This window comes from Zea mays, chromosome 8 (genome assembly GCF_902167145.1).
Source record: "Zea mays cultivar B73 chromosome 8, Zm-B73-REFERENCE-NAM-5.0, whole genome shotgun sequence".
In the NCBI taxonomy this organism is placed as follows: domain Eukaryota; kingdom Viridiplantae; phylum Streptophyta; class Magnoliopsida; order Poales; family Poaceae; genus Zea; species Zea mays.
This window is the reverse complement of record NC_050103.1, coordinates 26712362-26783132: the sequence shown is the minus strand read 5'-3', so window position 1 is coordinate 26783132 and position 70771 is coordinate 26712362. Positions and strand designations below refer to the sequence as shown.

The following is a 70771-nucleotide window of genomic DNA, read 5'->3' as shown; positions in this document are numbered from 1 at the left end:
TTCGCACTAATAGTTTATCTATTACAACTGAGCTATCACCGCTGCCGGAGTCGTACAATCCCCTGGCCGATCCGGATATTAAAGAAACACTGGACGTTATGAGCCTTGCAAATTCTATTATTGACGAAGTTGTCGACGAATTATTAAACGAAGCCGCGGAGAAGATCCTTAGAGAAGAGTAGACTTTGTTGTAATAAAACTTTGTAACTTCATTGTAAAAATACTTTGTAACATTTGGTGTATGGAACAATGGACGAGACATGTAAATTATTGTAATATATTTCTTTATGATGCGTGAAATTTACACACATATCGTTTTTGAGCCTTCGGCGAAAAAACACCTTCCCTGCTTTTCATGCTTCGTAAAGAAAGAAATCCCTTCTATAGCGAGTCTGATAAAACTGTATTTCCCGAAGCTTACTTCGTGCCTCAACACATTTTCATTTTGACGAAGCATTTGCCGAAGATTTGCTTCGTATTCAATTTTTGTGTCATCAATGCAATATGATGTATGATGTAATGTTATGCGATATGATATGATATGATATGATGCAAAATGATGAGGATGCCGAAGACACGCGCCCCCACTGGAATACACAAGACTCTGCATCCCCTTAGGAACGTCTTTTGAGTCTTTAAGCTCTGCATCCCCTTAGGAACGACTTTTGAACTTCTTCACCTTCTATTTCGGTGGCATTTAAGCTCTGCATCCCCTTAGGAATGACTTTTGAGCTTCTTCACCTTATATATCGGTGGTATTTGGCTCTGCATCCCCTTAGGAACGACTTTTGAGCAGAAAACTTACGCTGCGCTCCCTTAGGAACGACTTTTGCAGCTTTGGATTGTAATTTTTGGCTCTACATTCCCTTAGGAACAACTTTTGAGCAGAAAACTTACACCGCGCTCTCTTAAGAACGACTTTTTGAAGCTTCAGATCGTAACTTTTGGCTCTGCGTTCCCTTAGGAACGACTTTTGAGCTTCGAAATTTACTTCGTTCCCTTAAGAGTCGTTTTTCAAGCTTCGTAAATCTATGAAGAAGATATATTTCATTCTGGTGTAGGCACAATTATTACAAGAAATTGAAACTAAGTTCTTCATTACTTGTTTCTCACACAAAAAATAAAATGGCATAAAAGATAAAAGTGCTTCAAAAGTAGGATATTCCTCAATATATGCGCTTCGACTCTTGTACAATGTTGTTGACTGTACGAGCTTCGGACTCCTTCCTGAAGTCGCGTTGCTGTTGGGGGTGCTGGCACCCTTCTGGCTGCTGGCTTTGGGTATGAGTAGGTGGCAATGGTGGTGGCAGTGGGAGCTGAGGCCAAGAAGCTTGTGAATGGCTTGCCAAAGCAACAGAAGCTGCAGGTTGATTGCCCACATATTTTGGTATGTAGGGAGAGTAGCACGAAGCAGTATGTAAAACCTGCTTCGGCTGATTCTGTCGCGCTTCTGCTTCGGCAATCTCTTTTTGCTTCTGAATGGTGACCTGGCATGTTCTTGTAGTGTGGCCCTTGTCTTCACCACAAAATAAGCAATAGAGTTTTCTGGGTTGATCCCCATATCTACCTCCGAAGCCCTGTCGCCTCTGCCCCTTGGAGCTGGTGGCCTGAAGGAGCTTTGCTGCTGCCCTAAAGACTGTGAGCTGTGCTGGGGCCTCTGAAACTGGCTTCCTCTATCATCACTCTGACTGGAGCTGTGGGTTGATCTGACATGCCTAGGGTGGATTCTTCCTCCGAAGCCCCTAGTCATCTCAGAAAACCTATAAGCGTCTTTCCTTCTCTGGCGAAAATCGTCGTTGGCTCGGATGTACTCATTCATCTTCTGAAGCAACTTTTCCAGGGTCTGAGGGGGTTTCCTGGCGAAGTATTGAGCCATAGGTCCTGGCCGAAGCCCTTTGATCATAGCCTCAATGACAATTTCATTGGGCACTGTGGGTGCTTGTGCTCTCAGACGTAAGAACCTTCGGACATACGCCTGGAGGTATTCTTCATGGTCTTGCGTGCACTGGAACAAAGCTTGAGCAGTAACTGGCTTCATCTGAAACCCTTGGAAACTGGTGATCAGCATATCCTTCAGCTTCTGCCATGATGTGATTGTTCCTGGCCGAAGAGAGGAGTACCAGGTTTGTGCAACATTCTTGACTGCCATGACGAAGGATTTCACCATGACCGCAGTATTGCCCCCATATGAAGATATGGTTGCTTCGTAGCTCATCAGAAATTGCTTCGGATCTGAGTGCCCATCATACATGGGGAGCTGGGGTGGCTTGTATGATAGCCGCCATGGGGGTAGCCTGCAGTTCTGCTGACAGAGGAGAAGCATCATCAAAAGCAAAATTTCCACGATAGAAATCATCATACCATTCATCATCATCATAAGGATTGTCCTGACGAAGCTCTCTGCGTTGAGGTCTTCGGTCCTGGTCATCTTGAGTGAGATATTGCATTTCCTCGGCAGCTTCATCGATCTTCTTCTGCAGATCGAGAGACAAAGCATCTTCTCCTTCTTCCTCTAGACCTATTGATGGATGGCTTCTAGGTCCCTTATTTCTTGATCTAGCTCCTCCTCCTGAGGCGTTGGGCATGTAGCCTTCCTTTTTTGACTTTTGGCTTCACGCAGTGTTTCCTGATTGACGTCCAATGGCTGCAGTGCGGCCCCTAGCCCTAAAGCTTTCTTCGGTGGCATGACGAAGGTCACAGCTTGCCGAAGGTGGTCGAACGAGTTCACCGGAGGTGGGCGCCAATGTTGGGGACTTGTTCTCAAATGTTATGAGTTAAGAACAAGGCAACACAAAATGTTAATGGTTAAAGACCTTTGTCCTTCTAAGCATTATCTCCCTTAGGATATAATGATCTTCAGACGAAGGTTATGAAGGACATACCTTCATCATCTCAATATATAATAATGAAAGTAGGAATATGTGAAACATAAGAAACAACATGAATAATCATATATCATATTCAGGATATTTTTATTATATCATCATGAATAAACATGAACAATATCAAATTACATTTATACCTTCGACTTGACAGAAGGTGAGAATTCAGGTGTGACGTGCGAGTGAATACAAGTCAGCGTGAACAGTACGGTGCTACTGTTCATCTATTTATAGACATAGGACGCAACCTGTGTAAAATTACATCCATGCCCTTGACATTTATAATTGACTTAGGGATAATCTATCAAGGACTAGACAGCCTTTTGCCCTTTAAGTCGGTTCCATTTTCCAATGTTAAGCCGAAGCTTCTCCATAGGTAGCTTCGAAACTGGTTCATCCTTCTCTCGAACCGCGCTTTTCATATCGTGTACAGCTTCATCCCAAGGCCGAAGGTCCCTGTATATATATTATACTTGGAAAACATGTTAGCCGTGTTTTTGAGGACCTTCGGAAGATGAAGGCCCCCAACACATTGTATTGGAAAAATACAATGGTATCTCAAATACTACAGTATTCTCCAAAATCAGAGAAAATACTCCACTTCCAAACAAGCCCTAAATGGCCATGTTGATCGTCAAACACCACAATTCAAACCAATAGACCATGTGAGCAACTCCAAGAGACTCTCCATATTCTTCATAATCAATATGAATAGAGATTTTTGTAAAAACAACTTCATAGCTTATTTAAATAGTTATCCAAATATAGATATCTTCTATTCCAGATTTCTCGCTAACCAAAAATAGAAAACTTAAATGGCTCTCTAGAGAGTGTAAACAATATAAAAAGGTGTAGAAAATTGGAAAGATGTAGAAAATAGTTTTATGCAAGTGACTCCCTAAATAATAACTTGGAGAGTTTAATTTAGACTGACTTGGAGATGTGTCACACCCGGATTTAAGGGATAAAGTTGGGTGCGTCTCATATGTGCGCCAAAGAAGAACATCACATATAATGACAAAGTGTATATAGATAAATGTCACAATGATTATTACATAGCGGAAGAGTCTTAGAAAAATAAGTGAAAACAATAAAACGAAATAAATAATTATTCCTTGGCGCCATCAAGCTGACTAGGAGATGCCACCTAGATAAGCTCGTGCTCCTCGTTGTAGGTCTCCTCCTGGAGCACCTGTTTTTCTCCTGTGAGGGGGTTATAAATCGCAAAGGTGAGCTCACAAAAGATCATAGCTCAACAAGTTGTGGGGAATAATCTGCATGAACTCACCAAAGGTGGGAGCTCATATGAAGTGTAAGGCTGATCAACAAATAAGGGTTAAAGTTGAGCGTTGCTTTCAATAAGTTGGTAAATTTTATTAGCAGTTACTAAATGTAAGTATATACCAAACTAGAGTAATAATATATCAAAAAATTAATAATAAGACCACAATGCGATGCAAATGACAAATTGAGTTTAATTCCATAAATTAATCATGCGAGAGTCCTGAGCTGCTCATGACCGCGAGCACGGCTAGTATACCAGTTTTACACTCTACAGAGGTTGTACCCTTTACCCACAAGTCATGTTATCCATCTGCCAAGGGGTCATGAATCCCATACACCTCTACCAAGGAAGCAAGACAGGGTAACACTACGAGGCCTTTACAAAGTTACACTAGCTTCAGAAAACCCGCTACAGTTTCTAGGGAGCGCAATGCAGGAATCCCCCGTCTAAAAAGCCATCGCAACAAAATTAACCCGAGAACCTCCCTACACCGACAACTCCCCTACTGCCCTTGCCCCTTTCGGGTAAGGTATACCTCCACTGGCTTTCCTAATTAGTCAGTCAAGGGCATCCTATTCCACCCTTGTGGTGGCACGTATTTCTCAAGTTAAACTCCATGTTCCAATTAACATAATAGTCTTATAATGAACAGAATGGAATAACAATAATAAAGCGTGATCATGTGTAATGATTATCTTAACACCCAAAACCACATATAGCAATAGCAAAGACTACCCAAAAGTTCAGGGGTAAGCAAGGTGTAAAGATGACCAAACTAGGGTGACCTATTGGGTCCCATAAAAATTAAGCCTAAGAATGCCAAAATGATTATAGAGAACATTATTGGATAAGTAAAAGTGGTCAAGGGCACAACTTGCCTTCAACGAGCTCCTGCTCAGCAATTTCCACCTGCTGAACACCTGGGTCCTCGGTCACTTGTTCGTCTACTCGAAGCAATACAAACAAACATGGTATAAGAGAAATTAACATCACACCAAACATCAGCCCAAAATGCATAATAATATTCTACGCATCGTAACGAGATCGTATGTTCAGAAATCACTAAATTTGGAGTTACGGATAACAAGTTATGATTTTCTGAAGTCTTTATGTGTTTGGTACAGAAATAACTATGTGATTAATTTTAATCTAGGTTTCATGATAAAACAGAGTTACCAAGTGATAAACAATATTAATATAAAATTAATGCAACTGGAATGTATCAAAAAGGAATTAAAATAGATTTTCTATGAATTAAACAAGTTCTAGAATTATTTTTACACTAGAAAGTCATTTTCTATATTACTTTATCCCATTTACTCGTTCTTTGTACTGTGCGCATAAATTCCAGGAAGTTTAGGGTTTATACTATAAAAACAAGGGCCTCTACGTAATGATTTATAAAGGACCATGAGTGCGAGTTGATTTCGTTAATCTACAGGTTCTCTTTAGCAAATTCTACACATCCCAGAGCGCTAGGGTTCCCAGGAATCGATGGATCTCAATCGGATGGTCAAAATTAAATCTAGCACTAGGTGAACCGGTACACATCTAGTTCCTCGGATCTGCGATCAAAGGCCACAGTTTAATGCGCGCACGATCTGATCTCGCCCCCACATCAACGATCCAACGACCCAAAATGCCCTCATCCCCCAGACCTAACCAGATCTGTTAGATCCTAGACAGATGGTTTGGATTAAATGTAGCGAAGGGGTATCCTATGATCTAATCAGGACCGTCCGAAAGGCAGTCAACGATAGGCAGGTCATCTTCTTCATCCGACTGATATAGACGGCGGCGCCGCCCCGACAGTAGAAATTGTGCTGGCAAACTCTCCCTGCCCAGCGATTCCGGGCACAAATCACCGACCCAACTAGCGCTAAACAAAGAGTGTGGCCACGCGAATACGGAGAACGGTTACTCGCTAATGATTAGGGTGCAGAAACTCCCGACGATGGCGTGGTGCGGAATCTGTAATACCCAACTTGTAATTTGTAAGAAATAATATAAAAGATAAAAAGAGGTATTTCCTCTATATGTGTGTGTTGCATCTATTCACCATCCCATGTGAATGCCACATTTTAAATAACAAAAGATATTCAAATAAATCATGCATCATGCTGAGGTTTCCATTTCTGTGTGCATCTTGTGACAACAGAAAAAATCAAATGAGAAGAAATATATTAATACCCAAATGGGAATTTAAGATTTAAAAGGGAATCCTAGAAAATTGAGAAAAGAGGAAACAACACTAAACAAATGAGTTAAAATAAAATATATAAATAAGAATGTAATTATTTACTCCAAAACTAGAATTTGGTACACTTTGTTCATTGAGGAATCTCATCACCAAATTTTAAATCCAAATTTGAATTCAAAAACAAAAAGGGAAAAAGAAAACAGAAAAAGAATAAAGAAGAGAAGAATGCGCCTGGGCCCAAAATCCTTCAGCTCGGGCCATTCCCGAAGTCACCTACACGGCCCAATTTACCACACCCGCACGCACACGCCAGACAAGTGGGGCTCGGCCGTTAGGCTTGAAGCACACCCACGCCGCCCACTCACCTCACTGATTTGTGGGGCCCATTGACCAGGCACCAAGCGACCTGGTCTCCTTCTTCTCGGCCCCGGCGGCGAGTGAATCCGCTACCCTCGTACCTGCCGCGCGAAATCCCCGCTGACCGAACTAATGTAGCTATTCCTCCGGAAAAGGATTGGAGTGGGCAATCTCTATAAGACCCGAGGGAGTTCGTGCGCCGCGAACTATGCGTCCAGTAGCCATACTCCTCGTCTGCCATCAGAATCGAGAGGGAGAGAGAGAGAGTTGTGAATTGCCGGGTTGATCCGAGGGAGAAGGGGGTGCTGGAACCGTGGTGCTCTGGCGCGGGCTGCTCGTCCTCACCCGCCAATACTTGGAGCACATTGGTGACCGACGCCGTCAACTACCGCATCCAGGGGAGCTCTCCATCGCCGCGCGGCATCCGACCACCGCGAACCAGCCTCTTCGCCCTGTCAATTGACGGTGAGAACTTCTCCTACAGCTCCGCCATGGGCTAGTGAAAGGGAAATAGGCTCAAACCTTTTCCTAAATGATTTTGGTGGTTGAATTGCCCAACACAAATAATTGGACTAACTAGTTTGCTCTAGATTATATGCTCTACAGGTGCCAAAGGTTCATCTACAACTATACTAAATCGACTGTCCGGAATACCGTAGATTATTCCGGACAGGAGAAGCTTTTTGGAAAAACAGACTAAGCGCGGACCGTCCGGGCCCTTGCGGCGGACCGTCCGCGACACCAGGATGATCCTCGGACAGAACCAATGCAAAAACATGTGTCTCTACTGCGGACCGTCCGATGGAAGAGCAAACACCGTCTGAGACCACACGCGGACCGTCCGGGCCCTTGCGGCGGACCGTCCGCGACACCGAGTTGACTTCGACCAGGAACTACAAATCAGGGACAGTCCGACTAAACCGCGGACCGTCCAGCTACAACGTGCGGACCGTCCGGCTATAATTCGCGGACAGTCCGCATGTGAAGACCTGGTTCAGCCCGAAGGTGACAAGTTGAGCAAAAGGAATTATAGAGCTGGCGCGGACCGTCCAGGACCAAGGGCGGACCGTCCGCGAGGTGTCACCGAGGCAGATAGCCGTTAATCTAACCGTTGATCTGTCAGAAGTATCCGTTGAAGATGTCAGAATCGACCGTTGGAGGGTCGCGGACCGTCCGGGCCCTAGCCGCGGACCGTCCGCCAGTGCAATTCCTGGCAGATGCGCCCCAACGGCTATATGGATGGTTGAGGGCTATAAATACCACCCCAACCGGCCACTTCAAGGTGGGGGAGTCCAAGCAACATTCCAAGTCTTCTAGTTGACATACTCAAGCCCTCCCAACCACCTATATTCATTGATCCATCCTATACACAAGATTTAGACCACTACAACCAACACAAGTGCCACAAAAGAGAGAGCAAGCAAAAGAGAGCTACTCATTTGAGTTTAGCACTAGTGCCTTGTGAGATTCATCGAGAGATAGTGTGTGCTTCATCTTTGTGTTCATTTGCGCGTGGAGTTTTGACTCCCATTGAACTTCCTCCAAAGTTTTGGAGGCTTGTAAAAGCTAGCAAGAGACACCAAAGATTGTGGTGGTCCTTGTGGGATCGAGAGTGATCCTTGAGAAGAAGAAGAGCTCGCCGATCCTTGTGTGATCGGGAGAGAGGGAAAGGGTTGAAAAAGACCCGTCCTTAAGTGGACTCCTCAACGGGGACTAGGCCTTCGAGGGCCGAACCTCGGTAAAACAAATCACCCGTGTTCATTGTGCTTTTGCTTGTGATTTGTTTGCTTTCCCTTACTCTAAGTTCTCTTGCACTATTCTTTGCTCATATCATTTGGTGTTGCTTCAAGTTAAAATCTCATTTAAGTGAAGCAACACCCCGCAAGAAGAGAACTTGAGTTAGTGCTCTTTTCATCTAAGCTTTCTTGCTTTGTTATCATAGAATTATTAGTTGTATTGATTTATCACTTCCGCATTATTTGAAAGCTATACTCTTTACTAGCAAGAACTTAGTTTTTATACTCCGATAATTGTTCATCTTGTTCTAACCACTAATCAAAGGATCTAGTTGGGGGATAAAGTTTTAATTTTCAGGTTTCGCCTATCCACCCCCCCCCCCCCCTCTAGGCGACTTTCAATTGGTATCGGAGCTAGGCACTTCATCTTGAGTCTAACAACTCGAAGTGATGGCTCGTAGAAGATCCCAAAAGAACAAGAAGACTCCTCCAACGAACGCAACTCAAAAGGAGGTAACTCTTGAGATATTATGTGATGATTGTTCTAATTATGATTCATGGTCTACTAGTGTGATAAATGCCTTTAGAACCATACATCCTCAATTAGAACAAATTATTGACAAGAGTATTTTTCCCTCTAGTTTTAATGGAAAAATTAATTCCGAGGAGGATCAAAGATGTTATCGCTTAAACTACCTAGCTTTTGACATCTTAAACAATTCTCTTAGCAAAGAAGATTATCGTGCCTTCATATCAAACTATGACGAATCCATTCCCGATGCGCATGATATTTGGACTAGAATTAAAATCAAGTTTGATGAGTCCAAACATAATAGTTCATTTGATGCCTCTACTTCCTTTAGTTTTTGTGATACTAACCCTTGCAAGGAAGAAGGAGAAAATGAACGATGGAGACCAAACGATGAATCCACCTCTCCAAAAGGTTTGTCTTCCCATTTCGATTCCCACATGTGTTGTGTGGCTAATGAAAATGATAGCGGAAGCACAAATGAGGATGAGGAGGAAGAAAGAAGTTTTGTGCATCTCTACGCTCGCCTAAGCCAAGAAGATAAGGCGGTCATGCTCAAACTTCTAGAAAGAGCAAGAGAGCAAAGCGAAGCTCGTCAAAGGCTAGAAGATATTCTCTCCATAAAGATGCAACACTTTGACGAGTTGACTAAAGAACATGAGGAGCTAAAGTGCTCTCATGTTAATTTGGTCCAAAGGTATGAAACTATTTCAATTGAGCAAGATAACGCTTCACATTGTATCGCTCAATTAGTAAATAGGAATACCTTGCTCAAAGACCAAGTAGAAAAGCTAAAAGTTGAAAATCTAGCTTTTCAAAATAAATATGATATGCTTCTATGTTCTCATGAAAATCTTATAGATGATCATATCATATTAAACATTGCTCATGAGGTTGTGATAGAAAATTTAAAATCCCAACAACCTCACTCATGCACATGTATTCAAATTGATACTATATTACCATGTGCTAATGCTTGTTGTTCGTCGACAAGCAAATCTTCTTTTGAGCTAGAATCTGCAGGAACAAATGATGATTCATATCAAAAGCTCAAAGAAGAAAATGAGAGGCTAAAGAAGAGCTTGACACAACTTAAAGGGAAATGCATTGCCCAACCTTCTCAAGATAACCGTGATCACATGGTGAAGAAGCTTGAGACGGGAACAACCGTGGCATGCACTACATCCCTTGAAGAAAATGTCAAGGATTTGAGGATTGCCAAGAGGAATAAACAAAAGAAGAAATTCAACACCTCCTCCAAAAGCCTCAACCACGCCTCCACAAAAGGTAACATCCAAGGTAATGATCAAACCACACTTCACATTAAGAGGTGTAGTGAATGCTTTGAAGAGGGGCACTTGATTAGGTCATGTCCCTATATTAATGGCTTGATTATTAACAAGGATGATAGACTTTGTTTTAAATGCTCCAAGAAGGGACACTTACTTAGATCTTGTCCCCATTTAAAACAAAGAGGCATAGGGTTAGAAAAGAAAATTTTTACTAACCATGTAACAAGCAACAAACAAGGAAAGAAGAAATCTTCAAAACTTGGAAAACGCCTATGCTACACATGCCGAAAGAAGGGACATCAATGCAAAGATTGTCCCATTGGTAAAATTCCCACTCCTAACTTGTCATTAGATTCATATATAACTAGGCAACCCAAGATTGCAACTTGTGCTAGAAAGGTAACAAGTTTACCAAGCGCTAGCACAAAGGACACTTGGGTTCCTAGATCTTTGTTCACTAACCTTAACGGACCCATCAAGCGATGGGTACCAAAATGTGCTTGACAAGCTTTGTAGGAGAAGGAGATGGTATGCACCTTTGGGGTGCTTGAGGGAGTTAATTCAATTCTTATCAACTCAAGCTATCAATCTTCAAATGATCTACATATTCAAGATTGACCCAAGGTTACCTCAATTTATTGTATTTAAAACTCATATCATCTCGGGGAAGATATTGATGTTGTAGGAATTGAAGAATCATCATGTGCGGAAAATCAAGGCCTACAACATGGAGGACTGTCAAAGGATGGTAACACTTATGTCTTTAAGTGCAAGTACCTTAAAATTATCATTTCTTATGCGTCTTGTGTAGTCACATAGAAAAATTGAAGCACTTCAAATACCTTTAAATTTATGTTACCATTCTTTGAAGAATTTTCTATCATATGGTAGATTGCATACTCATCATTTCCATCCTATGACAATCTACATGCCTTAAATTGTTGGAAGTACCACATGGCATGTTTTTCGCTAAGTTATTCTATTATTGCCATGTATCTAGATATAGAGAAATTTTTCAAGTTCCTAAAAGAACAAGGTGTTATGTAAGGAATTCAAATCCTTAGGACACTTATAAAAAGAAAACTCTCTCTATAACTAGATTAGTGAGACTATTGATTTTATTTAAGTAACCCAAAGTAGTCTCACTTGTAGAGAATAAGTTTCTCTTTGGAAACGTGTAATCTAACATGATAAGAAAAATCAATCCAATGCTTTATGATGTATTTCTACTTGCTCAAAATTGGATATGATTCTTTCACATTTATCACTTTCCAAATCATGAATTAGATTTATTCCTAATCTCAAAGGATTACTTATGCTTGTTTTATGAGTAAAAATTGAGCATAACATCATCTATGGATAATCTAGTTCATGCTATGAAGTTTCCATGTTTTAGTAATCTAGCTTTTCATTCCTTATCAAAATGATTACAAACTTGGAAACTAGTGCTTGTATTACTAACAAAGCATCTCTTGAGCTTACTTTTGAATATCTACAAAAGAAAGTGCACAAGCCTCATGGGTTGCTCTTCACCCAAAGGAAGAAAGGTAAAAAGCAAAGGTATGGGAACTCATCTCTTTAATATAGTTCCCATCAATACTTGTTTACTCTAAATTATGTCCTTGTGAAGAAATAGATTCTTTATTAAATTTAAATTGGCTAAGTTGTGCATTCAATCTCATTCTCATTAATGCACTTATCCATTAGAATCTATTCATACCTTTGCAATAAATGTTCTCATATTGAATTGTTTTATGTAATAATTATTAAAGTTCAATATGAAGAATTAAATTCCAATGATTATTAAAATGCTTAAAAGGTGCTCACTCATTTTTCTCAAATGAAATGCACTGATGTTAAGGATTTTACTTCATGTCTATGTGACTTGTGGATGATGAATTATGTATGCTAATTATCTAAAGTAATCATCCTTTCCCATTTACTCCCTTGCGCTATTAACATGTCTCTCGAGTATTTTCAATAAGTTTGGAAGGAAAAAGAGACAAATACAAAGGGAGGACACTCAAATGGAAAAGGAAGAACATCAAGGACAACAACACCTACTTGGACAATAAGGTTTTCACAACAATCAATGGTGTGGTTGTAAGCATTCTAAATCCTTTTTCATTATGAGGTTACCAGGCTTAAGTTGTTTATTGCAAAATTCATAAGCCTCGATCAAGATGTATAATGAGTCTCCCTTTATGTCCTTAAAAGTGAATGCATCAAAAACAATTCTTTCAATTACTTGATGCATATCTTTAGGGGGAGTCCATTATTATATTTTGATTATGTTGAGACTATTGCTTTATCTCAGTAATTTCATATAGTCTCTTGCATGAGAATAATGTTTCTCATAAAGTATGCTACTTCAAATTAATCCATCTTGTTAAAGTGATGTCATCTTTATCAAGGATTGTAGTTTCCATTGCTAAAGTAGCATATTTATTGGATTCTCCTATTTTTGAGCTTGATTGCAAATCTAATGCCTATGTTGTTCTTTTGATCGCATTTGTTGTTTGATCATTGAATAACTTCAATTATCACTTGTGCTTCTTAGTGTCTCATGTAATTTCAATTTGATTTCAATCTCATGCTTCTTAGTGCTTCATGCAATTACAATTTGATTTCAATTGGTAATTTCAATCAACATCATCTTGATATGCACTAAGTTAAAAGGAGAATTCATGATGTATTTATGCAATTTGTGATCTACTTGGTATATAATAACATGACTTAGAAAAGGATCACTAGTTGTAGAACTCTCTCGTGTGCAAAATATTTTCATACATTGTCTTGAGTATAGGTCTTAAGCGACTAAGACTAAGGACAAAGCACAATGAAGAGAGCATCTCTATGTAAAGGTACAAAAAGGTAAAACTACTCTATCTCATTCATACATGTACCTAAAATCTTCCTACATTACTTGCATATCATGTTTGAAAGGAAGAGAAAGCATGTTCATGCACTAACCCTGCTTCATACCTAGTTTAACCTCTCAAACATTCATTCTTGCATCTTTGTTTAAACTGGATGAAGTAATTTTATTGTCAAGGAGCTTAAAGCTTAACCTTGTAACGAGGATAAGCTGCCTTTGTTCAGAAGGTGGATGGTCCTTAAGCCTCCTTGAAATCCTTAAGGGTAAATGCTTGAGATATTTATAACATGCTTTCATAAGTGCATAAAATGTCATGAACATCACACTTATACTATGACACAATGCACTTTACACTCCTTATGATATAGACATGGTCTCATTAACCTAATTATGTGCACTTGGCATTTTAGACCAAAAAATTTGTTTTCCTCTCTATGCACATATTTAGGGGGAGCAATCTATATTGTATAGAATTGTTTAAGCTTAATTGACATATCCTTTTTAATCATGTCTCTTTCCTTTGGTACATTTGCATATTTCTTATCTTCATTGTGTGCCAAGGCTAAGACTAATATGTTTTCATGAGCATCTCATGTATTAAGTCTTAGATTGAAAGGGAAATAGAGTATTCGGCAAAGACATCGCTTCCACTCAACTCCATTGGTAATATCCACTCTTTGCCGGTATCCCGCCGTCTCTCCGTATTTGGTATAATCTTCACTCATGTTTTATTTGCCGAAGGAGAGAAAGTAGTTATTCGAGGGCTTATATTTCACTCAAAGTATCCGTTTTTGGCGATTCATGCCAAAGGGGGAGAAAGTATTAGCCCAAAGCAAAATGACCGCACCACCACCTCCTAATTTCAAATTGGTAACACTAATGATTTTCAATTGGTAAATTTCAAATTGGTATCTTATTATGTTCAAAAGGGGGAGAAAGTAGTATTTTCAAAATTGATATCTTAAAACCCTCTTGAACACTAAGAGGAGGATTTCATTGAGGGGGAGTTTTGTTTAGTCAAAGGAAAAGCATTTGAAACAGGGGGAGAAAATTTCAAATCTTGAAAATGCTTCTCAAAATCTTATTTATTTATCCTTTGACTATTTTGCAAAACATTTTGAAAAGAATTTCCAAAAGAGTTTGCAAAAACAAAACAATTGGTGTAAGCATGGTCTAAAACATTAAATGTAAATTGGTCTAATTTCAAAGTAACCTTTGCACTTACCTTATGCAAACTAGTTCAATTCTGCACTTATTTATTTGCTTTGGTTTGTGTTGGCATCAATCACCAAAAAGGGGGAGATTGAAAGGGAAATAGGCTCAAACCTTTTCCTAAATGATTTTGGTGGTTGAATTGCCCAACACAAATAATTGGACTAACTAGTTTGCTCTAGATTATATGCTCTACAGGTGCCAAAGGTTCATCTACAACTATACTAAATCGACTGTCCGGAATACCGTAGATTATTCCGGACAGGAGAAGCTTTTTGGAAAAACAGACTAAGCGCGGACCGTCCGGGCCCTTGCGGCGGACCGTCCGCGACACCAGGATGATCCTCGGACAGAACCAATGCAAAAACATGTGTCTCTACTGCGGACCGTCCGATGGAAGAGCAAACACCGTCTGAGACCACACGCGGACCGTCCGGGCCCTTGCGGCGGACCGTCCGCGACACCGAGTTGACTTCGACCAGGAACTACAAATCAGGGACAGTCCGACTAAACCGCGGACCGTCCAGCTACAACGTGCGGACCGTCCGGCTATAATTCGCGGACAGTCCGCATGTGAAGACCTGGTTCAGCCCGAAGGTGACAAGTTGAGCAAAAGGAATTATAGAGCTGGCGCGGACCGTCCGGGACCAAGGGCGGACCGTCCGCGAGGTGTCACCGAGGCAGATAGCCGTTAATCTAACCGTTGATCTGTCAGAAGTATCCGTTGAAGATGTCAGAATCGACCGTTGGAGGGTCGCGGACCGTCCGGGCCCTAGCCGCGGACCGTCCGCCAGTGCAATTCCTGGCAGATGCGCCCCAACGGCTATATGGATGGTTGAGGGCTATAAATACCACCCCAACCGGCCACTTCAAGGTGGGGGAGTCCAAGCAACATTCCAAGTCTTCTAGTTGACATACTCAAGCCCTCCCAACCACCTATATTCATTGATCCATCCTATACACAAGATTTAGACCACTACAACCAACACAAGTGCCACAAAAGAGAGAGCAAGCAAAAGAGAGCTACTCATTTGAGTTTAGCACTAGTGCCTTGTGAGATTCATCGAGAGATAGTGTGTGCTTCATCTTTGTGTTCATTTGCGCGTGGAGTTTTGACTCCCATTGAACTTCCTCCAAAGTTTTGGAGGCTTGTAAAAGCTAGCAAGAGACACCAAAGATTGTGGTGGTCCTTGTGGGATCGAGAGTGATCCTTGAGAAGAAGAAGAGCTCGCCGATCCTTGTGTGATCGGGAGAGAGGGAAAGGGTTGAAAAAGACCCGTCCTTAAGTGGACTCCTCAACGGGGACTAGGCCTTCGAGGGCCGAACCTCGGTAAAACAAATCACCCGTGTTCATTGTGCTTTTGCTTGTGATTTGTTTGCTTTCCCTTACTCTAAGTTCTCTTGCACTATTCTTTGCTCATATCATTTGGTGTTGCTTCAAGTTAAAATCTCATTTAAGTGAAGCAACACCCCGCAAGAAGAGAACTTGAGTTAGTGCTCTTTTCATCTAAGCTTTCTTGCTTTGTTATCATAGAATTATTAGTTGTATTGATTTATCACTTCCGCATTATTTGAAAGCTATACTCTTTACTAGCAAGAACTTAGTTTTTATACTCCGATAATTGTTCATCTTGTTCTAACCACTAATCAAAGGATCTAGTTGGGGGATAAAGTTTTAATTTTCAGGTTTCGCCTATCCACCCCCCCCTCTAGGCGACTTTCAGCTAGTAATACGGTAGCACGGGTCCAATTAGTGAATGGGGGCGTGGATGGCGGAATCAAGCAGCGTCGACGATGGCACCGCCGCGGGCAATCATGTGCGCCGCCGCTGTCTCAACGGAGATGGGGGAAGGGTTTTTGGCCGTGGGATGAGCGATCGACAGTTAGGATCGTAACACCAGTAGTGTTTCGGTCATATGTCCCTGCGCCATTGGATCCCGATCGGATGGACACGAAGGGACCATGGTAAAATTTAATCCGGACCACGGATCTCTGATCACACGGTTTGGATTACTCGCAGGTTTGGCATGCGCCAGATCTAATCGGCGCCGTTCATTTCTAATCGGACGGTCGTACTCGGCCGATACCCCTTCGCCATGCCACTTTGCATAAAACCCCTTATAATTTTAGAGAACCAACCCGCAGTCCACCCTGTACAGCACTCTGAGTCATGGGAAAAAATTACCCCGAGGTCCCTGCTGTTTTATATAATATTGCGCCCAGTCCAGAGTTCATAGGAAATGGATAATTAATAACAGGAAATGATTTTTAATGAAAAAATAAATGCTAGAACTTGTATAAATCATAGAAAATTCATATAAACTCCAAATTAATCCATTCCACTTCCTATAATTTTTTAATATTATTCTCCATCAAATAGTACCACTGTTTTGACATGAAAGCCTTATTAAAATTTATCTCCTAATTAATCTAGTATTTAGCACATAAAACCTTCAGAAATTCATATCTTAAAATCTATAACTCTAAATTTAATGATTCCTGTTCCTAGAATCTTATTTTAATGTGTAGATTATTATTATGTATTTTGTTTACATGTTTGTTGTGATGTTAATTTTTGCTATACCATGTATGTTTGTATTGACGCGAGTAGACGAGCAAGTCACTGAGGATCCTGGTGCCCAGCAGGTAGAAGTTGCTGAGCAGGAGCTTGTTGAAGGCAAGTTGTACCCTTGATCACTTCTTTTTACCCAGTCATGTTCTTATTAATCATAATGATCTATATATATTAATTTTGATGGGTCCTAGTAGGTTACCCTAGTTTGGATATCTTTATACCTTGTTTTACCACTGAATTTTTGGGTAGTACATGCTATTGCTTTATGTGGTTTGGGTATGGAGATATACATCACTCATGATTACACTTTTTATTATCAGTTTATTATTTACTGTTCATGATAAGATCATTATGTTAATGGAACATGGAGAACCACCCGGAAAAATAGTGCTACCACAAGGGTAGTATGGGATGCCCTTGGCTGATTAACTAGGAAAGCTAGTGGATGACTACCTTATCCGAAATGAGTAAGGGCAGTAGGGGACTGGTCAGTGTAGGGAGGTCCTTGGGTCGATTTTGCTGCGATCGCGGTCAGGCGAGGGATTCCTGCACTGGAGCTTCCTATAAAATGTAGCGGGTTTTCTGAAGCTAGTGGAACTTTGTAAAGGACTCGTAGTAGGACCCTGTCTCGCTTCCTTGGTAGAGGTGTATGGGGTCTGATCAACTCCGTGGCAAATGGGCAACACGACTTGTGGGTAAGGATGCGCAACCTCTGCAGAGTGTAAAACTGGTATACTAGCCGTGCTCACGGTCATGAGCGGCTCGGACACTCACATGATTAATTTATGGAATTAAATTCAATTTGTCATTTCATTGCATCTGGGATTATTTTATTATTACTTTTATTTATTATTATTAAGGTTTGGTATTTACTTACACTTAGTAATTTCTATTAAAATGTTAACCAACTTACCTTTATTTTATTGATTAGCCTTACACTTCACATGAACTCCCACCTTTAGTGAGTTCATGCACATTATTCCCCACAACTTGTTGAGCGATGAACATGTGTGAGTTTACTCTTGCTGTCTCACACCCCCCACAGGAGAAGAACAGGTGGTCGAAGAGGGGTCACCTAGCACTGAGGCTTTCGACTTGATCTAGGTGGCGTCTCCTAGTCAGCTTTGTGGCGCCAGGGAATAATATTTAGTTCGTTTTATTTTATCATTTATTTTTGTAAGACTTTTATTATTACATACTATGTAATAAGTATATTTATAATATTTATGACATTTATTTTTATATACTCTGTTATTATATGTGTTGTCTTCTCTAGCGCATATATGATAAATATCATAAGGAAGCGAGGCAGCGACGAGAAAACGGCAACGCGGCCACGGATGGGGGGAAAGTGACTGGTGCGAGGGGCCCGCTTGACAGCGCCAGATTTCCACTAGGCTGCGCGAAGGCTTCGTCAGTTGGGCCGGACAGGCCTGATTTGGCCCAGGCGTGTGTGTCATTTTTTCCTTTTACATTTTCTGTTTTCCTTTTTTTTCTTTTCAGATTTTAAATTTAAATTCAAATTTTGTTGTGAAATTAATACTTATATTAAATGCACAAATTCAAATGCCAGTATAAAAATAATATATTTATTTTCTTTATATTGTGTAGTATTTTCTTTTTTTCCTTTCTATGTTATTTCCAATTTTCTAAATTGCAAATTAGGTTAAACCTCATCCTCATCATCAATATATTTTTATTACTATTATTATTATTGTTGAATGCACAAACAAATAACTCCAACATAATGCATATTATTTATGTGTCATTAGTTAATTATTCATTTTAAATATGGTTATTCACATGTTCTAATAAGTGGAGGGCAGTACATGTAAGAAGATCAACCTTCTCTTATTATTTACAAGTTAGGTATTATAAGATGTCTTAGGTTTATTTTCCTTACAACCTTCTTTTTGGCGCTTGATGACAGCATGACAAAAGCAATTAAATAATAGATATAAAATTAAAAATGCATAGTAGATAAGATCGAGGGCGGATACCGGGTCCGGACCATCTGGTCCGTGGCCCAGGACGTACATCTCTATATACGATGATTATTTTTACATTAAATTATATTAGAACCCTAATAGATTAAAAATAGATCAGCGTGGGATGTGATTAGATCCTAGATTCGCCCCTGGATAAGATCATACAATGCTAAAAAGTACTACACGAAGCAAACGTAGAATAGTTATACCTTGGTCTCCATTGAACAGAAGCTATACCTCAAAGGTTAGTGCACTGCGAAATAAAATTCATCCGACGTTAACACAACGAACAAGTGATGTGTAGAGGAATCGATGACATAAGACAAATTCATCGGAAAGCTATGGCCATCCGTGGTAAATAAATGATACACCTGTGATAGCCGACCTAGAGATATACAACGAACAAATGCGATGACATGTATACAAAACTTTACATCCATGTGGTAAATAAATGATACACCTGTGTTGTTACGTGAATAGATCAAACATTCAAATTGCTGTAGAACCTGGCAGTACCTACCCATCTACAGCTCAACGAGAAAAATATAACAAAGTGGGTCTGTGGACTCGTCGAGACTCGGCTGATCCAAATAAGTTCTTGGGACTGATTTGGTGACCAGAGAATTAGATGAGATTTATGGAAAGGGATCCTCTTGTTATTTAAAATTGAATACCAAGAGGATTCCTTCTCATGGATCTTCTCCAATTCTCTGTTCACCAAATCAGCCCCTTAGAAATTGTGACCTAACCTTGGTAACCCATAAACACACTACCATGAACGTTATATACCATGATTGAAAGAAGCAGAGCACGCCTGAAACATCTAATGACAAGCATATGCTCGACACTGCAAAAGTGTGTTAGAATCAAGTTGATGATAGGCTATGAGACTCTCATCCTATGCTACTACTATATTATAATAATAAAAAAAATCCACATACTCGATGAGACCCCAGAAAATGCATCTGCCAACACAAATGAAACTGCAGAAACCTGGCCAAGCAGTTCTACTTCTCCTCCTCTCCTTCCTCCTTGACCGCATACTCGTCGGTCGTCTGAATCACCATCCGAATCTTCATCGTTTCAGTCAAGTTCAGTATCGTCGACATCCTTCATATGAGCAAGGCTGAAACCGCTGAGCTCGTTCCTCCCGTCATCCTTGACGAACTCCGGTCCGTATACCGCGTCTCTGTGCTTCACAACCAGAACCAGCCAACCAGCGAAGCAGCCTGTGCTCCGGCCTTGTTCAGAGAGTGTTCTTGCGGGAACGAAGGTGGAACCATCATGGTCATCTGCATAATTAAGCTGGACCTGTAAATGGGGAAGACGATCGTTAAGACAACCACGCAATAGTTTCAAATAAAAAAAACTTGGCAATGGTTTAAACTTCACAGTTAGCAGACAACTGAAAACATCCATGTTCAGGGCTTTATTAGTCTGAAAAGGATGTACATGCAGACAGGTGTAGCTCTTATGCAAAGCAAAAACATAAACACGCTTGGAACTGATGAAGTGTTTGTCAATGTTTAATGACAGAAGACAATGCAGAACCCTACCTGAAAATCTACTTGGGCATTTTATCGAGCACGCCGATGGCACCATCTAAGTCCGAAACCCGCAAACCCACGGTTCCTTTAGGCATTTCCCTCGAACACTCTTTTTCAATTAAAACATGCACCTATCCGGGGGACCGGGGCCAAGACAAGAGCGCGCGAATTATAAAACTCCGCGACGACGGCAATTCGGAGAAAGGAGGGCGGACCTGGTAGTGGCGGCCGTCGAGCTTCTTGTTGCCGCCGTAGCCGAGGCTGACTTTGTCGAAGGACTTGACGGAATGTTGGGCCTTGGGGCGTTGATGGGCCTAAGTGGGCTGGTGTGTGTGTGCCTGTTCTTCCACGTAGGGAGCTGAAGATCTGAATTGACGGGTGATGCTGATGCTAGAATCTAAAGCGATCCCGACAAAAAACCATCTCTTTCTCTGGGCTCTCTCTTTCCAACGCGCGACCCCCACCCGCCGGATCCGTCCGGTCCCCGGACGAGTGGCGCCCGTGGTGGCCACGCTCCGTCGCCGCGCCACGGCCGCGTGTAGTGTACGTTGCTGTGCCGCCTGCCTTGCCTTCAATTCGCCGCCTCGTCTTGTCGCCTTATTATTACTGTGCCCGTTCGCAGCAGGCGAGCAGCTAGCTCTAGCGTCTCCTGCCAAATCTTCCCTGCGCTCTCTCTCACGTCACGTAACCAACCCTCCGCCGGGGATCGGATTTGGGATCCCGGCCGCACGCGCAGTGGGCAGTACCCACGGGACGACCAGCCACCAGAATATCTCCTCGAGCCGACGACCGCCGCCGGGGCGGAGGGGGGACGAAAACGAACAATCCCTAGCTAACAGCCTCACCGCCATCGCTCTCGCCACCATGGCCCGACCGGCGCGTGTAGATCGCCTGGTCTCTCCGGCCGGTCTGCGCTGCGCGTGCACCATGTTGATCCCTCCCAGTCCTGGGCGGCTTGGACCATGCATGCCGGGAAATCATGCGTGCATGGCACGGCGCATGCTAACAACGCTATACCCTAGCCGGCCGGTGACCGTGGCGTGACGACGACGCCGGTTGACTTTTTTCGAGGGCGCTCTGCATCCCTCTCCCTCTGGTCCTAGCCCTGTCCACCACGCACGATTGCCCCCCCTTCTCCGCTTCCAAAATAAAATCTTTGTGCGTATTATTCAGCGACGCCACAGCTTTTGGCTGCTTTCGTTTCAAAAAGTATGTGCTGTGTGGTTAAACGAACTTGTTACCAAAGGAATAAAAGATGATTTCAGGATAGGAACAGGAAATAGTGCTAGATCTTATCTGAATTGTGGCCGCAAGGGGAGAATGGGACCATCCATCCATAGATTGAATCTGTGCTGTGGTAGCATATAATACTCGGCGATTTAGGATTATTCAATTTAAGTTTGTCTCGAAATAGTTTTGATGTTGTAGAACATCTCTAATAGTTCCCAAAAGAATACTTAAAAAAAACCAACGGTTTTTTTAACGCCTAAAAAAATTAGAAGTATATTTGTTGAGTTTCTTCAATAGTTTTCAAAATATCGCTCTAAGAAATCTCAGACTATTCCGCTTTCATATATACGGCCTCCATCCTAAAAAAAGTCTTACTTTGTGATGAGTCAAACGATTTTAACTTTGACCATATATCTACACACATATATATAATTAGCATTATTAAATAGATCATTGAACTTTTGTCATATAAATTCATCTAATGATACAAAAATCGCCAATTATTTTCTACAAATATAATTAAACTTAAGAAAGTTTGACTAACACAATTACCCAGCGATATTTATATTTTTGGACAGAAAATCACACCTATAATTAATCACTCCTTAGTATGCTAGATCATGTCCTAAACGTCAATTAATAAAACGAAACCGGAGGGAGTATATTTACAACGAGTGGCATGCTCTACTTCTCACGATGAGTCGGGTTTTTTTTCAAGCGCTAAAAGATGGAACGTTGAGAATTTGAGGTAGGAAGTTGATAGAGAGAAAATTTTAAATTTTACCAAAAAAAATCAAGACTAAAAGTGGGTTTCAGAACTCTTGTTGATGCTCTTAGCTCTTGGAACTAAGTTGGGTCCATCTAGCCAAATCGAGATGTGCCTCTTGATCAAGAGAAGTTTTAGACTTACCCTTCACTCTTGCAACTGGTTCATCGCAATCAATTCGTGTCTCTTGATCTTTTTCACCTAGCAGCCACATGACACCATATCATGTCTCGTATGTAACGGGTTCCCTCCATTGACACCTAGTTGAGTATCATGTCTCTTGATCTTTTTCAATAACTTTGATCAAGCACAAAATGATTTGACAGAGACGCAGAGTATCATGCTAGAAATGCATTATTTTCCTGAAGGAGGAAATGGTACAAAATAAAACTGTCTCGGTTCACAACCTGTGCAGTGGAGTGGCTCGTACTTGTCCAATAATTGGAGTCGGAGAGGGGAAGGTCATGTGATTGTGTAGCAGGACCACTACTAGCTCATCAACTCTGCTGAGCTCGATCATGCTCACCGGACACCGGACCAGACGGTGCTGCCAGTGCCAGGCCAGGCGTGCTGTTGCTGTAGTACATTTAATTTCCCTGTCGGTACTAGGTTTCGTTGCCGAATTATTTGCTGCTCCATCTATTTTAAAATCATACGTAAAATATCCTAGGTTTGTTATCACTTACTACTCATTATAGATATATAGCGAAACTAATGTATATAAAAAGTTTTAAATTTTTTTCTAATTTAGAACAGAGAGGAGTAGTCGTTATTAAGAAGACGTGACACTATTGCTCGATCTGGCTGAATCCTTTGCTTTAGCAAGCCTTAGGTTCATTGTCAGAAACAGGCTGGCTGTCGTGGCCCTCGCTGCAGCCACTCGGTGGCGTTTTTTCTTTATTGGCGATGAGATCTCCTCTTCAGTCCAGTGGGCGCCCCGAGAACGAGATGCACTGGTACTGTGCGGTTTGTTTGTTGGGCTGTGTCAGCATCCGTCGTGGAAGTGGAACAGTGTCCCAAACGGCGAGGCAGGGACGGTGGTCACAGACACAGAGCCAGAGCCAGAGGAGGAGGAGCCCGGCGGCTGTGTCAGCGTCCGTGCTGTGGAGGAGCAGTGTTCTTGCACTGCCTGGTGCCAGATGGAGACGATCTGATTAATTCCTATGGTTGGTTTTCTGAACCCGGCTGTGACCACCTGCAATGCAATGCAAGCTCATCACTCGTCAGGGGACTGACTGACTGTTTCTATACGATGACTGGTGGTGTTGCCAAATGTCTGAATCTCTTTGGCGCTGCTTGCTTGCTTGCTCTACGTTGTTGGTAGCTTTACGTCGACCGACGGCAAAGTTGCCATGCCATGACCACCAGATCAATCATCAATTATTAAAAGGGCAAGCAGCAGGATCCCATGCTAGCTACTACTCACATCTCCCCTTCTCCTCCTCGGACAATTCATATGTTTCTAACTCTCAGCAAAGCTGGCACTGCAACAGGGCTACCAACCACGTACGGTCCCTTCAACAATGGCATAAACATTTTCTTTTCCTAACGGGGCGGGGGGCGACAAATATTCGAGAACGGAGGCATTCAACCAGCCACCATTAATCGTGTTAATGGTAGCATCTGATCAAAAGATAAATAAAAGTGAGCGCACAACATGTGTTCTCTCTTTAATCCGCCAGACGAGGCAGTCTACACCAGCGAAAGATTCATCAGCCAAAGGGAAGGAGATGAGGTATGTAACACAATAGCTATAAAAAGCTAGGTCTTTATTTCTATAGTCATGTATGTATTATTATTTTAATAAAGAAAGGTTAATGGCTAGTTTGGAAACTTTATTTTACCAAGTGATTCCTATTTTTCTAAAGGGAAAACAAACTAATTTTATGTGGGAAAATGAAAATCTCTTGATAAAATAGGGTTCTCAAACTAGTCCTAAATGTATTTTTTTTCCCTTTTTAAATTAAGGGGTCTCTCGGACTCAATGATGCCAAAGATGTTCAGTGTATATATAATGCAACACAACTTGATTAATATATAAACTAGACCAAAAGATGAAGGTACAGTATACCAATCATCCAAAAGAAAAGTCTGTGGACATCACACCAAGGTGAAGTTTGGTTTACATGTTGTGACAGGACCAGAAGGCGTGGCGTGATCTTTTTTTTTATTTTTTTTTGCAAAAGTGTCTAGCTAGCCGCACGTGTTTATAGGTACTGCAGAACAATAGCTCCACTAAACAGTGGCGTCTTTTTCCGTTCTCTCATTGATTGCGTCGCCTTTTGTCTTACCCGTTTATTCCTCATCGCATTTCATCTTCGCCGTTAACCTTTTTGGCTTTATTTCCTACTTGGTTCACTCTTTATCACCAACAAATTCCTTCCGTGAACTTTAATCATTATACCCTTGGGCAAGAACGATTTAGACCCAAAACAAAACCAAAGCATAACTTTTCTAGACCATGCATGCATGTTTTCTACTCTTTGCATTGGTAGGTTAGCTAGATCGACCATACCTAGCGCTAGCATGAGTGATTAAATCATTTCTCAAGACTAGCACAAACATTGATATGGCTTCACTTCAATACACAAAAAGCTGTCGGAGGATATCCTCAAAAAAACTTCGTTATGGCTTGTGGGATCTCGATCTCTCCTATAGTCTTGTTATTGTGCGTGATTAGAGCTTGGATAAATTAAACCACTACATCAATACACCCTTCACGCTCCAACTAGCAGACCCTTGCTTGTAATATTTGTTTTGTTGAGTCATGTTCACTCACCAATGCAACAACCTCTCTCTCTTTCAACCCCATATCATCCCATGCGTCAAATGAGCAGGTATTGGGACCAATGCACCAATAAAGTGCAAATACCAAGGCAGGCCTTGAAGCCATCGAGATGTGGCTCAAAGTACCAAGCAAGCACAGATACATGCCGAAGCCCGATTTTTTATCAAATGTGTTGGATCTAATAATTCCTTGTGCTAGATGCTATCCACAGCGGTTCTTCTTAAATTTCTCTCCCTGTATCAGTTTTTGCGTCACATCGTCAACATTTCATCCCCTACTTTTTCATCTCCGGCAGCGTTTCCCTCCCTAAATACTCCCCCTTACCCATACTATAGCTATAAAATATCATCTCATATCCATACTTTTCATTCGCTATCAATTTTTTATATACTAACAATTATTCGTGGTCCACAACACAAGGAATGAATAGTGTTGGAGGAGGCACCACACCACTGGCGGGAGAGAGACAACTACCGCCATAAAGGGGGCGTGGAAGGGGATGTCGCTGCGGCCCAAATGGGCTCCTGTAGCCGCCAGTTAGAGGGGAGGGGGCGCGCGCGACGGAGACCGCTGCAGCCGGTCTAAGATTACCTCTACCTAAATTCATATGCTCGAGCAAAACTATTTGTCATGATATATCCTCCCCTTGATAGGATTTTTGTTGTTATGAAACATGTTTGTCTAGGTGTCTCACTTCATGTGCTTACAACATGTGGAAGTAGAGGAGTGGCAAGGTCGCGAGTACCATGCATGACTAGCTCGTAGAAGTTGGAGAAAATTCCTGGTATGCCATCAGATTTTATACTCATCCCTTGTGTGCCACTGAGTGACATATAGGTATATTTTTTGGTGTCTATGACATGTGGGGTCAGTGGCATACAAGGAATGAGTATATTTTCCAGTGGCATACTGTTCGAAGTGGATCCCAATTAAGTAGCGTAGGCATGTTTAAGGCGATTAAGAACCACAGTTTTGTTGCAGCGATCCTTGAACACCTTTGTGTACTCGATGGATTTAACACGGTTTAGGATGACTAATTGATGAGGTGTAACTGTGACGGTATTCCACTCCTGTTTATAGGTGTAGCTTGTAAAAAAATCCACGAAAGGTCAAATTCATGAATCAACACTTGTATGCAAATGAATTTAGTGCACCTCCTAATTTATAAACGATTTCTATATAAAATTATACTGCTCTCTTAAAGTTGACGGGTTCCAAATCCAACCCTTCCTCGTCCCTTGGGCACCCAACGATTCCAAAAGACATACCGATGCCAGCTCTCTCTAGCTACCTTGTGTCCAAAGTGCCAAACGCCCCTTAACCACCTGCTTTATCTTCCCCCGTTCACCCCGTGCTCGCGCGCGCGCGCGCTCTCTCTCTCTCTCTCTCTCCCCTCCCTGTCTCCCTCCCCCTCTCGGAGTCTCGGTCGTGGCGACGACGACTGGGCAGGCCGACGAGCACCCACCAGGTATCCCACCCCTTCTCTTCCCTTCTTCCTGCTATGCGAATTAGGCGGACCGGCCAATAGGGCGACCACCCGCCCGCCTGAGAGGCCGTGCGGAGGTTGAAGACGGCTGCGGGCAAGGGAGACGGCGCGCGTTGCTTTTGGTTGCAAGTTGGAGCGTATGGGCCGTCTGGCCGGAGAGGCGCCCAGGCCCATCAGCTAGGAAGACCTTAAGCCAGGGCAAACGGCGCACATCAGCACACCATCGCAGGTCCGCAGTCGGTTGCGGCGCTCGAAGCGGTGGGCAGGCTCAGGCGCTAGTTCCACGGCCGCGGGCCGCGGCTCGCCCTCACCGCGCCGACGCACCGGCTCCCCCTCTCTCACGTCCCGTGCTTCCACTCGACCCCTCCGAGCTCCGGCTCCTCTCCGCCCCTCCACCCCAACCGGCAACCGGCAGCGCCCCCTGTGGCGCAGCGGCTGTATCTGCGTCCCTCTCTTGCAGTTGCAGCCCAGCAGCAGCAAAAACAACTCGAGCTCGCTTGTTCTTCTAGGGCCAACCGCAGTAACAGACTAACACTTGCAGTTAGGCGGCTCCGTAGATTAGTGTCTTTCATCAGCTCCAGGGTCAAGGTGGCACTTTTCATCAGATCAAGGGTCAAGCAGTAGTATACTGCTCTGTTTTTGATCGGGTTAGTTTTGCTCACCGCTTACTGTTACAATGCGGCTTCAATAGCAGGTTTGGATGTTTTTTAATGTCATTGCTTAATGTGTTAGCTTGCCTTTGTGGATCTTGTACATGCTGCAGCTCTGACCAGCAGATGGCAGGGCAGTAGCTGTTCGTTCCCTTGTTAGTAGTTTAATTTCAGCAATAATCCTTTGGCTCGGATACCTTTTCTATTGTTTAGAAAATTCAGAGTAACTTTGGTTCAGTGCAGCTCTATTTCAATTCAATAGCTGAATCATCTTTGCGAATATAAGCAGTGCGATTTGTTCATGACTTTCATGTTGTCGTTTGCACTTTTTAGCTAAAATTTTGTAGTCTAAGTTCACTCTTAACTCCTTTCTTGGGCTGGGTCCGCCACAACGAAACCGAGCACCCACTCCCTAAGGCTATTTTGTGTTCAGACATGATCTAATTATGGGTGTATGTGTGTGTATTATGCCTGCTTAATAACTTCGATTTTTCTTTCTTGCAAAAAGTTATTGGGTGCACACACATGGTCCGCCCCCTGCTGCAGAGTCGAAATCTTTACTAGGGCTTAGACTCTGTGACCTTGTTAGTGTGATTCTTATTCCTCTCTTTGAAATCCTTGTAAAGAATCTTACTTAGCAAATCTGTACTTTTTTCTAAGACGTAAGACCGGTGCTTACTTAAGGGTGGTAATGGATTGTGATCCATATGGTTCTTCACAAAATGTCAAGGCCCTAAATAAATTATAGTTCAAAAATGACTAGAAATAAAGCCCGATCCTAATCCGACTTGATCCTTAAATCTTATAGTGCAAAATTTACAGCCCATTGTCAGCCCTATGCTTACTTTACTGTAAGCTTGGAGAAAGATTTTTTCCTCCATTTTTTGGGGGCTGTCACATGGGGCCCTTTGTGTTTTCTAAACGAACTTTATTGTTTGTTTCTTTACCTTCCCAAAGTTCTTAGCAATTCCTATTATTGATGTTGTTATAATCTGAATTTCCTTACTGACACTAGTGCTAGACTGTTAGTTTTCACCAATAGATTAATTTTCAGACCCAACGATGCATTGCTACCCATTAGTATAAGGTTTGCTAAATTGTTTCTACATATTTGTCATGCGACCAATATTATGGTACTGGTGAACATGATTATATTATTATAAAACACGAGTTTAATATTGTAAACTTCAAAAAGGTCATTCTAGTTTCTTACAAGAAATCCCCAAACGTACTAGATCTCATGTAACCTTAAAGGACTCGTAGGCCATAGTGCATTCTCTCTACTAAGTTACTACACTGATTCAGTTCGATTAAAATTGTGAAATTGCTTGCTATACTAACATAAAAATGGGATGGCTGATATAGTGATATGACTGTTTCACAGTAGTGTCAGAAAGAGTTCACTTTGTGTGTGTGTGTGTGTGGTGGGGGGGGGGGGGGGGTGCAATATATTTCTCCCTTCTGAAATATTACACTATTTTACATGAACTCAAGAATAACCACTGTTATATTTTTCTTGTCAGGAAAAGTATTGCTCCTAGCCTCCTACAGCTAGTTCTTTTTATGATTAAGCTCCAATGAAGGATTCTCAGGTGAGTTTGCTTGCTATTGCCTTCAGCCCTTCATTATTTTATTGAGCTTGTGTTATTTTTTTTTCTTTGTCATCTATATTGAGTTGCATGCACTGACCAATTCAACCCAAAAACTTAACACGCTCTCACGTCGAGACTCTCTTAGGCTTTATACATGGAGCTGATGAAGAGAGGTGGATAATTCACTTATTCTAACAATCTACAATAAACATGAATACATGATGACTGATTGATTTATACAGTGCAAAAGTGGGCATTTTTTCCTTCAGCAGACTGCTAGTGTTAGTGATATGCTATATGCAATGTATATTGCATGTTACACAATTAATTTTATAGTTTTTTAATGGGACATCCTGTAGCTAATAATCAAATTTTATACTTAAATATAAAGAAAATGTTGTTCGCTGAAGATAATACATGCTTTATACTATGAATATATGTATTTTACAGTTGTGGTATTGATAATGAAATTATATCATCTTGCTTAAATGATTCATCCTTTCTTGCCAAGGCCTCTGTTTTCCCCTTTCAAATGATTGATTCCCTTTGTAATGCTAGGGTCCAGTTTTTATTTCTGGCTGATGTTGCTTTCGATACTACCAATTGCCCACTTTTTTGTCTTCGTCAGGCAGTTGAATTATGTTACTTAAAGACTTGTTCTACAGGATATTCAGAGCACAACAGAGTTGCAGTCATCAGCACAGGGTACTAATGAAGTGCAAAGTCAGCAACCAAACCCGATGACCACTGATGCTCCTGCAGGAAATTCGGGTTCCTTGTCTATAGCTAGTAATGACAGTAAGAAGGTGTCTCGCGAAGACATTGAACTTGTAAGCTTTATAGCTATCTAGTGGCATGACATTGACAGTTTTATGCTTTGGCGAACTAAACAAACTTTACATCCTGTTGCAGGTTCAGAATTTAATAGAGCGTTGTCTTCAGCTATACATGAACAAAGGAGAAGTTGTTAGAACTCTTTCTACTCGTGCTAGAATAGAACCTGGCTTCACTACTTTAGGTGACGTGTTCATGCTCCAATGGTGACGATGTTCATGTTTTTTTTTTATTCACTAGTTTCCCCACAATGAGCTTTTGGTGGGACATTTTGTCACCCTTTGCTTTCTTTTCAAATGCTCAAGCTTAGGCTAGAGAAAATATTGCAGTACTGCACTACTGCTTGAAGTATCAACTTTTTTGCCTTAGTCTTTAATAACCATGCCCAGTCACATTAGCGACCAAAATTTTCTCAACATTAACGTGCCGTTACTCCTTGGTTTGTACATGCATTTACCCTGTTGATCAATGATGATCGATATATACTAGAATGCCCAGAACAAACAAACATTTTTATATGTTTTCTGAACTTAACCTTCGCAATACTGATCTGAGCTCTTAATTCTACTCATTTTGTTTAATTCTATCTTTATGTTCAGTATGGCAGAAACTCGAAGAAGAGAACTCCGAGTTCTTTAGGGCTTACTATATCCGGTTGAAATTGAAACGGCAAATCATCTTGTTCAATCATTTATTGCAACACCAGTACAATTTGATGAAATATCCAGCACCTCCAAATGTTCCATTGGCTCCAATACAAAATGGAATTCATCATATGCCAGGTAATGCTCCTGTTTATAAGTCTTTCCTGTAAAGATGGCTAAATTAATAGGCTTCTATTTAGGGTTTGTATCTAAATATTGCGGAAATACGTATGTTCAGTTGGATTTATGACCATACAAGAAAGGATCGAGTCCGGAACACTGATATATGTGATAAGCTAGAGGTAGCACCAATTGAAAAAAGCTTAACAAACATCGGTGGAGATGGTTTAGACATGTCCAATGGAGAGTCGGAGACCTTTAAAGGCACCGGTGCTAGTGGAATCCTAAGGCACTGTTAGACTACCCGTCTAGGGTTTGTGTTATTCCCCTTGTAATGACCGTTATACCCCTGTGTAATGGGCCTGGCCCAGTTACTCACTCTATTAATATCACCCCCAACCCCTGTTTAGGGTATGGGTTCCTATTCTAACATGGTATCTTCAGTCTAGGTTTAGTTCTCTGTTTCCTGCCAGCCGCCAGGGGCATCTTCTCCCCTGCGCAGCCGCCAGGGGTTTTTCCCTCCACTGTAGCGCCGCCGGCCTCCTCCCTCCCTCGGCCGCCGGCCCCTCCTCCCTCCCTCGGCCGCCGGCCCCTCCCGCCGCCCCTCTCCTGCGCGCCCGTCGCGCCCAGGGAGCGCCTCCCGTCGCCCCTCCCCTGCGCGCCCGTCGCGCACTGGGCCTCTGCCGCTGTGCGGCCGCCGCCGCCGACCTCCAGCCCCCGCCGCCGGCGCCGCCGGCCTTCTCCCGGGGACCGGCGCCCGTCCTCACCGCACCTGGCACTGCCGCCAGGCCCTCAGGCCCGGCTGCGCCCCTCCTCCCTGCAACTCCCTCCTTCCGCCGCCGCCATGGACGCCAACACCACTGCCGCCACCGGCCCCATCGCCCCCGCTGCGATCGGCAGCGAGCCCGCCCATGGAGGGGCCCCTTACATCACCGGCCTCGGGCCGCTCCACGCCTCCTCCCCGCTGCCCCTGCGTCGCACCTCCCCGCCGGGCTTCCCCGCCTTCGCTTCACCCACCTGGAGCCATCGTGTCGCACCCTCCACACTCCCCACCACCGACCCCCCGCTCGTCGACACCCTCGCCACGATCCAGGCCGCTGTGACGGCCTCGCGGGAGCGCGAGCGCGCTGCCTCCCTCGCCCTGGAGCGTGAGCGTGCCCTGGGCGCTGCTCTGACCACCCAGATGGCCACCACGCAGCGTCTCCTCGGCCGCCCGACACTCGCCGATGCGGAGCCCCCAGAGGACCCCCACGCCTCTGACCTCGACGCCGACCTCATCGCCGCTCTCCACGCTCAAGCCGCCGGTTTGCACAACATCCGGGCCCTCGTGTCCGTGGTGTTGGATCCGGCGTCTCCCCACTACTCCCGGTGGCGAGGACAGGTTCTTCTCACGCTGCGGCGGTTCGTCCTCGACGATCACGTCCTCGTCGACCACGACGCTCCACCGCCTCGCTCCTGGTGCCTCATGGACAGCGTTGTCCTCTCGTGGCTCCACGGCACCATCACCGTTGAAATGAGACTTAGAAGGATATATAATACCTAAGATTTAGCCTTGAATATGAGTGCATGAAAGACAACTATCCATGTGCCTCAACCTTGACTTATGATTTCTGTTATGTTTTAACTCTAACTTACCTCAACTTGCTTGGGACTAAAAGACTTTGTTGTTGTATTTAGGATTTGCATTTTTCATGTTTTCCTTAGATTTAATGTACTACCGTCTGCCCTTGCCTAGTAAAGCTTGGAAGTGTTCAAATTTTCTGTTCAATGATTTCTCTTGATTTCTCTCTTTCTTGGTTTCATTTATTGGTGCAATGTTGGCTCAGCGTATGCACTTGTCATGCTATATCCGGGAATGCATTTGGCCTGCACTGTTGATAGACAAGCATTCACTGTCCAGTCACTGTTTTATCACTTTATGTATTTTAGTTAAATCTATATTTATCTCAGATTCATACTATTATCCTTGTTTAGCACAATATTTTTTTTACCTTGGCTACATTTTTAAGCTGTGTTGTCATTTGTCAATGTAGAATTCACTGCATTTACACTTTCATCCCTGCTTGGCAAAGTAATACTTTTATCCCTGTTTCATTTTGTAAGCTGTGTTATTACGATATAATTTTATGTACCGAAAATCCTTGTTTAACACAGTAACAGTACAAGCGTGACTTTAATCCTTGACAAATTTACACATGCATGTAGAAAGGTGCTGTTACCATTCTTATTTAATGAAAACCTGGTTCCAGTGCAGTTAGCAATTTACCAATGGGGTATCCAGTACTTCCGCAGCCTATCATGCCGGCTCCCGGCCAGCCTCACATGGACCCAATGGCCTGTGGTCTGTCCAATGGTCATGTGGTCAATGGAATACCTGCACCAGGTGGTTATCATCCGATGCGCATGAACTCTGGAAATGAGTAAGTATGATCATCTCTGTTTTATTTCCTAAATTTATAAGTCGTATCTGTTTATCATGTTCCAGAGTATGATTTGGTTGTACCTTTCGAGTGTCTTTTCTGCCGCTAACTGCTTAGTGAATTGGTCAACGGTCACAAGACCAAAAGACCTAGGCGGGCTAGGGATTCCGGACCTGGCTGAATTTGGCAGAGCTTTACGCCTGCGATGGTTGTGGCAGTAATGGGTAGATGATACCAAACCTTGGGTTGGCATGGATACCCCGATAGATGACACTGATCAGGCGTTCGTCAATGCTTCAATGAAGGCTACCATTGGTGATGGTCAAAAATGACGTTTCTGGCATGACCCATGGCTTGATAGCGAGACGCCTCGACACTTAACACCTAGGTTTTTTGCGCTGTCCAGGAGAAAAAACAGATCAGTCTACACGGAGCTCCGAGATAACAACTGGATCAATGCGCTAGTGGAGTTTGTCACCCTTTGGGCCAGATCTCAGCACACTCATCTTACTCCGGGCACGAGGGACTCCATTCTCTGGAAATGGACGGCAGACGGAGCATATTCCACTCGCTCGGCATACCGAATATAGTTCGATGGCTCCCACGGGCCTTTCCGGTTTGGCCTTATCTGGAAAGCACATGCTGAAAACAAGTGCAAGGTATTTGCATGACCATGGCACGGGAGAAAATTCTCACCGCAGACAATTTACAAAAAAGGGGCTGGCCACAGCAAGACCACTGCGCATGCTTGAGACATGCATCCATTTGGCACTGCTCTGCCTTTTTGCCAAAGCAGTATGGAGTCTAACCCTAACTTGGGTGCATTTTCGACGCAAATCTAATCCTCGTGCCTACCCATACGTCCTTGTGGTGGGAAGGAGCCCAAGCAAAGATTCCAAAATTGATAGACGGCGATTTAATAGGGTGGTGATTTACATTCTTTGGAATATCTGGAAAGAACGGAATAGAAGGATCTTCAACGGCACCTTCAAAACGGTGTCACAGGACAAACATGTTGCTTCTAGAATAAAAGAGGACATTGAGCAACGGAAAAGGGTCCTGAGTCCTGACCTGGGAAGTGTAGTAATTTGAAAAAGTTTTAGTACACAGCTCCCTCGTGTTCCTGGGTGCACTGTATTAAGCCGTTTTTTAGTTAACCTGTGCATACTCTCTTTTCCTATCTTAATTGAAAGACAGATCTCCTGCCATTTCGCTTCAAAAAAGTGTCTTTTCTGCCAATCAGAATAATTAAAGGCATGTCCCGCATTTACCATTTTTCTTTTTTTTTAACGAATCGACACTGTTAGTGCCTGTTTCTATTCTAGAACACAAAACATATGCAGCCTCCAAGCCTGCTTCTAGAAATGGTCTGTTAGTTGTTAAACTGTTAGTATAGTACTGCAAAATCAGGTTGCTGCAGATTGCAGAACACATATCTACTACACCACTTGCACTTTGCATGGCACATGTTGCTATCCACTGGTTTCCTGACCTGGACACACCATTTGCTTGTCATTTTTTCTTCCTTGGCGTCCAGTTTCATGTTGAGCTGATTGTCCTATTTATATGTTTTTCCGTCCCTTGTTTGATGTCTTCTTATAGACTAGGGATTATCTTTTTTTCTTGGCCTCGATTGAAATTTTTTGGCGCTGTTGCCCATGCACTTATTATATTGTGTGGCCATACTTTCTACATTGTTGCTGCAGCATGGTTGTGGACAACGGAGCGCCCGAAGCACCACATGCTGGTGCTACCGGCAGCGTCATGTCATCCGAGATGGCCGTGAGCCCCTCATCAGCGGCTTCAAGCAACCATGCTCCATTTATGCCGCCGGAGATCCCAGGCATGGCCATGGACGTGCCAGGCCTAGACTCGACATTCGGATCTGACGTAGGGAATGGACCTCTGCAATTAGGACCAGATGGCTCGTCGAGAGACTCCATTAGATCCTTGGGGCAGCTCTGGAACTTCAGCCTCTCTGATCTAACGGCGGATTTGACGAGTTTGGGAGGTAACCTTCTGCGCTGAGAAATTTACCTTATGTTTCTTTTTTTTGGGGGGTTAATCGTCACTGAAACCATTGAATTCATAGAGGTACCATTACTGATGTTAGATTTAAAACTAAAAGGAAGTACATTGACCCCCCCCCCCCCCCCCCCCCCCCCCCCCCCTCCCTGAAGTACAGCAAGAGTCTGGTTAACCTCTAAAGTTTGTGTTAGAGAAATATGTTTGCCCGTTGCATGGTACCTGTAGAATGCTAAACCCACCCACACACACATGACACATCTAGTGTGCTGAATACTTGAGTAGTGATCTTCTTTTTTCCCCAGAAGACTATGGCCCAACCAGCGTTCTGGTAGTAGCAACCCCTCTGATGATAAAATGAAATGGCCGCTCCCATTCGCAGCAGATTTGGACGTGCTGGAGAACTACACCGGCACCCCTTTCCTGCCTTCGGACTCGGACATTCTGCTCGACTCCCCGGACCAAGATGACATAGGTAAGTAAACCCGGCCGTGATCCTCGTCCCGTGTACTTAAAAAGGTGTAGCAATCTTGCTGAACGTGTGTGTGTGTGTGTGTGTGCAGTCGAATATTTTGCTGACGCCATCAACGGGTCTCAGTCAGACGAGGAGAGGTCATAGCGAAGCTAGCTCAAGGTTTTTCAGGCAGGGCGCAGGGATGTGTCTTCTCATGGCCTGCTGCGAGAGATGCTGCGGCTAATGTAATGTAACTGTGCCTTGGGCCCGCGCCCCTGTGTGCTGCGGCAAGTGTAGCTGGTTTAATTAGACTTTTTTTTTAATTTGTAGCTGGTTAATTAGAATCCTAATTCTTTGGAATAAAAAAGTAGTAGCTGGAGTTATCGGTAAGAATCGCTGGATGTAATGCAAAGCTCGCTCTCACAGTCACAGCTGGGTGACCACAGGAGGACCTCCTTTTTGTTTGTTGTATATTTGCTGCTACAGAAGTAAAACGGTCTCATAGGTCTCAGGCTTACTCGGCGCAGCTCGCAGCAGAAATCATGGCCGACCACCACGGTGCTCCGGGAGTCGGGACGCGGCGGCGCTCTTTTCGTTTGGAACGTCGGGAGCGGCTGGCTGCTTGCTGCCAAGTGCCAAACCAGGACGGGACAACGGCTGTGAGAGGTCAAAGCGACCGCGAGCAGAGTCAGCGATCCTCCCTGCAGTGAGGTCCTGGACTGAAACTGAGGCGACTAGGCGAGGGCTGCGTGCATGCAGCCGCTCCGGAAAAGCAGGCCTGCCTGCCTCTGCCTGCTTCCGGCCGCATGGCAACCGGAACCGGCATGCTGTCGTGGAACGAAGTCAGCTATCCGGTCAGTGTGGCACGCGACGCGAGCGTCCTCTTTTTCACCTGGCATGGCATGGCGTGGCGTACTGCCCCTTCGCGCGCGCTACCGGGGCCCTGTCCACCGGGTTACACGCCTCGATCGCGTACGTCGCGCTCGCCCGTCATCCATCCTAGCGCGAGACCTTACTAGTAACTGCTATAACGGATGGATTTTAGATGTACTAGGTGTTAAATAATTAGACAAATTCTAGGTTAAATTCCGAATATAATCATGATCAAATCAGAAAAACTGAAGTAAAAAATCAAATCAGATGATGCGTACTGATTAGACATACTGATAGATGACACGCACCGGAATCAGCATAGTCGACGACGTCGAAGCAGCGAAATCAGGAGGGTCGACGAGGTTAGAAGATCATGAGCAGTTGCGTGAAGACGCTTCCCAAAAACCTTATTCGCCCTCTCCCAGTGCAGGATCTAGAAGGCGAACGGTTCCGGAGACCTGCTCTCCTGATCGTAGATACACGTCTGCGGTCGGGATGAAGAGAACTGGAAGGCGGCTCAGCTGTAAAGAGAGGCGAAAGCGAAACTGGGATGATTTGGATGTTGGTTGTCAGGCTCCTTTTATAGGGCCCAGTCCGCGACCAGATAGCTATCTTCGATCTTATCTGCCCGCGAAAATCTCGCGTTCAGTTTCGATTTATAATGATCGGTTAGGATTCTAAACTTAACAGCCAAGTAACCAAAAATTCAAACGGCAAAAGGAAGCCGCACCCCCGCAAGGCGAGGGGCCAGATTTCGGCGGACCATTCACGCGCATGTCGTGCGCCCGCGCCCTTCGCCCCGGCCAGGCAAGCGCGCACGCGCGTGTGGCTCTCCACACTCTCTCCTCTCATCCATGACTTGGTGAGTGAGTGTGGCTTCCATATTTAAGCTAGCTGTTGACGCCTTTTTGGAGGCGCCAATCACTTCAAAAGAACCAGCGGCGGTGCTCTCTGGTCAGGCGCGGACGGTCCGCGGCACAGGGCCGGACGGTCCGCGACCTGGCGCAGGAGCCCGGGTTCCCTGCCTGACGGCCGGACGGTCCGCGCCCTAGGGCCGGACGGTCCGCGCGTGCGCAGGGGCGGCGGAAGATCGCCGGCGGCGTCTGGATCTCGCTCCCGGGAGGGACCCCGTCGGGGAGGAGAGATCCTAGGAGTTGTTTAGGCTCGGGCAGGCCGACCTAGACTCCTCTAATCGACATAGAGTCGAGGAGAGGCGGGGAATTTGGGGGTTGAGAGGCTAAACTAGAACTAGACAAGAACTACTCCTAATTGTACAGGAAATAAATGCGAAATAAAAGTTGTATTGATTTGATTGATTGATACAAATCGGCCGTAGACCTCTCTATTTATAGAGGAGGGGGGCTGGACCCTTTACACAACTGATTCCGAGCTAATTCCGCGAATCTAGCTAACAACCGTAGCACAAAACTCAGAACCCTAATCTGTTCTGCGCACGCGCGGACCGTCCGGCCCACAAGCGCGGACTGTCTGGACCGCGGACCGTTCGCCAGCTCTTTTTTGGTTCAAACATATGCCCTCCTGCCTTTTGGTGGAGCTGGGCGAACCAAAAGCAACTAACTCGATGTGATCACATCGGTTCTCTTAGGCATCTTGCCACATACTAGGATGGTACTGTTTGAGGAAACGCCCATTCAAAGCCTTTGGTAAATCCTTGCCTTGTAATGTTTGTAGCAAATAGGCGTTACCAGACATTACCTGTTTTACTTTATAAGGGCCCTCCCAGCTTGGCGACCATTTCCCAAACTTCCGGTCTTTATTCCTTAGAGGCAAGATGGTCTTCCACACCAGATCCCCTACTTGAAATGACTTTGCTTTGACCTTCTTGTTGTAGGCCCTGGCTACCATAATCTTATCCTTTTCTATTCCTCCCAAAGCTATCACCCTCTTGTCGGTCACCTCATCAATATTATCCATCATTGAATTAAAATAATCAGTGACAGTTAGATCATTTTGTCTGGCGAACCTGACAGCATTCAAACTTATTTCCACAGGCAATACTGCTTCCTGCCCATAGACAAGCTCAAAAGGAGATACTTTAGTAGCACTATGTTTAGATATTCTATGAGCCCATAAAGCTTCGGACAAAATCTTATGCCAATGTTTAGGATTATCAGATATCTTCTTTTTTATCAAATTAATCAATGTCCTATTACTAGACTCGGCCTGTCCATTGGCCTGAGCATAATATGGAGATGAATTAAGCAGCTTAATTCTGTATAATTCAGCAAATTCACATACCTCCTTTGACATAAAAGAAGTCCCTTGATCTGTAGTCAAGGTCTGGGGAATGTCGAATCTATGAATAATATGCTCAGTTATGAACTCAATTACCTCCTTGTGCGTCATGTTTTTCAGAGCAACGACTTCAGTCCATTTGGTAAAGTAGTCAGTGGCAACTAACACGAACCGATGCCCCTTTGATGATGAAGGATGAATTTCTCCAATAAAGTCTAATCCCCATCCTCTGAAAGGCCAAGGCTTGATGATAGGATGTAATTCGGCTGCAGGGACCAACTGTAGGTCACCGAATTTTTGACACACTTGGCAACCCTTGTAGTACTTGAAACAATCAGCTATCATACTAGGCCAATAAAAACCAGACCTTCGCAACAACCACTTCATCTTTGGAGCTGATTGATGAGTACCACAAATTCCTTCATGTACTGTGGCCATGGCTAATATAGCATCATCTGGGCCCAAGCACTTAAGCAGGACGTCATTGACTGTTCGGCGGTAAAGTTCATCACTCATCAAAACATACTTGAAAGCTGTTCGCCGAATGTTCTTATCTGTCCTGATACTGGGATTTCGTAAATAATTAAGTATAGGTGTCCTCCAATCACTTGCATCGGCTTCATTGTCAGACGAATCGATTAAGAGAACATTTCTGGTAACCCCGGACGGTCCGGCGTCATCACGCGGACGGCCCGCGACCTGGGAATTTGGCTCTGCACTGGTTATCAGATTTTCAGTTTTGTGAAATTTCCCTCTCTTTATCCGATAACCTGATGCATCTTGTGCCAAATCGTTAGCTCTATGATTCTCAACTCTAGAGATATGCTGAATACGGAATTCGTCAAAAGAATGGATTATGCTCCAACATTTCTCAAGGTAACTATTTAGAGTACCATCAAAACATTGATATTCTTCTAACACTTGTTGGACAACCAGCTGAGAATCACCAAATACCTTCACATGTTTTACTCCCATACCATTTAAAAGTTCTAAGCCGAATAGGAGGGCCTCATATTCAGCTTAATTATTAGTGCAATAAGTTTTCAATCGGCTAGAGAAGTCAAAGGAGACATTACTTGGTGAAACAAGCACAATGCCAATTCCTTGCCCTTCATTGCAAACCGATCCATCAAAATATAAAGTCCAAGGAGTAATAGTGAGGTATGACATGTCTAGTTCATGAATATCATTAACCCGATGTTCTACAATGAAATCCGCTACGACCTGGCCTTTCATAGATTTCAATGGTTCATAGGCCAAGTCATATTCTATAAGTGCATAAGCCCACTTACCAATTCTACCACTCATAATTGGGTTATGCAACATGTATTTGATTACATCGGCTTGACCAGAAACAGTGCAATGACTAGACAGTAAATAACATCTACACTTTGTGCATGCATAAAACAAGCATAAGCATAACCTTTCAATAAAAGTGTACCTTGTTTCAGCATCCACCAACCTCCGACTTAGATATGTCACCACATGCTCCTTTCCTTTAGCTTATTGTGTTAGAACAGCCCCAATAACCTTATCTTCAGCTGCAATGTATAATCTGAATGGTGCTCCTACTTGTGGTGCTTTTAACACGGGAGCCGAAGACAAGTATTTTTTAATGAGATCAAATGCTTCCTGTTGCTCTGCCCCCCAAGTGAATTCAGCATCATTCTTAAGCCGAAGGATAGGGGTGAAGGCATCAATCTTCCCGGCTAGGTTAGAAATAAACATTCGTAAATAATTCACCTTGTCGAGAAACCTTTGCACTTCGACCTTACAAGTCGGAGGCCCCACATTCCGAATAGACTTGATTCGGTCAGGGTCTATTTCTATACCATGTTCATGGATGACAAATCCTAAAAACTTACCAGCCGACACTCCAAAAGCACATTTACGTGGGTTCATTTTCAAACCATACCGACGCATTTTATCAAAGGCTTTGCGCAAATCAGCTATATAAGAACTAAACTCAGCCGATTTGACTACAATATCATCAATGTAGACTTCCACAGTGTTTCCTAACAACTCATGGAAGATCAGATTCATAGCCCTCTGATAAGTAGCACCAGCATTTTTAAGACCGAATGTCATGACAACCCATTCAAATAAACCAATGAAGCCTGGACATATAAAGGCCGTTTTAGACGCATCTTCTTCGGCCATGAAAATCTGATTATATCCGGCATTACCATCAAGGAAGCTAATAATTCTATTTCCTGATGCATTATTGATTAATGTGTTGGCTATGGGCATGGGATATTCATCTTTAGGAGTTGCTCTATTTAAATTACGAAAATCAATGCATACTCTAAGCTTACCTGACTCCTTCTTCTTCACCGGCACAATATTGGAGACCCACTCTGCGTATCTGCAAGGTCTAGTAAAATTAGCTTCTAGCAGCCGGTGGATTTCGTCCTTGATTCGTGGGAGAAGATCTGGACGAAATGTTCTAGCTTTCTGCTTGAAAGGTCTGAAACCAGACTTAATAGGCAGCCGATGTTCGACAATCTCTCGGCTTAGTCCAGGCATTTCAGTGTAATTCCAAGCAAAACAATCGGAATATTCCTTCAATAGACCGATCATCTCATTTCTAGAATCGGTCTCCAGGGTCTTGTTTATAAAAGTCGGCCTTGGAGTTTTACTATCTCCTATGTCAATCTCCTCCAAAGGATCGGTCGATGTAAACCCCTGCCCTAGTTTATCAAGATCTCTGAATTCCTCTATCATGTCCCCCACAGAGGAATCAGATGATCTTTGTGTGATGGCGGACTTTCCGGTCTTGGGGACCAGATCATCCGTAATACTGTCTTTTCGCTGCGGTAGATGTTCGGTCTTAAAGTCCAAACTGTTTTGTGAAAGACCAGACCATCCGGCTTTGAGAGCCGAATTGTCCGTGATCAAAGACTCATGAACTTTGTGTGTATTCATCATTTAAACTCTATTTAGGATTTAGCCGATTCTCCATCGGCTCTAGCATTACAGGAATGAAACCTTTCTTATCTATACTTATGAACTGATAATCAGAAAAATCTACTCCTGTGAGACATGTAGCAGTCTCATAAGTCCAGAGTACAGGGGCATCGGCCACAGCGATGCAGGCCGATACATCAGCATGTACTTGTTCTACATCATCGCCTACCCATTGTATTAACATTTGATGTAATGTAGAAGGTATACATTGATTGGCATGAATCCAATCTCTGCCTAGAATTAAACTGTAATTCCCTTCTACATCAGCGACGAAGAATGCAGCAGCAAGGGTCTTAGTCCCGATGGTTAATTCAACGGACGTGACTCCCCTGGCTTTAATCGAACTATCCCCAACACCGCTGAGGGTCATGTTGGCCTTGACAAGTTCGTCATCTTGTTTACCTAATTTTCTGTATAATGAATAAGGCATTAGATTTACAGCCGCCCCTCCATCTACCAACATCTTAGCAATCGGTATTCCATCAATGTGGCCGCGCACGAAGAGCGGCTTTAAATGATTTACCGATTCCTTTGGTTTAGTAAAGGCGGCTTCTTTAGGACCAAACTCAAACTGGGCAACAACAGGTTCATCGTCGCCGATAATAGTACAATCGGCAGAAAATGTAATAACATTTACATCCATACCTAGGCGTTCTGGAGAAGCCTCGTAGTCGACCAAGTCTTCTCCCAGCAGGTCATATTCCTCCATTGATGTTGGCGTGTCGTTGGAGGCTTCCTGGTGTGGTGCGGACGGTCCGGACTCCGGGGGCGGACGGTCCGCGCCTGGTGCAGATTGCCCAGTCTTGCTGGCCAGGCTACCTGCCATACCTGCAGGGTGCTGTACAAGTGTTGTTTCATTTTCTATTTTTGTGGCCGTTTGTTTTTCCTCAACGGCCTTTGGTCTCCATTTCTTCTGTGGTGGCGGGTATAGTGGATGTGTGTCATTAAATATCTTTTCCGCCTTCTTCTCCTGGCTCTCCTTTGCTCTTAGGCGCTGTAATTTTCTCTTTTGGGACCGTGTCAATCCCGCTGGGCACCATCGAGGCATGGAGTATTTTGGATCGGCTGTTTTGTTGGTAGCCGTAACCTTTTTGGTTGTGTTGGCCGATTCGCCAAAAATTATCGGCCCTTTATTATCTTCCTGTATGACAACATCTGCAGTGCCTATTTTGATGATGTCCTTTTTTGTTGTTTTTTGAGTTTTTTGAGTTGCTGCAGGCATATGCCCCCCTGCCGGATTGGTCGGCCTTGAAGGCCGAGTAGTCCGGCAATCCTGTTGGGTTTGTGCCTGGTGACCGGATTGAGCAGTGCTCAATCGGTCTTGTACTAGTGGCGTCAACCTGTTAAAAACAGATGTTTGGGGTGCCCCCCAGGCGGGGTACTGTGGCATCCCAAATGGATATGGTGGCATGCCCCACATTTGATTTGGGACATATGGCGGAGGTAAATATGTGTATGAATATGACATAGGTGGATATGGAGGTGGAGGTGTCCATGCAGGTACGTTAGGTCTCACTTGTACAGTATGACCTTTCATTTCTTCCGATTGGTGGGGTGGTCCAATCGGCCTGACCTGACGCTGCTCATGAATGGGTGAGCGGGGTCGCTTTGCTGGCCGGTCACTGGGGCCGGCCTTCTTTTTTACGTATTTAGACAATAATTGATCAAAAGTTGGGCCGGCTTTAACCAACCGACCAGCTGTCTTGAATGTATTTGTTTTCCACGTACCTATCTCTGGTCGTCGTGGTTTGAAAGTATGTGGCCGTTGTGAGTCCTGAGTACGGCCGGACCGTCCACCGGAGCTCTCCGGACCGTCCGGTGGGGTCCCGGACCGTCCGCGCCTACGTGTCGGACCGTCCGGGATACGCAGCACGGGTTCCTGCATCTGTCTCCCTGTCTGCGCTTGCCCCCCAGTACTGGAGGCTGTGATGGTCACCTTTAGGGTCTCCCCTCCATCGGGAGTCTTCTCGGCTACCACTTTCCTGCAAGAAACTTTACGATCCCCATCGGCCTCTTTAGCATTGCCGATGATTGTCTCTTTGCCTTTGTCTTTATCGGCTGTGTTTGGCCGAACTAGGACTTTCTTGCCCTCGAAGTCAATCATGTTCATTGGAAAAGGCTCTGTATCCACCTGCATTTCCTGAAATTTCAATCGTCCCTCGTTAATGGCCGATTGAATCTGTCGCCAAAATACATTACAATCATTAGTGGCATGAGAAAATGAGTTGTGCCACTTGCAGCATGCACGACGTTTTAGCTCGTCGGCAGATGGAACAGTGTGATTTATTTTAATGTTGCCATTTTTGAGTAATTCATCAAATATTTTATCACACTTGCCAACATTAAACGTAAACTTTACATCCTCCTGCCGTTTCTTTTGAATCGGCTGTAGGGAAGCACAAGCCGAAGATTTGGCCTGCTTTGGCCAAACCATTTCAGTAGCATATATTTCTATTGACTCGTCCTCTGAGCTACTTTGATCGCACTCTACTATATGTACGTTATGACGAATTGCTTTAGCAGTTTCTTTGCTTCGGCTTTCACAAGCCGAAGCTCTCTGGTGTAACTGTGCTAGTGTAAAAAATTGGATACCTTCTAATCTTTCTTTTAAATAATATCGTAGACCATTAAAGGCTAATCCTGCTAGCTGTTTCTCTGCTAAATGAATTTGGAAGCATCGGTTTCTTGTATCTCGGAATCTCCGGATGTAATCATTAACTGATTCATCTTTTGCTTGTCGTAATGACACTAAATCTACCAAATCCAACTCATAGTCACCGGAGAAAAAATGATCATGAAATTTTTGTTCTAGATCCCTCCATGATGAAATGGAATTAGGAGGTAAAGTAGCGTACCATGCAAACGCAGTTCCTGTTAAATATAATGAAAATAAACGTATGCGAAATGCCTCTGTGTCGGCCAACTCTCCTAATTGTGCTAAAAATTGGACTATGTGTTCACGTGTGTTCTTTCCTTGATCACCCGAAAATTTCGCGAATTCGGGTATCCTGGTTCCCTGTGGGTATGAGTGGTGATCAAATCGACTGTCATAAGGTTTCCGATATGATTGCCCCCCAGGGACCATGCTTACTCCGAGCTTATCTCGGAACGCCCCGACTATTTCTTCCCTTACTATATCAATGGCAGCCGGTGCGAGACCACCGGCTCTCTGATCAAACATAGGTGGGGTTGGCTGGATATTAGCATATTGTCTTTCCCCCATTGGTTTGAACTACGTGGTGCATTGCCACTTGTCCTATATGGTTCATATGTTTGATCGTTCCTTTCCGGCCTTCTCGGTGGGGCCGGAAAGTTTTCCTGGGCTCTAGATCTCGAATTAATGGGTTGATGCATTGTATTGTGCGATGGGAAGTGCTGCTGGAACGGGTGAGGATTCAGGTAACAATCCTCCTCAAAAAGGTCATGTGCGGACTGTCCGGACATTGGCTCGGACCGTCCGTGATTATGTGCGGACCGTCCGTCGTTGTACGCGGACGGTCCGACTGGGTAGTTTAGATTCTGTGTTGTGTGTGGTGGTTCGGGCGCATATCTAGGTAACTCATTAAAAATAGGCCCGACTGTTGTTGGTCCAGACGGTCCGCGCTCACGTGCGGACGGTCCGGGCATGTGCAGATCGGCTGATTTGCTGCCGATTTGCGGTTGCTCAGGGTAGGTGTCCATCGGCATCCCATAAAGGGGTTGTGACTGGTCGTGACAACCTGTAGCCGATGTGTTACGCGTGTTACCTCCTAACTCAACCTCGTGTGAAGGAAAATTTGTGATACTAGATTTATCAAATGCACGTACTAGTCTCTTAAGATCGCTTTGCATACCCCCTATGATGTTCTGCATTTGTTCACGTTGCTCTTCTACATAATTTCTAAGAGATTGTAGCTCATTGGTATTACTTACATTGGGGATATCTGGCGTGGGTTGGAGCAAAGCCGGATCCGTCGCCTGATGTCGGACGACCTTGTTGTTCCTGTCCACTTTGAAGTTGGCCAAGAATTTTGCTTTCGCCTCCTGGATCATCTGCTCCTTGTGCTCCTCAAACTGGAGCTGCTCGTCAGCCAGCAAGGTTTCCCAAGTCGGCTCTATGATGTTGCTTGGAGAAATATCAGAGCTATCCCTTGAACCGACCATTGAGGGCCGATTTGATGAGCCTAGATGTGTTGTCCCCAGCAGAGTCGCCAAAAAGTATGTTGACGTCTTTTTGGAGGCGCCAATCACTTCAAAAGAACCAGCGGCGGTGCTCTCTAGTCAGGCGCGGATGGTCCGCGGCACAGGGCCGGACGGTCCCCGACCTGGCGTGAGGCGGCGGTGCTCTCTGGTCAGGCGCGGACGGTCCGCGGCACAGGGCCGGACGGTCCGCGACCTGGCGCAGGAGCCCGGGTTCCCTGCCTGACGGTCGGACGGTCCGCGCCCTAGGGCCGGACGGTCCGCGCGTGCGCAGGGGCGGCGGAAGATCGCCGGCGGCGCCTGGATCTCGCTCCCGGGAGGGACCCCGTCGGGGAGGAGAGATCCTAGGAGTTGTCTAGGCTCGGGCAGGCCGACCTAGAGTCCTCTAATCGACGTAGAGTCGAGGAGAGGCGGAGAATTTGGGGATTGAGAGGCTAAACTAGAACTAGACTAGAACTACTCCTAATTGTACAGGAAATAAATGCGAAATAGAAGTTGTATTGATTCGATTGATTGATACAAATCGCCCGTAGACCTCTCTATTTATAGAGGAGGGGGGCTGGACCCTTTACACAACTGATTCCGAGCTAATTCCGCGAATCTAGCTAACAACCGTAGCACAAAACTCGGAACCCTAATCTGTTCTGCGCATGCGCGGACCGTCCGGCCTCAGGGCCGGACCGTCCGCCAGCTCTTTTTTGGTTCAAACACTAGCTCTACTCCACTAGAACTAGCAATATGGTGCTATTGATTCCACCATTCCCTAGCCATACACTTATATGAGTTTTTATGTTTTTTCTGGGATTTATTTGAATTTCTCAATTGAGCCTAGCCCATAAATCCTAACACTAGGCCCCTTCTTGAATATTTATCATTTAATTTTTAACTAAAACACGACAAAAAAAGAACGAAGACGATAGCACATCTTTCTATCTTAAAAGAGACAACCTCCATCCTTTGGACCATATCCCTATCGATAATGGGTAGCGACCCATCGCTAGTGCTGGAAACATGGTTCAGGTTTTTTGGGCCAGCACGATCATAACTCGAAATTTGGAACCTAAGTTCTATTGGTCGGGCTAGCACAGTTAGAAGGCAGGGTGAGGCCTCAATTTTTGAGCTACCGTGCCCTCGGCCCGGCCCACACGTATGGACCAGGTTTTATGCCGGCTAAGCCCGATGAAGCTCTTAATATTTAATTTCTTTAATTTAGTAAACTATAAACTTTATGTTGTAATATTATGACTTTATGTGATTCAAATATGTGGGTCAGGCTTGGGCCGACACGGTCCCGATGAAGGCACACCATGCTTTAGGGCCGGATCGAGTGGACCAATCTTTGTACTCTTTGGGTTGGATACGACACGTGCCAAAAAAAATTGGGCCTTTCCGGTCCGACCCAATTCTCAGCACTACCCACCGTACCCAATGATTATAGGAAATGATCCAATAATATGCTTGTAAGTACCAAAATTTGGTATACTCATGCTCTGATAGAGTTTTTATCCATTAGATACCAGGTATTGGGTTGCTGTCTGTAGCAACCACTACACGACGGTTCACTTACAGCGACCTACGGTTGGTTGCTAAAACGGCCTTCAGCGACCTACGGTTGGTCGCTAAAAACTTTTAGCGACCCATAAGGATGGTCGCTGTAAGTGCCGTCGCTAAAGGCTTTAGCGACCGACCGTCCGTTGCTAATATTGTATATTTAGCGACCAACCGTGGGTTGTTGTACTATAGATTTAACAACCAATCGCGGGTCGTTATACAATACATTTAGCAACCAACAGAAAGTTGCCCCTAGTTATAGTCGTTAATAATGATAATATACCATTAATTAGCATTCAACAACTGTTATATATACAAAAGCATCACAAATCACCAATTTTTATACAGATAATCACATAGATATACAAATTTAATTAGTATTGCACAATGATAGATCCACATCACATAAACCATCAACAAGCACCACAACAAAATCATTCACAAAACCTACACATGTTATTATGTTTTGCACATATTTGCGAACACTTTACAAAATCATTCACAAAAGTACTAACACTTCAAGTGATTCGCAAAAGCCTTCACAAAAGCACTCCAACTTCTTGTATCAGTGAACAAAGCTCCCTTTTCTTCTCCAAATCTTTAGATTTAAGATCAGTCACTGACTTAGCTTCCAGTAGAGCATTTTCAGCTGTTCCAGAGGTTGCTGTTGATGCTTTATGTTGAGCAGCCTCTTGCTCCTTGAATAGCTATCATTTGTCTGAAAAAATTGCATATGTTGAATAGAACTACTCAATGTGCCTCTATTTACAGAACAATTGCATATGTTGAATAGCCCAAAAAATGCAGGAATAAACTGTGTATACAGGAGGAAGTAGGAACACACCTTAGCCTGCAAACTTTCACAAATAGAAACCTCCGAATGTTGGAGGCATTTCATCGAACACACTTTCGGTGTGACAATAGCGTCGTTCAAATCTTGGGTCTTCAACTGCATCTGCAAAACAAAACAAAAAAACTAATCAACGAAGGACAGATTGATGAACCAACCGATCATACGCTGCTGACACTATACCACAACCAGCTCTTCCCATCAGCCATAAATAATCACTAGATACAGTCGCCTTTTACAACGTTTGGAATTCCATCCCCCAATCAGTGGCAGAAATAATTTGAATTTTCATTCCCTACGCAGTTGGACAAATGTCTCATGCAACAAAATAACATGATGAAAAATGAAGTATGAAATGAGCTTTTCTAACAGTTTCTAAGGTATCCTTCCTCCCCCTGGACCACATAAAGCTAACAGCCCAAGCATCAATCATGACTGCTTCACAGCTTGGGCACTATGGGGATTCACATGATAATTCCACTGAAGAAGCATCCATATGATTGACGTTCCTATGTAAATAAACGGGCAATGTCGATTAGAGTGGCTAAACAAATAAAGAACACAAATGGAGCATTATTACAGGTAATGCATGCAACAAGCACGCTGTCAGTGCTTCTATTTTGCAAGATTGAAAGCTGGAACCGATAAATGCTACATTCCATTGTTTAAACTGCAAAAGTAAAATATATACTGATAAAATCCTGAGGAAGTTTAAATGAAGACCCTGCATAGGGAAACAAGATAGCTCCTAAAGCTAAATCAAATAAATATTTTGAGAGAAGTACCAGACAATCAACCAAACAGGTCGTTAAAGCTGATTTCTGATTAGGTTCTGAAGAACTAAATTTTCGAAGGTGAATGAAATTAATGGTCCACTCTGAAGGAAAGCTTAGTACCTGCAAAGAAGCCAACTGTGCTCAGATTTGCTGCAGCCATGGTGTGATATATCAAGTACTCTGTGATAGAAATTATAAATTTAGCATGAGGGCTTTTCTTAAAGATGTGGCAAAACCCCATTATACGGTTTGGTTTCTTTTTCTGTTAACTGGCAAAACTTCTTAGAGCAGTATACGGTTACCAGAGAAGCTAGGAGCGCGTGGCAAAGGGAGCGACTGAGCGCCTGATAGGAAAGCTAGGGCGTGAGGGGCTGACCGGAAATGGCAGAGAAGCTAGGGCGTGAGGGACTGAGGGCCGGTCGCCGGACGACGGGACGAAGGGTGGCTCCACCGTGGCTGGGTGGGCGCGGCGCTGAGGAGATCGAGCGCCTGACGGGAGCGACCGAGCGGCGAGCGGGACTCGGCGGGCGGTGGCTCTCAGGAGACAGGAGATTGACTGAACTCCTAGCGGGCGGATGGCAGCTTCTGGTGGCGCGGCTTGGGGAGAGGAGGTGGAGAGAGGTGGGCGGTAGAGAGAGAAGAGAGAGAAAGGGGGAGGGAGAAGGAGTGGCGGCGGCTTGGGGGAGGGAGCAGGGTAGTGGCGGCTAGGGTTGGGGGTTGGGGCCTTGGGGGCATGGCCGGTTTCATGGGCTTAGGTTAGGTTAGGTTAGTTTTTTTTATTTCTTTTCTAATTCCTTTCTAATTTCAAAATATAATTTTAAATAACCATAAAATTTATAACAATTAACTCAAAACTATTTATAAATAAAATATTTATTTTTGGGACTAATGATTATATTATTAATTTACTGGGATTTTCATTTAACAAGAAATGCTTATTAAATATCCAAAAAATCAATTATAAGCAATTAAAAATCATTCCAAGGTAAATAAATAACAAGCACTTTTTTAAATTACTCAAAAATTCATAAAAAAACTAGAAAACCATTCGCCCCTTGTTTATAAACCTGTCTCCCTAAAAAACCATTCACTTGTGATCCATGATTTATCCATACTCTTTATGTAGGATTTGAAACGACTTTCAACTCGAATCTAATATCATATAAGCACAAAGAACATAGTTGCATACTATAGTCATGTCCATACATAAACAAAACATGAAATAAACATACAAGCAATATAAAAAAGAAATAAATCACCACGCAATTTAGCGATCAATGTTTACTTGTTTTAATTAATTTTTAGTCACTAACATCTACAGGTACGTTCAGGCTATAAGATTTGATAGTTATCCTTGCTCTATAGCGACCCACCGCTAGTCCCCAACGATATCTATAGCGACCAACCATAAGTTGTTAAATTTCTAAACTTTTAGCGACCAACCGACTGTTGCTACAAAAGGATTTAGCGACTGACCGTCGGTCCCTAACCTTTAGCAACCAACAGTTGGTACCTAATAAGGGTCGCTAAAGATCAACCGTCGTGTAGTGAACATGCACATAAAGGTAGTCTCCTCGCGGTAGAAATTAAATAATGGAGGTGACGACGCTGTTGCAGCGAAGGAATAGAATAACACGTCGGAAGGGCCGGGGGTTTTGCTGGCGTCGAGCAGTGAAGTCGCAGAATTTACGCAGTGAAGTGTGGACCAAGACCAACCAAGGCCTGTCGCTTTCTCCATCCCTTCCCGTTCCACTTCCAGTAGTAGTCTTTCAGAGCTCAGCAGCTGCGAGCAGGAGCGCTTCATCAGTTTCTCAGAAATGGACTCCTGTTTCCCTAGTGGGACTGGGAGTGTGGGCGAAGAGCTAGCCAGTAAACATCAGAAGAAGCACATGCATGCATGGCCATCACTTCCTCTCCTGGCTTAGCTTTAGGCTTCGGCTACGTCCAGTTCAGACTTCAGACGAGCGAGCGAGCTCAAGGGTTTATCCGCCCCGCCCCGCCGGAGCAACCTGAAAACACACAGATCGACCTCGCACTATATTTCCAGGGGACGACGAAAAAGTCCACTTCGGACGAACGACTAGTGCAGGATTTGAATTTAATTTAAATTATAACGTTTGGAAAGTTTTTGGACAAAAAAAAAAGAAGGTAACGTTAGGATCGAGTCGAGCGTAGCAGGGCGCATTCTACGGCCGTAAATGGCGATGACCATGCGTGGCTTTCACTCCCAAGTTTCGCTTCGCCTCAGACAGAGTGCAGGGCCGCGGGTAGCTAGCGTCGTCGTCTTCTTTCGCGGCCTCTTCCCCCGGCCGGCCCGGCCCTCCTATATATAAACGCATACAGCCTCGTCGGCCTCCACCCAGAGCGGCGGCACTGAGAGAGCAGGGCACAGGGCGAGATCGCGCTGCCCATTGCGCTTGCGCCGTCCTTTCCTTCTTTTCTCCGGTAGTCCGGTAACTTCGTTCTGGGCCCTCTCGGCCATGGCCGGCTACTCCATGGCCGCCGTCGCCCTTGCCGGCATCGCCCTAGCGCTCGCCGCCGCGACGACGACGCAGGTGGCGTCGGCCGCCGGCGGGCACGACTACCGCGAGGCGCTGAGCAAGAGCATCCTCTACTTCGAGGCGCAGCGGTCCGGGCGGCTCCCCGGCAGCCAGAGGGTCGCCTGGCGCGCCGACTCCGGGCTGCTCGACGGCAAGGCCAACGGGGTACGTGCGCACGGGTCCCAGATCAAACCCGCTCTCCTTATTCTTGGACACTAATTAAACTGGATCATGTATATCTTTGCATGCGCATGCACGTTCTTTTCTTTTTCTTGTTTTTTTTTGCATTTGATTTGGAAACAAATCAGCACTGTCTCAGCTGTATATTTCATACATGGATAACTAATAAAAACCGGCATTTATTTTGTTTCCTTCATCAATCAATCAATAAATCAAATGTGGTCCACTCCAGGTGGATCTGGTGGGCGGCTACTACGACGCCGGCGACAACGTCAAGTTCGGCCTGCCGATGGCGTTCACGGTCACCATGATGTCCTGGAGCGTCATCGAGTACGGCGACCAGATGGCGGCGGCCGGCGAGCTCGGCCACGCCACCGACGCCATCAAGTGGGGCACGGACTACCTGGTCAAGGCGCACCCGGAGCCCAACGTGTTGTACGGAGAGGTCTGTTCTCTTGTTCTCGGTTGGTTGGCTCCCCTTCTGCTTCCACACCATCACCCGCACCCTGCATGCATGCACATTGCACTAGCCGTTTGGATTCAAACTTTTCTGGTTGTCAAGGCCCCAAAGCCTCAAAGGGTCGTTCGATTCTGTCGCGTGCATATATGCAGGTCGGCGACGGTGACTCGGACCACGACTGCTGGATGCGGCCGGAGGACATGACGACGAGCCGCCAGGCGTACCGCCTTGACCCCCAGAATCCCGGCTCCGAACTCGCCGGGGAGACCGCGGCGGCAATGGCGGCGGCCTCGCTCGTGTTCCGCAGCTCCAACCCCGGCTACGCCAACACTCTCCTCCAGCACTCCAAGCAGGTACGTACGTGCACCTTCTCTTCTCCAAGATTGCTGACCAACACGGTGGAAATAAATGTGTTTCGTTCGTCGTAGCTGTTCGATTTCGCCGACAAGTACCGGGGCCGGTACGACAGCAGCATCACGGTGGCGCGCCAGTACTACGCCTCGTCCAGCGGGTACGGGGACGAGCTGCTGTGGGCGGCGGCGTGGCTGCACGAGGCGACGGGCGACGCGCGGTACCTGGACTACCTGGCCAACAACGCCGACGCGCTGGGCGGCACCGGCTGGTCCATCAACCAGTTCGGCTGGGACGTCAAGTACCCCGGCGTGCAGGTCCTGGCCGCCATGACGCTTCTGCGGCGGCGGGGAGACGCCGGCGCCGGCGCGCACGCCGACGTGCTGCAGCGGTACAAGCAGCAGGCGGACCTCTTCGCGTGCTCCTGCCTCGGCCGGGGCGGGCCCAACAGCGTGCGCCGGACGCCCGGCGGCATGGTCTACCACCAGAACTGGAACAACGTGCAGTTCGTCACCAGCGCCGCGTTCCTGCTCGCCGCCTACGCCGACCACCTCGCCGCGGCCGGCCAGGGCGCGCGGTGCCCGGCCGGCGGGACCGCGCAGCCGTCGGAGCTGCTGGCGTTCGCCAGGTCCCAGGTGGACTACATCCTCGGGAGCAACCCGAGGGCGACGAGCTATATGGTCGGTTACGGCGCCACGTACCCGCGGCAGGTGCACCACCGCGGCGCGTCCATCGTGTCCGTCAGGGCCAACCCCTCGTTCGTCAGCTGCCAGGCCGGATACAGCAGCTGGTACCACCGCCGCGCTGCCAACCCCAACCTGATCGTCGGCGCCACCGTCGGCGGGCCCGACGAGTATGACAACTTCGCCGACGAGAGGGACAACTACGAGCAGACGGAGGCCACCACCTACAACAACGCGCCGCTCATGGGCGTGCTCGCTCGACTGGCTGCCGGTCACGGCGGTGGCGGTGGCAAGTTTGGTCATCACTCGCTCGCCGCCGATGGTAATTACTAGTCAACCGGACTACTCATGCATTCTGAATTTATCATCTGACGAGCTTTTACGTTTTTACTGACAAATATATACCCGTACTCGTCTGATCTTCTCATCTGAATTTCTTTGCATGCAGCAGTTTCTTCATCGACATCCATCAATGACACCAATCGCACCTCACTGCCATCTCCTTCTCCGGGTAATCACTCGACATTTTCTACCTTCTCTCGATGCAGTAACTGCATGAACATACATGTCATCCGCTTGCTTCGCCGTTCTCGCGATTCTCTTGGCTGGTGACCCGAGCTTCGTCCTGTGCATGCTACTACAGATTCAGAACACCCGTCGGCGTGGCCCATCGAGATCGAGCAGAACGCGACGGCGTCGTGGACGAAGCAGGGCAAGACGTACCGCCGGTACGCAGTGACGGTGACCAACAGGTCGCCCAAGACCGTCCACGAGCTCCACATCGGCATCTCCAAGCTCTACGGCCAGGTGTGGGGCGTTGACAAGGCGCGGTACGGCTACGTGCTCCCGAGCTGGATACCGTCGCTGCTCGCCGGCAAGAGCGCCGTGTTCGTCTACGTCCAGGCTGCGCCACCGGCCGACGTCTGGGTCACCGGCTACAAGCTCATCTGAGATGGCGCCCCTGTGGTGAACGTCCTGTCCTGAGTAGTGTCCCTGCCCGTGTGTGGTTGTGTGGAAGGAGTGAAATGAAGGTTTGCTAGTTTAAGAGGACAACGAGTGATGTGGCTAGTATCAACCTCGGTCATCCTCATTGTCCGTTAATATAAAAGCTAAGCAGTTCACTAGCAGCTATAGTGTTGTTCGTATAGTTGTGTGGTGATTGAAATTGGAATAATTAGATGGTGAATTGTACGCTACAACAACAACATATTGGAATAATTTGAGATTCTGAAAAGTGTGAGTTTGGGTAGATGCGCAACTTTTGCTCTCTTTTTTGTCATTTTCTTGCACGTAGTTTTACTCTGCAGATGTTATTTGACCATATGAATCCAAGAAACTTCTTCAGTGGCTCACATTGTACTATTTGCGTATTGGTGGAGATTTTGTTTGGTTACCAACATCTTTGGTATTTTCCATTACGCAGCAGATTAAAATTTAGTTACGAGATCGAAGTTTAGTCCCTATCATATTTAGTTCTAGAGACTAAAAGTATTTAAAACGTATTAATGAATCACGAGAGGACTAAAATACCGCTTAACATTCTCCCGATATTAATACAACTGAAATAAAGGAGAGTCAAAAGATGAAATTTATATGGTTTAGCCACTCCTTGAGAGACTAGAGCCATGTTTTAGTCCCACTAAAATGGATTTAGTCTCTCAAACCAAATAAACCAAACGGAGCCTTAGTTGTTAACCAAACGGGCCTTAATTGTTTTGTGGAAGTTTTTGTAGAGTAAATAACTTTGTTGATGCACAAGCTCTGCTAAAGATGTATCGTTAAATTTGAATCTCACTTGGAGCAACAGTTTGTGGAAAGAACAATTTAGCCGCGAAAAGTAGTCCCTGTTTCTACGACTTCAAGGAGGGAGCAACAGTTTCTGGAAACATCAATGTTCCCAAACGTGTAAGTTTTCAAAAGGAACCTATGGGAAATAAAGTACAAGAAGATCCTGGAAGTCTAGAGTTGCTTCTTGCAATCCTGAACACTTGATAACTATAGTGGTTTGCACTCCTGGCTTCTTTCCTTCCTGTTCCTGGCTCATCCATGGTAGCATGGACAGTTGGGGACAAAAGTGAGTGAAATCAGATCAACTTGGACACCATGAGGTAGGCATTGTTAAGATGCTGACAGATGTTTTGTTTCATATACAACACAACAATGGCCGTTCACTCATACACGAAACATAACAACGATGAGAGAGAACCAATGCACTGACATAAACAGCACGGAGACATCTGAATTGTACACGACAATACCATTACTTCATGTATCTATGAAGAAATTTACGGTGGAAGTCACTCCTGATGGTGTCGTTGATGAACCGTTTCGGCGTCTTGGTCTCTCCACGTGCTTGATTCTTGAACACCACGTCGTCGTCCCACCTGGAAAGCACAGACGCCAAACAAGATTACCCCCATTTGCGGTTTCAACTTTCAACAACCAAATGCCACGACAAAAGCATAGCACAGCAAGCTCGCCACAGCATCCTACCTTCTCTTGACACTGAAGGAGCCAGGATTGTTGATATTAATCAAAGGGTTTCCCCGCATCAGTTCAGCCTCCTTCATCTTGGCCTCCTCCTCTGCTTGTTGCCGCTCCTGAAATGGAACAATTCTCGTCATGTCCCTCATAATCTAAATGTACAAAAACATAAAATTATGACACAACAAACCTTTCTAAGCTTCTCCTCTGCTCTCTCTTTCTTAATCCTCTCAAGCTCTGCCATTAGAGCTTCGGTGTCGTCGTCGTCGCCATCTTCATCGCTGAACACAATTTGGCATTCGATGTGTAATAGCAACCAAACATAGTGAAGTTGTAACGCTCTAGAGTATGGAACTACGGCCGAAATAAGATATTTGCCTAAACAATGTCAAGAAAGATGCCGTGTTGTCTTCTCTGCACATTTGAAGTGAAGGTGACCCTGTCAAAGGAAACTAAACGTGCTACTACGCTAGACAATGTACAGTAATGGACAACCAGTACTCCAGAAGTCAGTAACCTTGTGAATATACAGATTTTTAATGAAGGTTACATGAGTAAAACGAACATTTGAAACCATTCTAGAAAATGGATAATGCGGTTGCAAGTCAATTTCATCCTGCTAACAAAAGAATAATCACAGGAGCATTTCGATAAAACGCTGAAAAGGACAATGGTACAGACCTCTCATCATCACTTTTAGGCTCCACATCGGAGTCATCTGCATCGATTTCTCGTGGAACTATCTTATCCTCTGCCTCTCTCTTTGAACCTATGAGTTACAACAAGAAAGGAACGAGTCAACACTAAGCGACAACATAAACAGATATAGATGCAGCGTTCGTTTCACCAACCTTCTAGGAGTAGCTGGCTTGAGCTTTTCCGCCGGTCTCTTTCTTCTGTAGGAAAGAAGATACATATTGATAGTAATTGTACATACCAGCTAGAAACTTATCCTGAAGGGGAGAACAAAAGAACGAGACAGAGAAAGTAGCCATACCAGCATAGGACTTATCCTTGGAAGAGTAGTGCTTGCGCTCACGTTCCTCAAGTTCCTCCCTGAGATTCCTCTTCTGTAACTCCTCTTGGGTCTGTTGACCGTCTTTTCTGTACACATGGGCAAAAATAGTGAGTTATGGAGGGACAAACCACAACCTGATATATTCGCAACAAAAATGCGCATCCAGCAGAAATATATATCTTAACCATGTCTGAGAGGATTATTTCTAATCCCAGATACTAACAAAGAACATATAAGCAATAAGTTGGTGATGCTGAAATTTTCTTTGCCTTATGAAGCAAAGGAAACAATTAAGATTTGTAAATGATAACAGTTGACATTGACACAATTATCGCCTCTCCTAAGTAAAAATAATAATACTCCCTCCGTCCATGAATGTTGGATGTTCTAGCCATTGTAAGACAGATTAGGATTAGTACTAAAAGAACCATGTACCCTTGGTTATTTCTTATTTGCTTGATTACAAGGGTGGAGTAATTCTAATTAAAGCTAATTACAATCTATAACAGCGGTTCCAAACCGACAACTCCATCCTTCATCACGTGTCCTCCCCTGTAGCATGTGAACGGACAGGCGTTTGCTTCGTGTGTGGTTCTAAACTGACTTAGACGCTTCGGGAGCCAATAGCGTCAAACACTGCTGGACAAATGAACTGGGCTAAAACGTCCAACATTCATGGACGGAGTACATTATACAACAGACAAGGCATGTAACCAAAATATATATTTTATGCTAATATGTAATGTGAAATGAATAGCCGAATGGACTCAACATCAGCAGATAGCAGTGGTAGACATTAGTATGTACTAAATAGCATCTTAATCTATTAAAGTAGTGGTAGGTGTAATATAGCAGTAAAGCAACTCTGAAAGGATGTAAGGAAAAAAATGATGCTGGGAGAAATTAAAACCATAACCTATATTAATCTATATAACCTATATAGTTGGAGGCCACTAAATTATTTGTTACTATAAAGCTGCTCTCACAATGAGCCCCATCACCTCGAATTTGCAGCCATCAGATTGAATCGATTCAGCTTCATCTCAGAGTTAACTCATGTGTCAAGAATGGTAACAAACTGAAACAGGCCTAAAACTCTTCCCCTTCTTCATAATCCATCAATACAATGGCACATTCCGTATCCCCACTATCCATGGATGTGTCGTTCTATCTCCTCCTGCCACTTCAGAAATAGTGGCTGCCGTGCAGTTCACCTTGCTGCTCCCCCAAAGGAAAAAAGCCAATCGCTCTCACTGCCTACATGCATCTGCAGGCCATATATCTCCAGTTCACCACAACTACAACCCTGAAGCCACAGAGACCACAGGGTGGGCAGATCTTCGACAATACCGGATTTGATGCCTTCCTACAATGGCATGTCTGTTGGCTGCATAAACTTTACAGACGATCTTGTTGTGTAGTTACCCTGTTATACATCAACGATGCTCTGGCCAACATCTACTCTATGTTCCCCGCATGGTACAGGTGAACTACGTGGATCACTATCAGATCACCATAACATGTATTTCTTCTTTAGATTAACTAGAATTCTAATAACAGCTCTCCTACTTGCAGCCTTACTTTTGTTTATAAGTCTATTAACTGGAGATCAACACTCAAAATAAATTGATTCTGAAACATTAACATGGGGCACTCAATGTTCGACTTTTTATAAATAGTACTCCAATGGATAACACGCTATACAGAAAAAGGCTATAAGCATCCTATACGGCGTGGCAAGCATATGAGGCGGCCACACCATGGCGACTGTCTTGTGCTAGGATCGAACCAACGACAGTCGTTCTACTCGGGGAATCGGCCCCAAGTCGAAAGTCCTGGCCCCCAAAATAGAGGAAAGGAAATAGCCTGACTGTTCGAGATTGGTGAGGTGGATGGAAGGGAGAGCGAATACCTGAGCTTGAGCGAGGTATGCGCGGCGAGGTCGCGGGACGAGTACTTCTGGGAGGGGCCGAAGATGCGGGTGCCCCCTTGCTCGTTGCCGCCCTTGGCCGGCGCCCAGGTGGGGCGCGCCGCCGTCGTCATCTGCAAACCCTAGCCGGCAAGGGAAGCTGCGGACGCGAGAGGAGAGGAGAGTGGAGGAGGGAGACGACGCGAAAGGAGGAGAGAGGCGACGCGGTCGGGTTGGCAGTTGGCTTGACCTTACCGGGTCTCCTATATCAGCAGAAAATTGTCAAATTGGGTCAATCTAAGGCCTGGTCAGAGGGACTAATTTTTATTCTCTTACTTTTATTTTTATTTAGTCTTTATTTTACCAAACTAAATAGCTAAAGTAGAGACTAAAGGAAGATATTTACTTTAATTACCCTTGCCTAAAAAACTAGTGTGAAACAAGAAAAAAGTATTTTAGTCTTTATGTGTTACATTTAATGTATTTAGCTAAACTTTAGTTCTAAAACTAATAAAACCAAACGGGGCCTAAGAGCATCTCCAACAGGTAACATATAAAAATGCCCTATAATCTAAAAATGAGTAATTTTTTAGGTTTACTATTTAGGGCACCAACTGTGAGGACAGATATCCCCGGGTCCACTACAAGCATAAAAGACCTCACGAAAGGCCCAAAGGCTCCATAATTCATAAGGTCACCCCCTCGTGGGCCTGGGAGGAACGACCAGTGAGACAGATCAACACAAGGCCGGGTTGGTGCAAGCCCAGACGGCCCAACAACATCCAAACAGTAATCACAGCAGTGACCCGACCTTCCCGCGCAGGAGCCTCGTACATCGGAACTGGGTGAGGATGAGTCGGCTGAATTATAGGGAGACAGACTCGGTTAGTTCACTATTATTCTGGCTCACGTTGTTATCATATCCACATGTAATGCCCCACGGTCGAGTATATAAGGCCTAGGGGGCACCTCTTCAAGAGGATAGATCGACATTATTCATCACTTAGCCTCTCATCCTGTTCTTTACGTTTTCCAACACTAGAGAGCTCCCTTGTAACTCATCGCATAAAGCATTCCAGCCAGGACGTAGGGTGTTACGCATCTCAAAGCGGCCCGAACCTGTACATCACTGTCTACTATTTCTCGTGCGCCTAGCACGAACCATCGAGCTACAGTCGGTAACACCGTCCTACTTCTAAAAGTACCTTGGGGGTAACCCTAGGTGCGCGGTCGGACCTAAAACACCGACAGCTGGCGCGCCGGGGTAGGGGGTGTGTCATCGATCCAAGCTAGCTCAATGGCCGTCACCTTCCAGTGCAAGATCATCCTCCGCCCTGGATCCATATTCTGCTTCGGTACTATCTCATCTATAGCGGATGAGGAGGGAACTCTGCATTGCCTCGCGGATCCGCCAGAGAAAAAGCCTTCCTCAGGAATCTCCGAGAAAATCGGGGCGAGGCAGGAAAAAGCGCAACCTCCAGCGCTCCTAAAAAAGATCACCTCCAGCAAGATAGGAGCTGAGAGTCCCTCAGCCCGGAGAACTCCGCTGTCCACCTCTTCAACGAGAGAATGGACACGAATCACGAGGAGAAAGGAAGCAAAGGATCATTAAGCTGATCTTTCTGCGCCTCCGCCCTCAAAGGAGAACAGAAAGAAGATCGCCGTAACAGCTACCCCATTCTACCCCGACGTCCTCTTCATCGGGAGAGTGGAGTCGCCCCCCATCTCCGACGACGAGCCGACCGCGCCCGGAGAAGAACCTCCTCAGCGGGAATCCCACAGACGGAGAAACCGACACCGAAATATCCGGCGACTTCACAAGGCCGGAGAGCGGGACCCGGCGCAACCCGTATCGCGAGACGAGGTCTCGGAGGCGGGAGAAACTCCGGAGGAACGTGTCTTCAGGGAACGAAGGAATTCCCGACGACGCGATCGTCGACGGGCTCAAGAACAGGCCGAGCAGGAGATAAAGCAACGTCGGGAAAATCCACTCTTCGGGCGCAACTTGAACCCCGACTTCGCCCGAGCCATGAACACGCCGAGTGAAGTCAGAGGGGTGTTGGCTCGGATAGCCGATGACCTCCCTCGGACTCCCGACGCCGAGGGCTATCGGAGGTTGTTCACTCAAGCAGCAAATCACCTTCTACCCCTCGCTCACCCGCCGAACGATCTGCGGCACACCATCAACAGTCGCCGGGACGCGCGGAGCTCCATCAACGCCTCGCAAGAACGACGACACGAAAACGAGATCCGTCACCGAGAAGAGTACGATCGGGACCATGGCATCCCAGCACGGAGTCAGGCTACCAGGACCGAGTCGGCCATGGCTTCAACTGGAGGCACCGCCCGGGGACGGTCGAGGCACCACGACGATCACTCCCCTCCCCGGGACAGGCAACATCATCGACGACAGGAGGACACATGTGGAGTATCGGCACTTACTCCGCGCCTCAGGGCCATTCAATGCCCCCTAACTTCAAGGTATCCAACGTCGACAAATATGAACCTAAGCAAGATCCAGGAGGCTGGCTGGCCGTCTACACCACCGCTGCCCGGGTAGCTGGGGCAACTAAGGACGTGATGACCGCGTACTTGCCTATTGTTCTCGGGCAAGACACGCTGCAATGGCTGCGACACCTACCCTGACACTGCATCGACGACTGAAGCGACTTTAGTCGGCGCTTTACCGCCAACTTTCAGTCTCTCTCCGATAAGCCGGCGCAACCATGGGACCTCAAATCCATCAAGCGCCGGGGGGACGAAACTCTCCAGTCATACCTCAAAAGGTTCCAGACCATGAGAAATCGTATCCCTGAGGTCGCTGAGGCAGCGGTGATCGAGGACTTCTACAGAGGATCCAATGACTTGGCCTTCGTCCGAACCATATTATAGAAGGCGCCGACTACCTCCGAACAACTGTTCCGAGAAGCCGACCTCTACATCACCGCCGACGAGCGAGCTCAGGACCTCATCGGAGGAGTGAAGCCAGCACCAGCGGCACCGCGACGTGACACGAATCAGCAGCCCGACAAGCGTTGGGACTTGGGAGAAGAGACCTCGCGAAGAAGTCCACGTCGCCGGACCACCTGCCTCTCGCGCCCGAGGAGGACCTCGAGGAGGCGAACGCACGCTGGACGACATCCTCGACGCCCAGTGCCCGTACCACAAGGACATGCGCCACACCCTTCGGAACTGCAGAGACTTCAAGCACTCCGTCGGGCACGGCCGACCCTTCCAACCTTTACCTCCTCCTCCGCCGCAAGGAGGACCAGGAGAACCGCGATAACCCCAGCAGCAGGAGGAGGGAGGAGGGAGGAGGTGGAGCCTTCCCGCGTGTCGATAGAGAGGTCAATGTCATCTTCGGCGGACACGGATCGCAGGAGAACAAGAGACAACAAAAGCTCAACGATCGCCAGATACTGGTGGCGACTACCGGACCTCCCGCTCCATACCGATGGTCGGAGCACCCGATCACTTTCACTCGGGCGGATCAGTGGCTCAACTTTGACCACCCAGGCAAATACCCGCTCCTCGTCGATCCGGTGATCTGAGAGAGCAGGGTGAAGAAGGTATTAGTGGACGGGGGGAGCAGCATCAACGTCACCTTCCCCCGGACACTCCAAGGCTTGGGGGTTCACCTCAAAGAACTCCACGAGTCAGACACTCCTTTCTTCGGCATCGTGCCGACTGAAGGAGAGTACCCGCTGGGCCACATCTACATGCCAGTCACCTTCGGAACTCCGGAAAACTACAGAATCGAGTTCCTGAGGTTTGAGGTGGCAAACTTCGACTGTGGATACAACGCCATCATCGGGAGGCCTGGATTAGCGAAGTTCATGGCTATTTCACATTATACATACATGATATTGAAGATGCCTGGACCGCAAGGGATCATAACTGTGCGCGCCGACTTCCAAGGCGCCGCAGAATGTTTTCAAGTGGCTATTCAGGAGGCCCTCTCCACCAAACCATCGGCGATTTCCTCTGCACGGGCGAACTCAAAGCCTGAGGAAGACCTCGCGGTCCCCGCGAACGAAGCACAAGACGTGACCTCTATGCGACCGACTGAAGAAACCAAAAGGATCAACCTCGAGTTCGTTGATGAGCGCAGAACAGCCATCATCAGCTCCAGCCTGGGCGACAAATAGGAAAGCGCGCTTGTCCAGTTTCTGCAAGATAACCGAAACGTATTCGCATGGCAACCTGCGGATATGCCGGGAGTCCCAAGAGAACTGGCCGAGCACAAATTGAAGGTCTACCCCCAGGCGAGGCCAATACGCCAAAATTACGTCACTTTACGCCCAACAAGAGAGAAGCCATCCGTGCTGAGCTGGCTCACTTGGTTGCGGCCGGATTCATTAGAGAAGTGTTACATCCTGAATGGTTGGCCAACCCTGTTCTTGTACTCAAAAAGAATAAAGTGGATTGGCGCATGTGCGTTGATTATATGGATCTCAACAAACACTGTCCGAAGGATCCCTTCGGGCTTCCTAGGATCGACCAGGTGGTGGACTCAACCGCCGGATGCTCTATGCTGTCTTTCTTGGATTGCTACTCTGGGTATCATCGGATTAGTCTGGCAAAAGAAGACGAGGAAAAAAACGGCATTTATCACCCCGTTTGGAGCTTTCTGCTATACCTCCATGTCGTTCGGCCTCAAAAATGTTGGAGCGACTTATCGGAGAGCTATTCAAACATACTTAGCCAATCACTGGGGCAAGCGTGTGGAAGCTTATGTGGACGATATGGTGATCAAAACAGAAAATTTCATTGAAGATTTATAGCTGGTTTTCAACAGTCTGCGACGATATCGATGGAAGCTTAATCCCGAAAAATGTGTTTTCGGGGTACCCGCAGGAAAGTTACTCGGGTTTATTGTCAGCCACTGGGGAATTGAAGCTAATTCAGAAAAGATCGAAGCTATCATGAGGATGGAGGCACCGCGATCACAGAAGAAAGTTCAAAGACTTACCGGATGTATGGCAGCCCTGAGCAGATTTATATCCAGGCTGGGAGAAAAAGGCTTACCATTTTATAAGTTACTCAAGAAGGTGGACAAATTTTAGTGGACCTCAGAAGCATAGGAAGCCCTAGATGCATTGAAAAAGTTCTTGACAACACCACCAATGCTGAAACCGCCACGCCGAGCCACGCCGACTCAACCAGCAGAAGACCTGCTATTATATATCTCTTGCACGACTCACGTGGTGAGCACCGCGTTGGTAGTCGAGCGAGCAGAAGAAGGACATGCATACCCAGTATAACATCCTGTTTATTTCATCAGTGAAGTTCTAGGTCCCTCAAAGAAGAAATATCCTCAGGTTCAAAAGCTATTGTATGCAGTACTTCTAACTGCACGCAAGCTTCGGCACTACTTCGACGATCACAAAGTCATAGTAGTCACTGGATTTCTAATAGGGGATATTCTCCACAACAAAGAAGCCATCGGAAGAGTAGCCAAGTGGGCCTGTGAATTGGGGTCTCATGACATCGAATTTCGACCTCACACTGCTATCAAGACTCAAGCACTGGTTGACTTCGTATCAGAGTGGACCGAGCAACAGGTACCGGATAACCCGGAAATCGCAGAAGTATGGCAAATGTATTTTGACGGCTCATTGAACCTGCAGGGAGCAGGTGCAGGGATCCTCTTTATTGCATCGGGAGGCGAACAACTTAAGTACGCTCTTCAATTGTTATTCCCAGCATCTAACAACGCAGCCGAGTACGAAGCTCTGGTTCACGGGCTGAGCATTGTCGTATCGCTGGGCATCAAGAGACTGATGGTGTATGGAGATTCTCTGGTGGTCATAAGTCAGATAAACAAAGAATGGGATTGCTCGAATGATTCCATGGGAAAATATTGCACCGCTGTCCAGAAACTAGAAGATAAATTTGAAGGATTGGAGTTTCATCATGTGGAGAGAGACCGCAACACCGCGGCTGATGCATTGTCTAAGCTAGGGTCCAATCGGACTCAGGCCCCGCCTGGAGTTTTTGTCCAAGTAGTGCCGCACCCGAGCATTTCAGTGGATCGGGTAGAAGAATGCAATACTCTGAGCCAACCGGAATCAAATCCTGATGACTGGAGAGAGCCGATCATCAGATATATAAGGAATGAAGAGGAATCAGATGACAAAAATACAGCCGAGCGTATCGCAAGGCAGTCTGCTCACTATACGCTCATTGGGGACACGCTATACAGAAGGGGCACGTCAGGAGTCCTCATGAAGTGTATTCTTTTAGATACTGGAAAGCAACTTCTAGATGAGGTCCATGCTGGGCAATGTGGAGTGCATGCAGCATCCATGACCATGGTTGGGAAGGTCTTCAGGTCGGGTTTCTACTGGCTAACAACAAAAAGTGATGCAGCCAAGTTAGTTCAGAAGTGCGAAGCCTGCCAATACTTGTCGAAACAGCAGCATCTACCGGCACAACAACTACAAACCATACCCGTAACTTGGCCATTTGCATGCTGGGGATTGGATATGATTGGACCTTTCAAAAAAGCTCAAGGAGGATACACTCATGTACTGGTTGCTATTGACAAGTTCACTAAGTTGATAGAATTCAAACCCATTGCTTCCTTAACTTCAGCTAAGGCAGTGGAATTCATACAAGACATAATATTCAGGTTTGGAATACCAAACAACATCATCACCGACCTGGGATCCAACTTCACAAGTTCAGAGTTCTTCGACTTCTGCGAGCAAAAGGGCATTCAGATCAAATATGCCTCTGTGGCACACCCAAGAGCCAACAGGCAGGTAGAAAGAGCCAACAGGATGATATTAGAGGCGCTCAGAAAGAAAGTTTTCGACAAAAATGAAAAATCGCAGGAAAGTGGATCAGGGAATTGTCGTACGTTGTTTGGAGCCTGAGAACTCAACCTAGTAGAGCCCTGCATGGAAACACTCCTTTCTTTATGGTCTATGGTTCAGAGGCAGTGCTACCTGCTGATCTCAAGTTTGGGGCACCAAGGTTGATCTTTGAAAACATAGCAGAAGCTGAGGCTACTAGGCTGGAGGATGTCGATGTACTCGAAGAAGAACGACTAAACACGGTGATTCAATCAGCACGGTATCAGCAAACTCTGAAGCGCTATCACGATAAGGCCATACGACATCGATCCTTCGCAGTGGGAGATCTCGTCCTCCGCCGAATTCTAACGGGGGAGGGGCGGCACAAATTGTCACCTCTATGGGAAGGACCATTCATAGTAGCTGAAGTCACTCGGCCTGGATCATATCGACTCACACAGATGGATGGCACAGAAGTCGGGAACTCATGGAACATAGAACATCTCAGGAAGTTTTATCCTTAGCTATATTTCAAAAGCTATTGGGGCGACAATGTATTCTGTAAACCAGGAAACACATCATCAATAAAAAGGCTTCGAGAATTCTTCATTTTGCGTTCTTGCTCAAATCGGGGTGACCACTATACCCTACTAACGGAGCAATCGACTTAAGTCGGCGATGACTTAAGACGGTGCAACATGCTCACGCTTACTTAACTCGGGGTGACCACTATACCCTGCTAACGGAGCAATCGGTTTAAGTCGACGATGACTTAAGACGGTGCAACATGCTCACGCTTACTTAACTCGGGGTGACCACTATACCCTACTGACAGAGTGTTGGGGGCTTGTTCTCAAATGCTATGAATCAAAAACAAGGCAACATAGAAATTGTTAAATATTAAGGTCCTTCGTCCTTCGAAGCATTATTTCCCTTGGGATATAATGGATTTCGGACGAAGGTTATAAAGGTTATACATTCATAAACACAACAAATAATGAAGAAGGGTAAAAAATATATAATATAATTTGAACATATGATTATCATTATTAACTCATTTCTATTTCATTATTGTAGAAATGATAACAAATTACAAATGTACCTTCGACTCGAAGAAAAGCAAAAATACCAGCGTGATGCAAAAACAAATGTCCAATGCGTGATTACAGGAGAGCACGTGAACAATAAGGGGGTACTGTTCACCTATTTATAGGCACAGTTCACAGCCTGTATATAATTACATTTATGCCCTTCACAATGAACTATAATAATGACACAGAATATCATGGGTCTTTAAGTCATTTCATCTTTAAGTCGGTTCACCCCTTCGTCTTGAGACATGTCACTGTTCCGAAGCTTTATAGTTGATAGCTTCGGTGCTGCTTTGGAGAGGATCGGCCGAAGGTGTTTATTTCTTTAGGATCTTCGGCTACGAAGCATACCCCCAACAGTAGCCCCTTCGCGGTGCTAGATCGTTTTTCGTAACGAGCTTGATCCGTGAAAAATCTTCTAAGCTTCGGGATGCCGAAGATCCGAAAAACACCTTCCTTGAGCTCGTTGGCGAGAAACGATTAAAATAATCGTCGGACGCGCGACCCATCTTGCACCGATTACACTCTTGCCAGCGATTCACCTTCTCGAGCTATGTGGCCCACCGTTCAGTGAGCGCGGGTGACTGTTTGCCCGGTATTGGAGACCTTGCCGATTTACCTTCCCACCTGCAGCACTATATAAACAGACGGGTAGGTGTGAAGTTACCACAGCATTTATTGCTATTGTACTGTTTTGCTGCCAAATTTTTAGTCATAGCCGAAGCTTGATCATTGTGCTCACACAAAATCTGCTTCGGCGCAAGTGTAAGAGCTTCGGAAGAAACAAAAAAGCCAATTCAAAAAATTTCAAGTAAGTCATAATCAAATGGTCAGAGTTCGCTCTACTGCAAGAGTCGATCGCGAGGGAGACAAAACCGAAGCTGCGGAAACTGTTCCTATCTCGGAAGCAATGAAGCGATCTGGGCTGGTAACACCGGAAGACGTCCATGCTGCTGAAGCAGAGCAAGCAGATATTGAAGAGACCGACTCTGAAGATGATTACAACATCGCAGTGTCGAGCAAGCCTAGCCACCTGGACTTCGGAAAGTCGACCATCTCCAAAGCTGATTTTCCTAAGATGGTGAAGTCGGGCTACTTTAGCGAAGATAAGAAAGGGCTGATTCGCTTCGGTGGAGAAGAAACTACTCCGAAGCCACAGAAAGATGAAATAGTGATTTTCAAGAGTTTCCTCAAGGCTGGTTTGAGATTTCCTTTGAATAGGATGATTGCCGATGTGCTAAAAAAGTTTGGGATCCATTTTCATCAACTAACTCCTAACGCTATTGTTAGGCTTAGTGTTTATATTTGGGCTCTCCGAAGCCAGGGGGTGGAACCGTTTGCCGAAGGTTTCTGCCGAGTGCACGAGCTACATTATCAAACCAAGGCCAGAAATGATGGGCTACATGAAAATTTTGGTTGTTACAATTTTGCCTATCGGAAAACTACAAAATTTCCTGTGATCAGCTATCGAAGCAAGTGGCCGGCAGGTTGGAAATCGGAATGGTTCTACGTCAAAGTTGATGATGACAAGGAGAAGCTGGTCCAGAGTCCGCTTGAACTGATCTTCGGAGAAACCAGACCCCACTGCAATATGACACCAGAAGGTCCAACCCAAACTGCGTTGGCTGAATTTAGGATTATTGCAGAGTACATTGACACTAGAGATTTAGTGCAGGAATTTCTGGCTTACAAAATATTTCCAACTATGAAGGAATGGTCTATGCCGAAGCTTGAAAAAGAGAAGAAAGAGGGGGAGCTTGTCCGACTGCCCTACCACTATAAATTCAAGAAATATTTCAAAGCACCCTGCCAAGAATGGCTCGAGACAATCGAAGCAATGTGCACTGAAATTCTTGGGAACTATTCTAAAAAGGTGGATCAATTGATGACAGCAGCCTTCGGCACCCGGCCGAAACGAAGGCTAAACAGAGTGCTTGATGCTATAGGTTTCGAATATCCCGATTATGAGCGATTTGACAAGGGTGCCGAAGGGCAGAAAAGGAAGAGAGTAGCTGGCGCTTTGATCAAAGACGACGAAGATCAATCAAAAAAAAAGAAAGAAAAATTTGAATCGAAAGTGTTAACTTCGAAGAAAAGAAAGGAATCAATCCCGGAACAAAAATCAATTGATGAAGAAGAAAAGGCTTCTGCGACATCTTCTGATGCTGAAATAGAGGAAATTCTAAAGGTAATGACTGAAACTTTGCCTGTCAAACTAAGTCCATTGGGGCTTCATCTGACGAAGCTTTTTCATAATGAAAAGGAGCCCGCACAGGCAAAGGTATCTAGGCCAAAAAGACAAAGGATTGTTAACGTGACCGAAGTAATTGAATCGACACCACCAAGAGCTCCAACTCTGAAGATGCCGACAATTGAAATCATGACAGATACTGAAGCTGTACCTTCGGAGGCTGCCGCAGAAGAGGCCGGAGTCGAAGATGCTAACTCCGAAGGTATTAATTTAGAGAGCGTAGCCGCTGATATAGATAAAATGCTGCTAAACATGGCCGCTGAAGAAACTGCTGCAGCCACCGAAGAGACCACGGCTGCCAACCCCGAGAAAGGAGGAATAACCGAAGATACCTCGGTAGAAGAAACTTTTGACTTCCGAAACCTAATTGGCCAGGAGCTGACTGAAGCTGAAAAAGAGGAACTAAAAGAGTATGCTCTATCTTGTGGATATCGGCCGGGGGCGCTTCTCTTTGGTGGTATTGATGATGAAGGGTTAGGCTGTATACGAGACCAAACCGGTGCGAAGGTTGTCGGTACTTTATCGAAGAGTATTGGCTTCCCGAAGCTTGAAGCGGATATTAGTCGCTATCGTCGACAACATATTACCGGCAGTTTATTCTATTCTAATTTCAAGGTAAACATTTTGTGTCTAATTCTTATTACTTGTGGTACGAACATATTTTCTAACGAAGGCTATTTGTCCATAGAGCATGCTTTTGAGCAAGGCATTAAAAATGCAACAAGATTTAGAGGATAAAAGGCAAGAAGTTATAATTGAAAATTTAGAAAACAAAATAAAAGAGCAATCTGCTGCTATTGAGAAGAAAGACCTCGAGCTACAAACAGCCGAAGGCTTATTAATGGATGCTGAAGCAAAAATAACAGAATTAAATTTGAGGCTTCTTTTCCAGTCAGAAAATTTTGAACGAGAGAAACTGAAGCTTGATGCAAGGCTTGAAGCTGAAACTCAAAGAAACTTGGAATGGAAAGAATCTTTGAAAAATCTTCAAAATAAATGCTTGGAGTTCTGCACTCGATGCATTCATCAGCTAAAGCAAGTGTTCCATTTTGTCAGAGCCAGTAGTGAAGAGTTTACTCCTTCGGCCGAAGACCTGTCTGGTGCCTTCGAGCACATTGAAGGTGATAGTAATGATCTTGACGAAGTTATAGCTGGACATAGCGACTTTTGTGCCCTGGCAGCTTCTCGGGGTACAGCTGTTGCTTTTTTGAAATCTAGCTGTGAACACGGCAAAATTGTTAATAGACCCAACTTCAGCCTATCACCGGCAGACTTAGATGATGTTCCAAATCTAGCTCGAAGTATTGCAAACAGATTTATAAAGTTAGTATGGACAAAGGGTGGTCGGAGCAAAGATGGTGACGAAGCTCGGAGTCACCTCAAGCTGGTAACAAAATCATACCTTATTCTTACCTTTTCCTTTGAATTTTTGAATTTGTCTTATAATACTTTCGTACAGATTGACCAGGCCGAAGCTGCAGCTGCAGAGTAGAAGAACGAAGCTCCAGAGATAGTGTCGAAGCTTGCGTAGTCTTGTAAAAGTAGCTCAAAAAACTCCTGTAATAACTTGTATAAAATATGATGTAATCTGAGTTTTACTTTGTAATATAATCTTACTTTTCCGTCCATGTATGAAATGCTTTGGTGTGGATGAAAGTAATACTTTTGAGCCATAGGCGAAAAACACCTTCCCTTCTTTGCGTACACAGCGAAGCATAAAATTGCCTTCCTTTTGTATCCGAAGCATGTTTGTACGTTATGCTGATGATGATCCTATGTATGTCTAAGTGAATGTTTATGAATGCAAATGTCATGATGTAATGTATCGTGCAAATGAATGCTCAAATACATATTCGAAGCCATACTCCCTTGAGAATGACTCAAACCTTCTTTGCCGCTTATTTTTCGGCTTCACCGTTTATTTTTCGGTGTATCAGCGCTGACTTTTCGCTGCAAGCCTCCCTTAGGAGCTTCTTTGCCTTTTACTTTCGGCGGTATCAGCGCTGACTTTTCGCTGTAAGCCTCCCTTAAGAGCTTCTTCGCCTTTTACTTTCGGCGGTAT

General features: G+C 45.1%; 3 protein-coding genes, 1 long non-coding RNA gene and 1 pseudogene across 19 annotated transcripts; 2 read left to right on the top strand and 3 right to left on the bottom strand.

Moving 5' to 3' along the window:
• Positions 1-19758: 19758 nt before the first annotated feature.
• On the bottom strand, positions 19759-20770 carry LOC109941519 (uncharacterized; annotated as a pseudogene). The gene is made up of 2 exons (NR_157100.1): positions 20697-20770; positions 19759-20245 (listed from the first exon to the last, which is right to left on the bottom strand). The product of NR_157100.1 is annotated as an uncharacterized protein (transcript).
• A 5785-nt stretch (positions 20771-26555) lies between these two features.
• LOC100217001 (Ectonucleotide pyrophosphatase/phosphodiesterase family member 3) lies at positions 26556-36007 on the top strand. Of its 12 annotated transcripts, none has more exons than XM_008656271.4 (9): positions 26556-26733; positions 28925-28993; positions 29659-29823; positions 29906-30011; positions 30427-30609; positions 32846-33011; positions 34718-35022; positions 35419-35511; positions 35600-35961. In XM_008656271.4, the coding sequence occupies exons 2-9, from the start codon at positions 28979-28981 to the stop codon at positions 35653-35655; spliced, it is 1089 nt and encodes a 362-aa protein (XP_008654493.1). In that variant the 5' UTR covers positions 26556-26733; positions 28925-28978; the 3' UTR covers positions 35656-35961. The 12 variants fall into 12 exon arrangements, 9 of the variants coding, with proteins under 9 accessions (XP_008654493.1, XP_008654495.1, XP_008654496.1 ...); XM_008656273.4 differs by having other exon boundaries at positions 26562-26733; positions 29646-29823; XM_008656274.2 differs by having other exon boundaries at positions 26562-26733; positions 29622-29823.
• Positions 36008-47653: 11646 nt separating this feature from the next.
• On the bottom strand, positions 47654-49153 carry LOC103634988 (uncharacterized). 2 transcript variants are annotated; one of them, XR_557056.4, is made up of 4 exons: positions 49063-49153; positions 48537-48675; positions 48161-48271; positions 47654-48034 (listed from the first exon to the last, which is right to left on the bottom strand). It is a non-coding gene; the product is annotated as an uncharacterized lncRNA (long non-coding RNA). The 2 variants fall into 2 exon arrangements; XR_002264356.1 differs by lacking the exons at positions 47654-48034; positions 48161-48271 and having other exon boundaries at positions 48422-48675.
• A 2130-nt stretch (positions 49154-51283) lies between these two features.
• On the top strand, positions 51284-54414 carry LOC103634987 (endoglucanase 2-like). 3 transcript variants are annotated; one of them, XM_008657562.4, is made up of 6 exons: positions 51284-51647; positions 51895-52107; positions 52275-52475; positions 52551-53478; positions 53608-53667; positions 53800-54414. In XM_008657562.4, exons 1-6 carry the CDS (start codon positions 51423-51425, stop codon positions 54105-54107), a joined length of 1935 nt encoding a protein of 644 aa, XP_008655784.1. In that variant the 5' UTR covers positions 51284-51422; the 3' UTR covers positions 54108-54414. The 3 variants fall into 3 exon arrangements, with proteins under 3 accessions (XP_008655784.1, XP_008655783.1, NP_001288408.1); XM_008657561.4 differs by having other exon boundaries at positions 53605-53667; NM_001301479.1 differs by lacking the exon at positions 53608-53667 and having other exon boundaries at positions 51423-51647; positions 53800-54107.
• An 860-nt stretch (positions 54415-55274) lies between these two features.
• Positions 55275-58809, bottom strand: LOC100192769 (uncharacterized). The gene is made up of 7 exons (NM_001137965.1): positions 58571-58809; positions 56638-56744; positions 56492-56536; positions 56322-56409; positions 55831-55921; positions 55650-55756; positions 55275-55540 (listed from the first exon to the last, which is right to left on the bottom strand). The coding sequence occupies exons 1-7, from the start codon at positions 58699-58701 to the stop codon at positions 55417-55419; spliced, it is 693 nt and encodes a 230-aa protein (NP_001131437.1). The 5' UTR covers positions 58702-58809; the 3' UTR covers positions 55275-55416.
• Between the last annotated feature and the right edge of the window lie 11962 nt (positions 58810-70771).

What these genes read in the sequence shown, in the direction of transcription:
- LOC103634987 (XM_008657561.4), top strand. Translation starts at nt 51,423, where the DNA reads ATGGCCGGCTACTCCATGGCCGCCGTCGCCCTTGCCGGCATCGCCCTA. An exon ending in CCAACGTGTTGTACGGAGAG is followed by an intron (nt 52,108 to 52,274) that starts GTCTGTTCTCTT and finishes GCATATATGCAG; the next exon opens with GTCGGCGACGGTGACTCGGA. An exon ending in TCACTCGCTCGCCGCCGATG is followed by an intron (nt 53,479 to 53,604) that starts GTAATTACTAGT and finishes CTTTGCATGCAG; the next exon opens with CAGTTTCTTCATCGACATCC.
- LOC100217001 (XM_008656271.4), top strand. An exon ending in ACCTGGCTTCACTACTTTAG is followed by an intron (nt 30,012 to 30,426) that starts GTGACGTGTTCA and finishes CTTTATGTTCAG; the next exon opens with TATGGCAGAAACTCGAAGAA. An exon ending in CGCATGAACTCTGGAAATGA is followed by an intron (nt 33,012 to 34,717) that starts GTAAGTATGATC and finishes TTGTTGCTGCAG; the next exon opens with CATGGTTGTGGACAACGGAG.
- LOC100192769 (NM_001137965.1), bottom strand. Translation starts at nt 58,701, where the DNA reads ATGACGACGGCGGCGCGCCCCACCTGGGCGCCGGCCAAGGGCGGCAAC. An exon ending in CCTAAAAGTGATGATGAGAG is followed by an intron (nt 55,922 to 56,321) that starts GTCTGTACCATT and finishes AATTGTGTTCAG; the next exon opens with CGATGAAGATGGCGACGACG. An exon ending in CAGAGGAGAAGCTTAGAAAG is followed by an intron (nt 55,757 to 55,830) that starts GTTTGTTGTGTC and finishes GTTCCATTTCAG; the next exon opens with GAGCGGCAACAAGCAGAGGA.